This window comes from Lontra canadensis, unplaced genomic scaffold (genome assembly GCF_010015895.1).
Source record: "Lontra canadensis isolate GAN:19392208 unplaced genomic scaffold, GSC_riverotter_1.0 scaffold2, whole genome shotgun sequence".
NCBI lineage: Eukaryota > Metazoa > Chordata > Mammalia > Carnivora > Mustelidae > Lontra > Lontra canadensis.
In genome coordinates, this window is record NW_022630996.1 from 56,009,695 (window position 1) to 56,081,783 (window position 72,089).

The following is a 72,089-nucleotide window of genomic DNA, read 5'->3' on the forward strand; positions in this document are numbered from 1 at the left end:
GGGGCTCGATCCCAGGACCCTGGATCATGACCTGAGCTGAAGGCAGAGGCTTTAACCCACTGAGCCACCCAGGTGCCCCACCAACTTTGGTTTTCTATCCATGGTCTTTTCTGGTTCCACATAAATTTTAGGATTATTTGTTCCATTTCTTTAAAAAAAAAAAAAGTGATCATATTTCGATAGGGGTTGCATTAAATGTGTAGATTCCTTTAGGTAGCATAGACATTTTCACAATATTTTTCCTTCAATCTATGAGTATGGAACATTTTTCCATTTCTTTGCATCTTCCTCAATTTCTTTCATGAGTATTTTATAGTTTTCTGAGTACAGATTCTTTGCTTCTTTGGTCAGGCTTATTCCTAGGTGTCTTATGGTTTTGGGTGCAATTGTAAATGGGATCAACTCCTTAATTTCTCTTTCTTCTGTCCTGCTGTTGGTGTATAAAAATGCAACTGACTTCTGTGCATTGCTTTTATATCCTGACACCTTACTGAATTCCTGTATGAGTTCTAGCAGTTTTGGAGTGAAGTCTTTTGGGTTTTCTACATAAAGTATCATATCTGAAAGATAGAGTTTGACTTCTTCTTTGCCGATTTGGATAATTTTTATTTCATTTTATTATCTGATTGTTGCGGCTAGAATTTCTAGTACTATGTTGAATAGCAGTGGTGATAGTGGACAGCACTGCTGTATTCCTGACCTTAGAGGAAAAGCTTTCAGTTTTTCCCCATTGAGGATGATATTCGCTCTGGGTTTTTCATAGATGGTTTTGGTGATATTGAGGTATGTACCTTCTATCCCTACACTGTGAAGAGTTTAGATCAAGAAAGGATGCTGTACTTTGTCAAATGCTTTTTCAGCATCTATTGAGAGTTATCATATGGTTTTTGTTCTTTCTTTTATTAATGTATTTTATCACAATGATTGATTTGCAGATGTTGAACCAAACTTGCAACCCAGGAATAAATTCCACTTGGTCGTAGTGAATAATCCTTATAATGTACTGGTGGATCCAGTTGGCTAGTATTTTGGTGAGAATTTTTGCATCAAGGATATTGGTCTGTAATTATCCTTTTTTGATAGGGTTTTGGTTTGGGGATCAAGGTCATGCTGGCCTTGTAAAATGAGTTTGGAAGTTTTCCTTCCATTTCTATTTTTTGGAACAGCTTTGGAAGAATAGGTATTAATTCTTCTTTAAATGTTTGGTAGACATCCCCTGGGAAGTCATCTGGCCCTGGGCTCTTGTTTGTTGGGAGATTTTTGATGACTGCTTCAATCTTCTTACTGGTCATGGGTCTGTTCAGGTTTTCTATTTCTTACAAGTTCAGTTTTGGTAGTTTATATGTCTCTAGGAAAGTGTCCATTTCTTCCAGATTGTCAAATTTGCTGGCGTATAGTTGCTTATAATATGTTCTTATAATTGTTTGTATTTCTTTGGTGTTGGTTGTGATCTCTCCTCTTTCATTCATGATTTTATTTATTTTGGTCCTTTCTCTTTTCTTTTTGGTAACTCTGGCCAGGGGGTTATCAATCTTACTGATTCTTTCAAAGAACTAGCTCCTAGTTTCATTGCTCAGTTCTATTGTTCTTTTGGTTTCTCTTTCATTGATTTCTGCTGTGATCTTTAAGATTTCTTTTCTCCTGCTGGCTTTGGGCTTTCTCTGCTCTTCTTTCTCCAGCTTCTTTAGGTGTAGGGTTAGGTTGTGTTCTTTAGACCTTTCTTGTTTCTTGAGAAATACTATATACTTTCCTCTCAGGACCAACTTTTTTGTGTCCCACAGATTTTGAACAGTTGTGTTTTCAGTTTCATTTGTTTCCATGAATTTTTTCAATTCTTTGATTTCCTGTTTGACCCATTCATTCATTAGTAGGCTGCTCTTTAGTCACCATGTATTTTAGTTCTTTCCAACTTTCCTCTTGTGATTGTATTCTAGCTTCAGACTATTGTGGTCTGACAATATGCAGGGAATGATTCCCATCTTTTGGTACCAGTTGAGACCTGATTTGTGACCCAGGATGGGATGTATTCTGGAAAATGTTCCTTGGGCACTAGAGAAGAAGTGTATTCTGTTGCTTTGGAATGGAATGTTCTGAATATATTATGATGTCTATCTGTTTCAGTGTGTCACTTAAGGCCTTTATTTCCTTTTTGATCTTTTGCTTGGATGATCTGTCCATTTCATTGAGGGGGTGTTAAAGATCGTTACTATTTTTGTATTATTGTTGATGTGTTTCTTTGATTTTGTTATTAATTGGTTTATATAGTTGGCTGCTCCCATGTTAGGGGCATAGATATTTAAAATGATTAGATCTTATTGTTGGACAGACCCTTTAAGTATGATAAAGTGTCCTTCCTCATCTCTTATTATAGTCTTTGGTTCAAATCTAATTTATCTGATATAAGAATTGCCACTTAGCTTTCTTTTGATGTCTTTTAGCATGGTAAATCGTTTTCCACCCTGTCACTTTAAATCTGGAGGTGTCTTTGGGTCTAAAATTAGTTTCTTGTAGACTACATATCAATGGGTCTTGTTTTTGTATCCATTCTGATACCCTGTGTCTTTTGATTTAGCCCATTTACAGTCAGGGTAACTATGGAAAGATATAAATTTAGTGCCATTGTATTGCCTACAAAGTGACTGTTACTGTTTATTGTCTCTGTTCCTTTCTGGTCTACTACTTTTAGGCTCTCTCTTTGCTTAGAAGACCCCTTTCAATAATTTCTGTAGGGATGGTTTGATGTTTGCAAATTCTTTTAATTTTTGTTTGTCCTAGAAGCTTTTTATCCCTCCTTCTATTTTCAGTGATAGCCTAGCTGGATATAGTACTCTTGGCTGCATATTTTTCTCATTTAGTGCTCTGAATATATCATGCCAGTTCTTTCTGGCCTGCCAGATCTCCTTGGATAAGTCTGCTGCCAATCTAGTATTTCTACCATTGTATGTTACAGACTTCTCGTCCCAAGCTGCTTTTAGGATTTTCTCTTTGTCACTAAGACTTGTATGTTTTGCTATATGTCCATGGGGTGTGGATCTATTTTTATTGATTTTGAGGGGGCTTCTATGTGCCTCCTGGATTCTGATGCTTGTTCCCTCTGCCATATTAGGGAAATTCTCTACTATAATTCACTCCAGTATACCTTCTGCCCACCTCTCTCTTTCTTCTTCTGTAATCCCAACGTTTCTAATATTGTTTCATCTTATGGTATCACTTATCACTTGAATTCTCCCCTCATGGTCCAGTAGTTTTTTGTCCTTCTTTTGCTCAGCTTCTTTATTTTCCATCATTTAGTCTTCTATATAACTAATTCTATCTTCTGCCTCAGTTTTCCTCCAATTTTTATTGCACCTCATTAATAACTTTTTAAAAATTTCAGCTTGGTTAGATTTTAGTTCTTTTATTTCTCCAGAAAGAGATTTTGTATCTCCAGAAAGCGTTTCTCTAATATCTTCCATGCCTTTTTTGAGCCCAGCTAGCACATTGAGAATTGTCATTCCAAACTCCAGGTCTGACTTATTACTAATGTCCCTATTGATTAGGGCCTAGGTGTTGGTACTGCCTCTTGTTCCTTTTTTTGTGGTGAGATTTTCTGCTCTGTCATTTTGTCCAGATAAGAATATATGAACGAGAGAATAATATACTAAAAGGGTGGCTAAGATCCCAGAAAAATGTATGTTAACCAAATCAGAAGAGACCCAAAATGAGGGGTAGATGAATGCGGGAATAAAGGGGAAATAAAATATATATGTATATTTTTTTTCCTTTTTTCTCTATTCTATTCTATTCTCTATTCGATTCTAATATATATGCATATATATTAGACTGGTGAATAGAATAGAGCTACCCACTTAATTTTTGGGTGTATTCTGGTCTCTTATCTTTTTAAGATAAAGTAGTTTAAAACATTAAAAGAGGAAAGAGGAAAAATTAAAAAATAGAATTAAAAAAATAAAATAAAAAAAAAATTTACTTTGCAAGACTAAACGATCATAGGACAAAAGCCATGAATTCTGTGTGTTGCTTTCACTTCACTCTGGAGTTCCGCTGTTCTCCTTAATTGATGAGCTTAGTTTTGGCTGGATGTTCTTGCTGAGCTTCTGGGGGAGGGGTCTGTTGCAGTGAGTATCAAATGTCTTTGCCCAAGGTGGAATTGCACCGCCCTTGCCTGGGGCCAGGCTTAGTAATTTGCTCAGGTTCTCTCTTGGGAACTTTTGTTCCCTGAATGCTTTCCATAGAGCTCTGGAGGGCGGGAATGAAAATGGCAGCCTCCCAATCTCTGGCCCAGAGGAGCAGAGAGCTTGGGGCCCCACTCCTTAGTGCACCCTCAGAGATAAGCATTCAATCACTCCTGTCTCCCTGGTCTCTGGCCACATTCTGTGCTCACCTGACCTGTTACCGAGTGTTTCTATCTCTGGTGCATGGCCTTGTTTGGAGTCTCCAAACCCAGCAGATTCCTGAATCCTGTGCCACTCCTCCTGGAGGAGGAAGGAGGGGATCTTTTCAGATCTCACACTTGTGGAGTCCCTGCTTGAAGAGCAATGGTCTGACGGTGCCTTGGATCATAGTTTAAGGTAACACCGATCTGAAAGCTCACTCCTCAGGTTTTGTCTCTGTAGTCAGCTTCCCCACTCCAATACCTGGGAGCTCTGCCACACTTAGACACCCCCGATCTTTCTGTGACCCTGCAGAACCTAAGACCACATGGTCCCCATGGTGGCTCCATGCCCGCTTAGCCTCTGAAGCCATGTTTCTCAGTGGAGCAAACTTCTAAAAGTTCTGATTTTGTGCTCCACTGCTCCACTGCTTGCCAGGAGCCAGGCCCTACCCCCCAGTCTATCTTCCCATCATTTCGGATTCACTTCTCTGTATGTCCTACCTTTCAGAAAGTGGTTGATTTTCTATTCCTAGAATTGCTGCTCTTCTTCTCTTCTATCTCCTATTGATTTTGTAGGTGTTCAGAATGTTTTGGTAACTATCTAACTGAACTCCTGGGACCTGATATCATTTCAGTCTGTTACTCCTCCGCCATCTTGCTTCTCCAGCCCATTATCTTTATTTTTGTGTAGATCCAAATTTCTATCCTATAGTTCACTCTGAAGCCTGAAGAACTTTGTTTAAAATATCTTATAGTATAGTTACAAAATGGCAAAATTTTTGGCTTATATTCCAAGCCAGAATAATTTTTGAATGAGTCCTATCCTTATGTTATTTGGATTAAGAGTTCACTCAGGGCCTTCGTTTTGATAAGGGTGTCCTTGACAAAAGGCAGAATTAAACCATTCTCTTTCTAAAGTGCTACCAGAAAAGGGAATGGCTTTGCTAAGCTCTGTTACAAGTAAATACTGTGGCTTGTTTGTTGAAGATCATTCCATGTTCCCTTTCTCTTTCACTGAATAGTAATAATTTAAAAGACGGGATATGAACTTAGAAAGAAAAAAAAATGGTTTCATACTATATGCAGGAAGTATGCTAGACGTTTAAGAAATATATTTTTGGGCTTTTATTTTATATACTCTTTTTTCTTATACTTACTGTTATCTCATAATTTACTTTGTAATGAATATTCACTTAGTAATTCTTTTGTTTTTTAGCTACGAATGGGGGAAATATCTTTCACATTCTTTCAAATTATTGATAGTTCTAAAAGTTCTTTTTCTCAGCCACTTTTATTTTTATAAGGCAGTTTTATTTTAAAGGGAATGAGGCTTATTGCATTTGTCGTATGTAAATGCAAAATCCTACAAAATTACTTTTATTTAAAAAAATAAGTATCTGGCTCTTGTAGTGGATTTTTCAACTACTTGAACCACATGTTTAGTAAATCTGTCAAACAAGGAGTGCTATTAAAAGATACTCAGCATTAGCTGACTCACAAAGGCTAATGGTTAAATTTCCTTAGCTCTTGTTTAGTTATTATGTTATAAAATAAGAACTACAAAAATAAACATTTATTTGTAGTCATAATAGCTGCCAGTTCTATCATGGTTTCTAAACGAGCATATAATTAACTAAAATAACAAGCTCACAAATATGTACTTGCAGTACAATTTTTGCTAGGTGGAGGCTGGTGAAGTGCAAAGTCCCATGCTGTTGCAAATGGTGTTAATATTAAATATCTCTTGGCACTTTTAACCTCTATTAACAAAAGAAGTAAAACTGCAAATATATTAATGCAGTCATGTTATTTTCATTTCTATCAAAAAGATTTTAGCATTTTCTACGGAAAAAGTAGACATTTTATTTTCAATAGTTCTTTCCTTTTGCATTCCAAGGAATTTCCTTTAGAAATGATTATATTGGAAATCATGTATTTTGCTATTTCAATTATCTGTTCATTTATTTTAAAAAGTTGTATTTGTTAAAACCTTTATTAATTTAGTTGGTCATGGTAATTATAGCTCTATTAGTGATGAGTATCCTCTAGAATAAGTATAAAATGCATTTAATAAATAATGTGTTATCTCTTGGGAATAAACTGTTTCTTCAAAAGATCAAAGAATAAAGTTATATCTTAGCCTTTGGATGATACATAATCTTTGAGATTCAATGGCCATTAATTTTTTTAAAGATTTTATTTATTTATTTGAGAGGGAGAGTGAGCAGGGGGAGGAGCAGAGGGCGAAGGACGAGCTGACTACACCTGAGTGCAGATCCTGACATAGGATTCCACTCCAGGACACACAGATCCTGATCTGAGGGGAAAATCAAGAGTTAGACACTTAACCGACTGAGCCACCCAGGTGTCCCCACAGTGGTCACTATTTTTTTTTTTGGAAATTCTTATTTTGCTTTTTAATATAGTGAGGCAAATCACAACTCATAGTTGTTTCCTACTTTTTGTGTGTGGATTTTTTTTTTTTTAAAGAATTTATTTATTTGACAAGAGAGATAGAGAGAGAGCAAGTGCATAAGCAGGGGGAGTGGAAGAGGGAGAAACATGCTCCCTGTTGAGTCAGGAGCCTGATGTGGGGCTCGATCCTAGGACCCTGGGCTCATGACCCAAGCCAAAGGCAGATGCTTAACCAACTGAGCCACCCAGATGCACCTGCATCTTACTTTGTAAATCTGGAAATAAAATAATAGCTAACTCATTATTAGTTGTCAGAACTTTATATGGGTAGTCACATGTTTTAAAGATTTAGTGCCTGCAAGTCTTGGCCCTGTTGCCTGCCTATAGCAAGTTCATAGTAACTGTTATCTCTTCCTCTTCCTTCTTTCATCTATTCCCCTTCTCCTCACCCTGCTTTTATTATCTCACTGCTCAGTTACAGTACTTTCACTTTATTATGTGTGTATCAAATGATATTGTGACCATATGTATCTGATAAGTCATTTGTATAATCTCTTTAAATTAACATGTATTTGGGGGCACCTGTGTGGCTCAGTCGGTTGACCATCTTACTCCTGGTTTCTACTCAGCTCATGACCTTAGGGTGGTGAGATTGACCACTATTGAGCTCCGAGTCAGCACAAGTCTGCTGGAGAGACCTTCCTCCTCCATCTCCCTCCCACTGTTTCTCACCCAGTTCTCTGTCTAAAATAAATAGATAAGGGCTTTTTAAAAGAAATAATAATATTAACACTTATTTGGCTGATGAGGTTGGTGAATCATTAATTACCTTACTCAGGGCCACATAGGTATTTAGCAATGGAGATTGAATTTGAATCTGGTTTTGTGTTATATCAAAATGTACACTATTCTACATTACATTTGCTTTTAATTTTAAATAGCAGATTTCATATATACTCAAGGTAACAGGTATGTTACATTGCTTATATTAACCATTTCAAGTATTTCACACTTATTTTTTTAAGTTTTACCTAATCATACCATATGTGTGTGTGTGTGTGTGTGTGTGTGTGTGTGTGTATGTGTATGAAATATATCACATTATATGAATATATATGCACTACTCTGCAACTTTCTTTCCTCATCTTACAACAAAGCACACTGCAGACTTCCCTTTAACTCAATAGAACCCAATCCATCTTTGTTAGGCCCATGTGTACTTAACAGCTGTACAATTTTCCTTTATAAGAATGTGTATCACAAATTTTTAGACCATTCCCATCCTTCCGTGTGGGTCTTTATGTTATTTTAGTTTTGTCACTATAAGCAATGTGAAAATAGAGATAAATGTTTTTATTTGTGTCTTTATGTACTCATATCTTTATTTCTGGATAATAGATTTCTGAGAGTGGAATTACTTTATCAATTGATGTTTGTATTTTAATTTTGGGTAGGTATTTTCAAATTACTTTATAGAATGGCTAAATCTATCCCATCCTCACTAGCAGTGTTATGGCTCTGCATTCTATAGGAAGCAATCATCATTTAATATTCTGTCAATGTCTTGGAAGAAATGGTGTCTCATTATTGCTTCATTTTCAAGTTGAAAAAACATTCAAACATTTTATTACCTTTTACAATTTCTTGATCATAAATCCTTGTTTGGACTTTTCACCTGTTTTCTCTTTGATTATTTGTGTTTTTCTTATCAATATGCAGTATATGCATATTTAACATCTAAAATAGATATTTTAACTTTTTTTCTAAATAAATTTTTGAAATTTTTGCCAGTAATTTTTTTTTTTTTGCTGCTTTTGTGCTTCTTCTCTTTTTTTTTTTAAGATTTTATTTATTTATTTGACAGAGAGAATGAGAGACACAAGCAGGCAGAGCAGCAGAGGGTTAAGGAGAAGCAGGCTCCCCACTGAGCAGAGAGCTCGATGCGGGGCTCGATCCTGGACTCTGGGATCATGAACTGAGCTGAAGGCAGTTGCTTAACCAACTGAGACACCCAGGCACCCCACTTCTTTCCTTTTTAAAGAAAGACTCTATGTCCTAATGGTGAACAAATATTCTTCTTATTTTGTTTTCTGAAAGTAACATTAATCTATTTTTACTTTTCCAATTAATAAATTAATTTTATTTATGTTATTTTATTTTTTATTTTATTTATTTTACTTTACTATTTTAATTTGTTCAACAAATATTTATTGATCACAGAATATGTGTGAAGCCAAGTTATAGGTGCTTGGAAAGCCTAAGTGTTATAAAATAAAACAAAACAATAAACAGTTGACAAAATTGTAATATGTACTGCAGAAAAATGTACAATGGAGCAGAGTATGGGGATCAGAGTATAGAGAAGTAGGTATCAGTGCCTACTTATAATTCTAAATGGAATGGCTAAGTAGCCCTCATTGAAAAATAAAATTTTAACAAATACTTGAAATTTGGTAAAGAAGTGAGATGGGCTTATACTTAACTGAAGAAGTTTCCAACCAGGGGAAAGAGTTAATGCAAAGGCTTTAAATAGGATGCCTGCTGTTTAATCCAGTGTAGCTGAAACAGAATGAGAGGAGGGGAGGATTTTAGGAGATGAGGGTAGAAAAGCAATAGGAATTGGTAGCAACAATGAGAAAAAGAGGTTAGAAGAGTGTGAGAAATTAAGTCAGGCAGTATAGACCATTTTCAAGAGTTTGACTCTAGCTTTGAGTGAAATGGAAGACTAGCAGGATTTTATGGAAAGGAATAATTTGATCTGAATTGTTGTTTTAAAAGGTCATTCTCAGTGTTCTGCTGAGAGTACGTTTTAGAAGGACAAGAGTGAAAACAGGAAGACTACAAGGGGGCTAGAATAATCGAGGTGAGTGGTAATAGTGCTTTTACCAGAAAAGTAGCAATGGGTGTAGCAAAAGTGGTCACATCATATATTTTAAAGATAGGACCAAGAGGACTTTTGGGTAGACTAAAGGCAGTATATGAAAAAAAGAAAGGCATTGAGAATGTCTCAAAGGTTTTTTAACTGAGTGACTAGAAAGATGGACTCAGAAAAACTGAGATGAGGAAGATGGTGAGTAGTGCAGGTTTGTGGATGGAATAGAGAGGAGATAAGAAGTTTAGCTGGGGCATTGTTAAATTAGGGATGTCTTGTAGACTGGTTATTTCACTTAGTATAATGTCCTCCAGGTTCATTCATGTTGTCACAAATGACAGGATTTTCACTACACTTTCTTTATCCATTGACTGATGCATATATCTGAATTTTCCAATATTTTATTTTTTCCTCATTAACATTTTAGTATTGATTTTAGCTCAGTTGCATTGCAGTCAGAAAACACAATATTAGTTCAATTCTGAAATTCCTGATGTGCGTACAAATTTTTAAAAAAATGCAGCTTTTGTTTGCGATGCCATTATCAGTGAAACACATACATACACACTTGTATACACACATTATAAAAACACAATTAAGTCGTTTCCTAAACATGTTTTTTAAGTTAACTGATATTTATTACTGATTCTGTGGTTTCCTGTTTTATGTTAAAGAGCTAAAGAGAGAATTCTATTAAAACTTTTTAATAGAGTTATAGATTTGTTTATTTCTGGTTTTGTTCTATAATCTTTTGCTTCATACATTGTAAGCTTATGTTTTTATGTTACCAAAAATTAAAATTGTTATGAATTTATTTTTGTTAAATCTTTTATCATTGTGACATGCTGTTCCCTCTTTTGCTAGGAATGTTTTTTGCCCTAATGTCTCATATTAATACTATTATGTCAGTTTATTTTATTTTATTTTTGGGGGGGTAAAAATTTATTTTATTTATTTGACAGACAGAGATCACAAGTAGGCAGAGAGGCAGGAAGAGAGAGAGGAGGAAGCAGGCTCCCTGCTGAGCAGAGAGCCCAATGCAGGGCTCGATCCCAGGAACCCGGGATCATGACTTGAGCCAAAGGCAGAGAGGCTTTAACCCACTGAAACACCCAGGTGCCCCATGTCAGTTTATTTTAATTTACCTTTACATGGCATGACTTTTTGCATTCTTTACTTTTATTATTTCTGTATTTTGATGTTTTGTGAACCGTAAACAGAATTGTGACCTTTTAAGTCAAGTGTAGCAAACTTTGTTTTTAATGAGAGTTTTATCCATTTATCTTTAATGTAACTACAAATATAATTGAATTTAAATTTATCTTACTGAAGTCTTTTTATTTTCACCTTTGCTATAGGTTCCTTTTTTCACTCACTTTTTTACTTAAAAAATATTTTGTGTGGTTAATCTAGAACACATCCCATGAATCTTAACTTGTCTTAACTTTCTCCATTATATGCTACATTGGGGCTTCTTAATACATGTAAATACCTGTAAATGATACTATATTTTCCCTTTTCTTGTTCTTTATCTTGTTTTGCAAGATGCTATTTGTGTACACTCTTCTTTTCTTGTAGAATTCCCTTTAGATTTTCCTTTACTGCAGACTTTCTGAAGATGTATTATCTCAGCTTTGCTTGGCTGAAAATGAATTTATTTCACCTTTATCAATAGTAAATATTTGTACTGGGCATAGAATTCTAATTTAATAGTTATTTTCCTTCAGCATTTAAAGGTATCATTTCATTAACTTCTAGTTTTTATTGAATTGATTGATCAGCTCTTAGTGTTATTGTTTTCCTTTTAAAGGCAATCAGTCTTTGTGTCTGTGGCTGCCTATACGATAGTTAGCCTTAGTTCTTTGGTTTTCAGAGGTATTACTATAATGTGCTTTGAAATTTTTCTTTTCTATTTAAAACTTGGTGTTTTCAGGGCTTCCTGAATTTGTGGCTGATGTCAGTTCCTGCTTTTGGAAAGTTTGTAGTCATCATCTCTTCAATACTGAGTCTGTCCCATCTTCTCTTTCCTTTCCTTTGGGAAATCTAAAAAGTGCATTTTATATTTTCACCTTATCTCTTATATTATTTACTTTCTTTTCTTTATTTTCCTTGTTTTTTTCCTCTCCATATTTGTCTGAATATTTTCTTCTTTAAGACTGTGGGTCAGACTACTTGCTGATTTCTTAATTTTAGTAATTGTTACTCTCAATTCTAGATTTCCTGTTTAATGGATCTTTTTCTTTTGTTTATTGTTATTGTCATCCACATAACTTTGTCTCTGTGTCATTGCTTATTTATAATACATTTGAAATTATTTGTGACCTAAGATGTCATCTTCATACTCAAAGGTTTGACATTTAGTCTTCTCATGTGCCTAGAGCACTAACAGTCTGAGAATATCTTAACCCAATTTCAGGCATTAAGATAATTTGGAGTTGAGCCATAGTCCTTTGGAGAGCCAGATTACTTCTAGCTTAGCCTTTTTCCCAAGGGTATAGCTCAGTTAGATCCCAAGTAAATTCAAAATATTTGCCAGGCTCTCCCATGCCTAGGTTTTCAGAATTTATTACCAGATAAATGTGTTATTCCACCTTTGCCCTTTTAGTATGAGGAAGCTGCCAATTGATATACCCCAAATCTCTTAGAATTAGTAAACACCCTAAAGTTGAAAAATTTCTAAATACTGAGTTCTTATGTCTGAATTTCTGTCTTCTCCTGGATCTTGGCTTGGTAATTATTTATTTCTTAGCTCTCCTTTGCCTTCAAGCAGAATTTTTGCCTCCAGTTTTCTTCAGAAGGAAGATTAGTCCAAATTTTCTAATTTGTAATTACCAAAATCATAAATCTTTATTGATTTTTAATGAGGAAATGAAAGTATTTATATAAACAATAAATAACATAGCTTATAAATGGTCTTAACATTTTGAAAATCTATTGAGGCACCAACTAGTCTGAAGTTCAGACTTATTAACCTATGGGTACTTTAACAATGACAGCATTTTTATTTAATTCTACTATATAAATGTTCGACATGGGATATCTGTCACTCTTAATATGTACAGATTGTCAGTACTTTCCTGCTTCTCTTTCTTGATCATCAGCTAAATTAGTGATGTAATACATTTTTTTTTCAAATGTTCATGCCAGTTATGACTGATGTTTCAATGTAACTCCATTACTAAATGCTTTTAATGTAAGGTCTCCTCTAGGTGGTAAATTTTTAAAAACTTATACAGTTTATTATAAAACAGGAGATTTGAAGTAATTATTAGAAAATTCCTTAAAAATTTTTGAATAGACTAGATTTATATCTTTTACTTATATATATTCTTACTTTTTCACTTCCATTGAGTTGCAACAGATAAACATTAACTGTCTTTTATCATAATCTGTTATGGAGATTTTCTGCACACTTTTCTTGTTTTTCCTCCTCAAGTTAAGCCTTAGTACTAATTTGACTATGAAATCACTTTAAAATCTAGACATGTTTAGAATTTTTTAATCTTTTGAATATTATCTGTTTCAGAAACCTATTTCCCAGAGAAACTTAAATTCCATTTTCTATCATTGAAAGATATACTTAAAGTAGTTGCTCATCCAATTACCTTAATAACTTTTATTAATTTATGAATCTTTAGGGTAAGCAGATGTCGATATCATTGGTTAACTATTATGTATGGTTTTTATTTGGACAATCCCCAAGTTGCATAAACTGATCTTCAGAGAGACTGTTAGTTATAATTTCATCATTTTAATGTTGTCAACATCAGTAACATATCCTAATAGTTGTTATGTTGCCTCAGGACTTGAAGATAACTCTTAGAATTTATTACCAGATTTTAAAATTTAACTGTACCTTAAAATAAATATGGAATAGCTTATTATGTTAGAAAATTTTTTTCTGTATTTGTTTCTTTTTTTAAGTAGAAGGCCTCTGTATACCTAATGCTATTTTCTTTCTATTGATTAAGTTTCCCATTAAAATAACAAATGTGTATATAAAAGGAACAGATGGAATTATGTATCAGAAGGAATAATTAGGTTTTTGCTCTTTATTGTTTAACCTGAAACTAAGCATGTACTTACTGAATTACTTTGGTTCTGTAGATGAATTAATTGTTGTAGAAGACGACAGCAGCATTTTGGTAGCTAGGGTTTATAGCCATTAACACCAAGTGTGTTCATTGCATGAGGCTTGATGCTGGTTGCTGGGGGGAAAAGATTAACATTACAGACTTATCCTTCAAGGACTTTTTCTCCAGGCAGAAAGTCAGAGAAATAAATAATGATGATGCAATATGGTAGCTATTCTACTAGAGCTTTGATTGTGGAATGACATCACAAGACAAGAGGAGAGGTGAAGATTGATTTTTTTTTTTTTTTCAGAGATAATTGAACTCTTAACTAGGTAAAAGATATTTGAGTTTAATCTTAGAAAACAATAATAATAATAATAGCAACAACAATAATAAGTAACTTAATGCTTATGTCAGTCTCAAAAATTTACATATATACATATACAGATATGATTCATTTTAATAAAAACATTATAGGAGGTATTATAATTATTACACTTTCATTAGTGAGTAGATAAGTCTTAGAGAAATCAAATAACTTGACAAAGACTACCCAACCAGTCAATGTGAATTTGAACTTTGCACAGTCTAAGTGCAGAACCTGTATATTGAACAGCTATGCTAGAATGTCTCCTATTATGATGGAAAAATAATTGGGAAGAAGCTTAAGTTGGTAAATGAATTTTTCAACATAAACAATACCACTGAGATGGAGAAGATAGGACAAGGTATGGAAGATACTTTTGTTAAACATATTTTCACTTTATGGTGATTGCTCAGATAACAAGAGAGAGAAAGAGAAGGAAAGTATACATTTAGCTTTGACAACTTGCAACTGGTAAAGAATATGCCACCAATTTGTGGAGCACAATGCCTTATTGTCCCAGATATATTCATATCAAGTTTATGTTTGTGTCTATTGGTTTGTTTCTTAATTTTATAATGCTTTATTATATCAACCAATTAAAATACCCAATAAAATACTGAATCTGTGTCAAACACTGTAGCCTGATCTCAGATATGTTTTACTGTGATAAGCAGCGAGTCTGTATATACAGTTGGGGCACACTGGAACCAGGAATACAGAGAAAGTCGGCATGCGGTGACTTGCAGAACAGCAGGTCCAACTCAGCTGGCTATCTGTGGTGACTGGAATGTGCTAGCTTTCACCAGCCTAGGAGTAAGAATCCAATCAAATTGACAGGCCTGATTTCTCGTTGTCTATATCTGCCTAACTACCACCTCAAAACTCCACAAATATTTAAATCAATCACCTAGCCATCCACAGGGAATACCCCAGAGGTGTTTAGAAATAAGTATACATATATATTCTTCCTCTTTGGTTTCCCTGTTGGAAGACAACTTCTGAGGTAGTGAAACCACTATTCTTCAACTCATTCAAATTGAATTTGGAAGTCCATCTTTATATATGGATAGGGAAGCACATCTTTTATAAAAGATGGAATCTTAAATCCTTCCTTTCTGATTCCAAGATTTTATGTTACTGTGACCCTGCGTCATGAATAGGATTATGTGGAAACTGTGACTCTCAAGACTACAAGGGCACAGAGCCCGAAGAGTAAGATAGTTCTGCTTAGATCCAAATCCTTTGTCAGAATAAACCTATAAGTAGTCATCAATTGCCTTCATAAACTTTGAAGTTGCAAGTGGCCTATATCTTCTTGATAGCCTTAATTGGTATCTTGAGTGACACTGATATAAGAAGACAAGATGCTGGGTTTTGCAGTTAAATTTAATATGTTTCAGTCAATTGACTCTTCATCTGGTTGAGTTACTTAAACATGAGGTGGACAAAAATTTCCTTTTTCAGAGAAAGGTACAACTTGTTTCTAAGAAGAAATAGCTAGATTAATCAAGTAGTTCATTAACCTGTACTACATCTTTAGCTTATTTTTCTTTTCTTTTTTTCAAGAAAATCATATTTTAACCATACTATAGCCTATGACTTCAAACTTCTTTAGCTTATTGGATGCCTAAAGCTATGATAATTATGAAACAAATGACTTTCTTCCTATAGCAGTTGTCAAAGGTTACCTATTTGCCTGAAAGGGAAGAAAAGAAGGACCATACCAAATGCCTGAATTTAATGTGAAAGCAAGTAGTATATGAATTTATGCTATACTTCTAAGAGAATAATCCAATATTCAGCATTAATATAGTAGACTTCAGCAATATTGTTGGAGTTTTATCCACCATGATTGCAAACCTACCAACTCAGGTAACATACAGTTTTAAACAGAGAAATAAGAGTGATAAAGAGATATGTGAATGATTTAAAATAGCTGTAGTATAATTATAAACAATATGTATTTCCAAGCAAATTTTTGTAGTAGTGGGACAACCTGGTGTAAAGCAGTCAGAATTATTAGAAAGAAAAATCCTAAGATACAGATGTAGTAAAAAGGAAGGCCCATATGCACCCCAATGTTTATAGCAGCATTTTCCACAATAGCCAAGTTGGAAGGAGACAAGATGCCCTTCAACAGATGAATGGATAAAGAAGATGTGGTCCATATATACAATGGAATATTACTCAGCCATCAGAAAGGATGAATATCCAACTTTTGCATCAATATGGATGGGACTGGAGGAGATTATGCTAAGTGAAATAAGTGAAGCAGAGAAAGACAATTATCATATGGTTTCACTTACTTGTAGAACATAAGGAATAGTATGAAGGACGTTAGGAGAAGGAAGGGAAAAGTGAAGGTGAGGAGTCAGAGCGGGGACAAACCATGAGAGACTATGGACTCTGGGAATCTAACTGAGGGTTTTAGAGTGGATGGGGGTGGTGGGATGGGTGAGCCCAGAGATAGGTATTAAGGAGGACGCAGATTGCAGGGAGCACTGGGTGTCATACGCAAACAATGAATCCTGGAACACTACATTAAAACTAATGATGTACTGTATGGTGACTAACATAATAAAAAATTATTAAAAAAAAAAAAGAAAGAAAAATCCTAAAGCATGGTGTCTAAGTCTGTATAGTTCTACAAAAGCAAAAATAGCTATCTAAACTACCCAAGAGGATTACTTTTCCTTAGATATTCCAAAAAGTTGCAAATTTACTGCTCATACATTATCTTTAATAATTCTGAAAAACGAAAGTCAGAAATAACAATCAGCCATCTTTTTCTGCCCTAGTTTCTTTAAATAATGACTGTGAATTAAAAAGAGATGTTTACATGCACATGGCATCAAAATGAGCAGTCTTAGACACATTTCCACGTATAGAAAATAATTATCATCAGTAATGACACTTTGAAATAGATAGAGAAAGCAGTGATAAACAACGGTTGATGGCTAAATAGACACTTTTTCAAGGAAAATCTAAAAAAAGTTGTAGCAGCCATAGGAATAGGATTCAACTGAATGTGCAGAGTATGATACAATCTAGCATAATATTCAGTCAAAATAGCCATGTAAGGTATTATATAATAATGTTATGTCATATCCCTTATATTTCTTCATGTCAAAATGTATATACATTTTTTATTGAAGCTAACATGACTAGTGTTCTTCCATATTATCAATTATAATATAGCAAGTTCACTATTCTAAACAAGATCTGTGTGTTACTTGAAGATAGTAAAGCCAATCCATCATTATAATGATTCAATAGGCTGTGTTATTTGAAATTCACCAACTTCAGAGACCTTGAATGGCTCTTTTGCATAAACTTCTTTTTACTTTCTTTAAGCATTTTGAGCAACCATTTATCTTTCAGATATCCTGTCAAACAAACTACAGGTATGTCTTTGTATGTAGTGTTACAGAAAAGTTACTATAAAAAGGACTTCATAGTTAAATAATTGTAATGTTGTATTATAATCTAACATTAGCCATTGACTCTGGAACTGAAGCAAGCATCATTCTATATATAATGAGGGGAAGAAAAACAACGTTGTACAAGGGAAGGAAACTATGTCAGATGTAGTATGAGGTGTCGGGGTTTGATCAGGTTTTATCACGTCTAAAATAGGGTCTAAATCCCTGAGATGTGTTAAGATTGCTTTTTTTTAATATTAGCATTATTTCATCATGATTCCATATGAAAGATACCATATACATTCACAAATTCTGTTCTTTAGGTTAAAGTGTTTTTAACATTTTCAGTATTGCCTTTACTTTTTAACTTGTAAGGAAATTAACTTTAGTAGAGAATAAAACTAAAATATAGTACTTGTAATAGAATTTCTTATAACACTGGTAACAATGAAATCACTGTTCCCTACCTCCTCACTCCACCCCAGCATTATTATCAACCCTGTGTAATGCGGAAAATAATGGGGCTCTAATCTATCGTTTACAATTTGAAAAGTAACACATTTTATGTTTTCTAATAATTTTCCATTTTCATATCTCCTGTGAGTATGATATATTTCTGAGTTACTCAATTTTGCTTTTATTGGCTTTTTTTGCAACAGCATTATGATTGCACACACTGATTGATGTGTTCATTGTCTGATATATGGACAGCTCTGATCAGCATTTTTAAAATATTTGTAAATTATTTTATTTTAAACACAAGTGAGTCTTTTTAAAAAAATAATTTGGGGGGGCTTTACAGCTTTGCTGTAAACTTATGTGGAAGAGAAATTATAATTACAGTGCTGACACAATGAATACTATAAAGCAGGAACAGCCTTGCCTTAAAAGCACTTATGATTGCTTATGCTCCAAGACTGCTACAGTAGGAGCTGTTGCGGTTGCTGCTAATAGTGTGCTTTACATAGGATTCTTATCTGCTCATCAGATGCTATTTTTACATTACTGCTGAAACTTTTTCCTTCTGTGCTTAAAGTGCCATTCACTTTATATTTCCATTCAGGGAAGATAGCTTGTAATGAGCAATCTCAATTAAGCTGAACTTCAACATGTCCAACTTTTCAATAAAGTAATAAATTAGATTTGAGGCAATTGATTTTGACATGTGCTGTCACACCCTATCAAACCGAAAAAGCAGTTTGCAGCACTTGTAATCCACGTGGAGTTTGGTTGGAAAACTTACCAATAGAGTTTAAGGAAATTCAAGAACTGTTTGCAATAATGCAGGTTAAGGTTTCTTCTTCTGAAAACTGGTCTGCTGTCCCTGGGACATGTTAAGAAAGTAATAAGAACAATTTATAAGGTCTTAGGAGAGTAATGGGGCTCCCAGGTAAGAAGAGAAGCAAGAGTAAAGCCCAATGACCTAGCTGGACTGGGAAAACAGCCTGAATTTCTAGAAGTCAAACAGTTTGCGTCTGCCAAAAATTTTAGCAATACAGAATTTGCTAATTTAGTCAGTCAGTTGCAAATTTCATCTACCAGAGATGGCAGTGTTTACTGATAAGCTCATTTTAAAGGATTGTTTCTTTGATACAAAATTACTTCAGTCAATGATTTACAGTTTTGGGACTTTTTTATCCCCCCAGTATGTATTATTGCCATTGTCACTGAGTTCCCTGCAAACCAAATCTGAGGATGTTGTATATGTATAAAAGTAATGTGTTATATATCAGTTTTAAGGTATTCAGACTCAAAGACAGCTAGTATGATGGGGGCAGAGGAGAGAGTCTAAAACCGAGTGTTAACTGAAATTCTAAGGATGGTAATGCAGGCAAGCCTTTACACCAAGCAAATAAAGCCCTCTAATTCTGCTATTAAGAGGACTCCCATGATATATCATAAACCTACCTGCTCATCCTAAACCAAAGCCATCCACCCGCAAACTGGAATTCTCTATTAATATTCCTATCCTCTCACTTTAAATTATGAATAGAAAGTCAAAATCACCAAATATTTGAAAAAATATGGGAAAAAAATTAGCCTAGGCTATCACTCAGGTAAAATGACCCAGAGAAAATTGAAAGAGTTTAGGAAAGAGAAGAATTTTACACACGCATGCATTTGTGTACACACACACACACACACACACACATCCACAGGGACCCAGACAAATGTCCTCTGGGATTTGCTGAGGTATCTGAGAAAATAATGCAACTAAAGAAATACATATGATGCAAACTCAGTAAAACGTTTGGAAGATAAAGCCAAGGTAGTGTCTCAGAATATATGAAACAAATAGAGTCAGAAAATTTGAAGGAAAATTCTAATTTAGAGGGTGTTGTTTTGCAACACCAGCTCTAAGGCTAACTTGATAAATATCTGAAAATGTCTATTAGTGAAAACAAACATACTTCTTAGCAGCCAGCAGAACAATAAAGGAAGAACAAAAGGAGCATTATTTTTTGCATGCATGCATGTGCATTTCATCACAAAATCAAAATCTTGATTTTTTTATTATACTTTCTTTCAAAAATCTTCCTCTAACTGGGAAGACTGTTAGGAGGCCAGTGGAACATACTTCAGAACTATTTGAACATTTTTCTCCACCGTTGGGAGGGTTATGCATAAAGAATTCATAGTTTTGAAAGATAAGGATTTTTAAAAGCAACCCCCATCAAAAAAGAAATTAGTGAACAAATGATATACATTTTCCTCATCCCACCAGATCCAAACTAACAAAACCTTCTTGATCATAAATTAGAACACTGAACTTAAATTCTTGAGACTTTTGTATGCATCCATTGCTCATCTTGTGCTTGCATATAATGGTTGCTATGGGTGACCTAGAAATGAAACCAATCATGGCACTGTAATTTAAAACTAAAACAGCTGGCAAAAGTCTTTTCTCTCAGAGCATGTTGTCGTAGGAGTAAATGAAAAGGTCGGGAGACTTTTCATTTGCCTCTGTGATAACATGGACTACTTGAACTAAGGAACATATTAATGTTTCCTCTGAAGCTTTCTATTATGTGTCAGGAGCCCCATTCCAGGATATCACACTGGAGGTGATAGAAAAAGACAGATGATAGAATGAAACGGTTGGTCCTAACACAAAATAATCAGGCATCTTTATATTTCCACTTTACATTATAACAGGAAACCTGATTAGATTCTGTGGTTTTACCTAAAAATAAACCTGGCTCAGGAGGAAGCTTTTGTCTATATGCACTGATTCTTATTATAAATGAATTTCTTTTAAAGGCACAGGCACAACCTCACAGGACACGTTTTATACTTCTTATATTAAAAGCCACTAAGCTCCCAAAGTGAGTTCTCATATGTTTCAAATGCAAAAGTAGTAAACTGTTCTTGAGAGAAATCTCCATTTGAAGTTTTTGAATGTTGACCTATTGCCAAAAAATAAATAAGAACCACATGATTATGAAAAAATGTAACTTTACTACTAAAAAAGAAAATGTTATAAAACTTTGTATTTAAAATTAGAGTATTGATTCTACTAAGCAGATCCTTTTCATAGACTATGGAATGTAAGAAATTATGTAAGATCCACAAGGAGCTTTAGATTATACCTGCCAGGGGTTTCTTAATCAATAGTCTTTTGATTAACCATGAGTTTTAGCTAGCTAAAAGAAAAGAATCTAAAAAAGCATGTTGTAATTTAAACATTACCAAAAGAAATCTGCAGAAACAAGATTGGTACACTGAATATTGGATAAGTTTCAAATATGATAAAAGATAAACAAATAAGAAAGCTATAGTATACTAAACAAAAATATAGGTGAACTCCTTGAAAATAATATCATAGGGATCTTTTCTGGTTATGACTCAAAATTCAGAAATCATAAAGATTGGAAAATAAAGAAACTAAAGATATCTGCATCTCAAAACACCATAACAAAAGTCAGAAAACAAATAACAACGTTACAAACATCTCAACTCACAGTGCAAAGAAGTAATCTCTCTAATATATGAAAGTTTTCTAGAAATATACAGGAAAAGATAAACAAATATAAAGTGAAAATAGACTGTCAAATATAAAGCTTAAAAAATATAAACAGGCAATTCAGAGAAAAGGCCAAAAAAAAAAAAAAATGACAAGATGCTCATCTTCTCATAATAAGAGAAATACAAATTGAAATGATACCGAGATTCCATTTTCTTCCTCATCAAATTGTCAAAATTTCTGCAGTTTGATATTACACACGATCTGTTGGGAAAAGAGCCTTACCCAGATGGTGATGGTAAATGATACAATCACCTAGAACAGTGGTTCCAAACTGGGGTGATTTTGCCCTCCCAGGAAACATTTGGCAATATCTGGTGGCATTTGTGGTGATCACAAATGGAGCAGGGGGCCATAGGGGTTAATGCTACCGACATCTGGTAGGGAGAGCCCGGGATGTCACACAGCATCTTAAAATGACAGAACAGTCTTCCACAACAAAGAATTGTCTGGCCCAAATGGTCAACAGTACAGCTGTTGAGAATCCTTGTCCTGGGGGACAACTTTATATCGCTAATTCCTTCATAATATAGTCCTCACATCCAGACAGTTATCCTCCAGTTGCAGACGAATGCAATGAAAGAGTAAACACAGATTTTTCCATAAGCCATGGTACAGAATAGCAAAAAAACACTAACAAACAAAATGAGTAACCATAATGTTCATCAATAAGGAGTGGTTAAATTATGACAGGTACATACGGTGCTGTAAATAAATGGAGACACTTTCTATGTTGATTAAAAGAACTATCTCCAAGATACATTACCAAGCGTAAAAGTTGAATGCTGATCAGTGGCTTATATTATGCTAACCTGGATGTTGGAAAATGGGAAAAGAAACAAGCATAGTATTTATGCTTTTAAATAGTTTTTTAAAAGATATTCTTCACTAGAGAGAGAGAGAGAATGAGCAGAATGTTGGGGTGGGGAGGGGCAGAGGGAGAGAGAGAGAAGCCGACTCCCCGCTGAGCAGGGCGCCTGATGCTGGGCTTAATCCTAAGGCTCCGAGATCATGACCTGAGTTGAAGACAAACTCAGCCACATAGGTGCTCCTGTTTGTGCTTTTGTAACATAAAGAAGCCCTGGAAAGATTTAGACTGCTGAACGCAAAGTGTTTGATTTCAGTTCCACCAAGTGTTTAGAACTGAAAACCAACACAAGCTCTTTATGAATGAGACCAACGATCAATTATTTGCTGAGAAATATCCCTTAAGGCCAAAATATGAAAAAGATGAAAATTCTAAGAAATTCTTAATTAGTAGAACAAAAATGATAAAGAGGATTTAATAGTAACTGAAGGAACATATCAGAGTTTTAACTGTGTTGGCAACCTAACTTCAAATCAGAGTTAGGGTTTTGGTTGTTTTTGTTTTTGTTTTTAAAGATTTTATGTGTTTATTTGACAGAGATCACAAGCAGGCAGAGCAGCAGGCAGAGAGAGAGAGAGGGGGGAAGCAGGCTCCCCGCTGAGCAGAGAGCCCGATGTGGGGCTCGATCCCAGGACCCTGGGATCACGACCCGAGCCAAAGGCAGAGGCTTAACCTACTGAGCCACCCAGGCGCCCCTTGTTTTTGTTTTTTACACATACTGTTGCAGTGCCCAATGGCTGTTATGTGCATCATTAGTGAACTGGTTTCGTCCGGACCACTGAAAAGGGAAACTCAAAATACTACCCTGAGTAATTCTAAGACATTCAAATAAAGGTGGGGAGGGTGGGCAAGTACGAATAATTCTAGAGGATAGGAGTGGAATTGCCAATCACTAGATCTGTGAAAACTGGCAATTAAAGGACAGGCAAATCTTATAATAGCAATTATTTTTAACATTACCTAAAATCATTGAGAAAATACGGGAGGGCTTTTCTTTACAGTTCCAACTTCTAAGATATGCTGCTGCGTGGTGTTTCTTCTAAGCTTTAATAAGAAATATGATGATAAATGACCCCTGCTAGTGTTTTTAAGGCAGCCAAGATTAGAAGATAGGTTTCTTGTTAATAATTGCATATTATAAGGAAGAAATCTGAGCATGCATAGAATGACAAAAGAGCTAGATACTATCTAAGCTGCACTTAATTTTTTAAACTTTGGCTTCATTATTGTCCCAGCAATGTAAAAGTTAATTTGCTCTCTCTTATTTCCATTCCCTTCCAGATTGGCTGTCATGTACCTGTATTTTCAGTTGCCTACTGCATCGACTGATTTACTAATTTTTTTAGATTTTGCTTATGGAAACAACATGTGTTTATTGTAAAAAATTAAGCTTGGAGGCAATAAATCAAAATAATGACATGCATTAATTGTCCTGCTGTTAAATGATAGTGTGATAAAAATATCTTGTTTCATCATAGGTTATGTTGATGTCTCACAATGATTTTGATTGAAAATAATGTCATCTTGGCAATTACACATGATCTCAGGACAGAACTAAATATAAATCACTTGCTCTATTTTTTTTAAAGCAAAGAGGTTTTGAGTTTTTTGGTCCCTAAAAGATCATGTCCATTAGTGATTCTTTAAAAATACTACCAGCATCCTCTGCAACACAAGTGATCTTTGACTATGATCTGCCGGTGTCTTTGTTTGATAACTGCAACTAACTCAAGTCTGAAAACAAACATTTCATTTCTTGAGATTCACCTGTAATTAATACTGCCTGGAAGTTGTTTGGCTCAATTCTGCTGACACGTTTATCACGGAGGCTGTCTCTGGAACAGGAGAAGATAGCATCTTCAAAGTGGACAGCCTGCAGCACAGGCCGAGAGCTACTCAAAGCAACAAATCCCCATTATGTTTTTTGCAAATTACAATGATTGCTACTTCTGAATTGCCATATTAGTTGAAATGGGAGAGGAGCATTGATATATTTTAAAAACCAGGGAGATTTTCTTCTCAGCAGGAATCAGACTACAATTCATTTTGTGCGTTAGACATGTTATTTATTTCTTTTTGGTCTATTTACTGATAGCAAAGCTCTCCTATGGCCAGGATCTTCTGCAGCAGAAGGCTTCCTCTGCTGCTTGGGCATGCTGCTGGAGCTGGAAGTATCTTTCTAAACATTGTTAGGCAGCCTTGGTTCCCTCTGTGAGGTCTGTAGACTAACACCAAGGAGCTGACATTTAACTAACAAATTTTCACTGAGATGAATGATTTGAGTCAAGTGGCATAAAATGACTTCAAAGTGTTCTGAAATTGAATCCAAGAATCAAACTATGCTGAACAGCAGCCTTCTGGGCCTGTTTTATATCCATGTCAAAAGTTCAACTTTTCTTTAACTGGAGGACTTGAGACTAATGCTCTGCATGGCAATTCCTGTAGTCTTAATTATTCTATCAAGTCCAATTACAAAGTGGAGTTTTCAAGGACCAGAAAGCTCGAATGTTATTAAGAGAGCGAATTAGGAGAACAACCAAATTCTGAACTATGTATGCTCTAGACCCCATTCTGCACAGAATCCTGCAGCTTGGTACTCACAATGCCTGGATCACCTGGTGGGGATAGAATTGCAGAGTTAAGAGAATCAACTAATACTAACTCTCATTTTACTTTTCATTTTGATCCCATTTATATTTGGAATTAAATTTTTGTTTGAGATAATTGTAGATTCACATGCAGTTAAGAAATGATAAAGGGATCCTGCATACCCTTTACCCAGTTCTCCCCAGTGGTAAAATCTTGCGTAACTATATGTTGCATAGAATGATGACGTTGAGGGGCGCCTGGGTGGCTCAGTGGGTTAAAGCCTCTGCCTTTGGCTCGGGTCATGATCCCAGGGACCTGGGATCGAGCCCCACATTGGGCTCTCTGCTCAGCAGGGAGCCTGCTTCCTCCTTTCTCTGCCTGCCTCTCTGCCTACTTGTGATCTCTGTCAAATAAATAAATAAAATCTTAAAAAAAAAAAAAAGAATGCTGATGTTGATACAATCCTTTGATCTTATTCAGATCCACTGGCTACATATACTTCTTTGTGTAATCACCACCACAGCCAAGACAAATAACAGCCCATCTTCACAAGGATCCCTTGTACAGTCCCTTTATAACTGCATCTGTCTGCTTCCAACCACCCTCATCTTTAACCCCTGGCAACCACTAATCCATTCTTCATCTGAATAATATTGTAATTTCAGAAATGTTACATAGATGAAACCATGCAGAGTGTAATCTTTTGGGATTGGTTTTTCTCACTCTTCATAATTTTCCGAATATTCATCCAAGTTACCAATTGCTAGTTCTTTTTTTATTGTTGAGTAATATTCCATAATATGGACAAATTGGTTTGCTTAACAGTTAACCCACTGAAGGACATTAGGGTTGTTTGCAGTTTTAGATTATTACAAACAAAGCTTCTATGAACATTCATATACAGGCTGTCCTATGAACATAAGTTTTCATTTGTCTTTGATAAATATTCAAGAATGCGATTACTGGGTCTTACATGGCACATTCAATTTTATAAGAATTTGCCAAACTGTTTTCTAGAGTAATTGTGTCATTTTACGTTCCTGTTATCAATGTGTGAATGATTTCTCTACATTTTCTCCAGCATTTTCTGTTGTCATTTTTTAATTTTAGCCATTCTGATAAATGTGCATTGATAGCTCATTGAAGTTTAAATTTTCATTTCTTTAATAGTTAATGATGTCAAATATCTGTTCATGTGCTCATTTTCCACCTGCAAATATTCTTCTGTGAAATTTATCTATTTATTTCTTTTTCCCCTATTTTCTAATTAGGTTGTTTTTTTAATTGATTATTGAGTGTTAGAGTTGTAGATATTAGGTCTACATAAAAGTCCTTTGTCAAATATATGGTTTACAAATGTTTTTTCCCAATCTGTAGTTTGTCTTTTCATCTTCTGAACAGGGGAAATGTTTCTATTTCAATTCACAGAGCAAAAAGGTTTTGATTTTGATGAGGTCTAATGCCTCAATTTATGGATTGCGCTTTTAGTGTCAAGTCTAAACATTCTTTGCCTTGACCTAGATAATGAAGACTTTCTCATTTTTTTCTAAAGTTTTATAGTTTTACATTTAAAGTCATTGCGACTTTTAAGTTAATTTTTTTTTTTTTTAAATAAGACATGAGGTTTAGCTTGAAGTTTACTTTTATGGCTATGGATGTCCAACTACTCCAGCACCATTTATTGAAAGAGTTTATATTTCTTCCATTGATTTTCTTCAGTAATTTTTTTTCAAAAATCGGTCTGGCACATTTATGTGGGTTTACTTTTGGGTTCTTTGTTCTATTCCACTGATCTACATGTCTACAGCTCCACCAATATCACGCTATCTTGCTGACTGTACCTATAAGTAAACTTCAAAAAGAGGCCGACTGAGTCTTCCCACTTTATTTTCCTTTTTTGAGATTGTTTTAGCTATTCCAGAGCCTGTGCCTTTCCATATAAATTTTAGAATAAGCTTTTCTATCTACAAAGAATCTGAAAAAAAAGAGATGATAAAAACCTGAAATAAAACTAAATATTTCAGCTAATTTGTAAGTCATAGTAGAGAGTCAGTAGTGTATTCGTTTGTTCAGACTGCCATACAAAATACCGTAGACTAGGTGGCCTAAACCACAGAAATGATTCTGGAGACTCAAAGTCCAAGATCAAGGTGTCAACAGGATTGACGCCCCCAAAAGGTCTCCCTCTGGGTTGCAGGTGGCTGCCTTCACACTGTGTGCCCACAGGGCCTTTTCTTAGTTGTGCAAAATGGGAATGCAAGCTCTCCTTTCTCTCTTTTTTCAAGGACACTAATCCTCTAAGATAACAGCCCCACCCTTAGAGTCTCTTTTAACCCAATTACTTCCTTACACCTTGTATCAAAATGTAGCCATCTGGGGAGTTAGAACTTCAATGTATGAATTTTGGGGGAACCCAGACATTCAACCCATAATAGATGGAATAACTAAATATCGGGAAGCTTTGTAATAATTGCCATCACTTTCATGAGTGCTTTTAAGTAACAACTCCTCTAATCCTCTTGATTCCCCTAGAAAGTAAGAGTAATGTTATTATGCCCTTTTATAATTAAGGAAACTGAGGCCATGAAGTCTCTGTAACTTGCTTAAATTCACCCAGATAAAAGGAGTTGTAAGTTTTTAAACTACATCATACTACTTCTCTGTAGCAAATTATTAGAAAGAATAGAAAAAAAATTGCTATATTTATTTCAAATAATTTTTAAAACAGCAGTAATTGCTTTAAGTTCAAATGCAAAGTAGGAAATATGGTGGAAGAATTGTGATTTTTTTTTTTTTTTTTTTTTTAGCCTGCAACATCCTGCTTTTCAGTATCATTAGTAAGGATGCAAAATGACAACGGAAACCTGGAGACTCCCTGGGAGGCAGTTTCTGTAGGAGATCAACAAAGCAAGCTCATTTTTCTTTTGTGGAGCCAAGAATAAACCAATAAGAGTTAAACACAACAAACTGAGTTGAACAAGAAATGAAAGCATGCCAAGGGCAACAAATAGATTTTTAATTTTTGTGTGTACAGCTTTCCTCTCCTTAGTGTCTCTCTGTGATGAATGAGGTGAACAACAGACCCTCTGTAAATTACAGACTCTGGATAAATTATGAGCAGAGTAACAATGCATAAACCACAACATTCTTCTCCAGCAACAACTGCTTTGCTTTTTAACCTAGGGGGTCTTCTGCCCAGAGGTAGAATCTGGGCTGTTTAGGCTCTCCACATGTGCTAGAGAGGAACTGAGTTCAGAAGTTACTTAAATGTACCGACTTTTTGCTACCTTTCCTTCTCTGTTTCTTGCAATTAACTTCTGAGCAGAAAGAATTAGGGATAGCGATTGCCCTTTAAAAAAAATCATAAATGTGTTTGAATAACATGAAATTTATGTTGGCCACCTCTATTCTTGGTTAATTCATTGTTTTTCAGTAACTATTTAGATTTTCTAATAACCAGAACATTAAACAAATATTTATTATAAAACATCTTACAGATAATTATTATATTATTGCAATTGATATCAAGGTTCACAGGCATGTTCCTCCTTTTTCTTTCCTTATCTACATTTTTAACTGACTTAGAGTACAAGGCCTTTCTCTGTCTTGGTAGAGCACCTGGCAAAATGCGATAAAAATCTTCTGGGGAATCAGAAGATCTAGAAAAGAAATGTATATACTGTGTAGCCTATAATTTCTCATCATGTGTGTGTGTAAATTTTTTAAATGGAAAGAAAAAAAATGGAAATCTTTTCACAGCTCACCCACTAGAGGCATACATAATCCTTTACCCATGTCATGAAAATCTATGCAGAGGGGAAAAAATGAAGAAAAATAAATTTGTCCTGAGCTAGAAAGCTGTCCATGATATATTCATAAATGACAACTGCTATAAGTTGCAGGAAAAAAAAAACAACAACAACCACAAACTGTTAACAGCTTTTATTCCTAGGGAAGGATAACGGAAAGAAGAGAGGAAGTTAAAATCTTACTCCTTATTTAAAAATGTTCTGTGTTGGGATGCCTGGGTGACTCAGTAGGTTAAGCATCTGCCTTCAGCTAAGGTCATGATCCCAGGATCCTGGGATCAATTCCCCTTTAGGCTCCTTCCTCAGTGGGGAGCCTGCTTCTCCCTCTGCCTGCTGCTCCCCGGGCTTGAGTGCACGCTCTCTCCCTGACAAATAAATAAATAAAATCTTTTTTAAAAAGTTCTTTGTTTACTACGTAATGAAAATATTTCAAAGAACAAAAACTGGGGAAACAGGGAAAAGGAGGAGTGAAAGGAATCAAGAATTAGGGCACACTGACGCAGCTCCACCACTTGGAGAGAGAGCCAGGGCCGTGTGTGTTGCGCTTGTGTTGAATGAACTGCAGGTTCTGTAATACCTGTTCAGGTGGTAACTATGCAGAGCTGTCGGATAAACTTAGCTTGAGCTAGTGTTCCACCCCCAGAAACTTCCAGTTCTATTTCCCACAGAAAACAGTGACGCCGTCTAGTAAAATTGTACTTTTTTGCCCTTTCATGAAACAAGCAGGGAGGTAAATGTCACCAATTTGCCTTTGCTTAACATTTTCCTATGTAATTGGGTACCCCAGTAGAGCTTCTAAGTCCCTGTCCTGTGCCCCTAAATTAGACTGATCCTTAAAGTCCTGCAATTGAGCAGGCTTCTTCCTCTGACCTTTTCTGCTTCTGTTTTAAATCCATTAGCATTAAGGTCTGTCTGAGGGTACAATGAAATGTTGGTTTGCCAATAATCACAATGCATAATCAACATCTTCTTTCCTTTTGTAGATGTTTAAAAACCCTTAGAGATATTAGCTTTTGCAAATCTTCTCTGATGGTAGTTGAGGAGGAACTTAAGCTTAGACATTATATTATAGAGGATTATAGAGTAGACAAATGCTAACTACCAGTGCTTTTCTTTAGGTTTAGTCAGGGTAGATAAGAATGAGCTCGAATCTGTGAACTATAATGTTTACTTAAAGAGTCTGCAAAGTATGGTCTGTAGACCCAAGTCAAACCACTGTATGATCTGGGAACTGGCAATGTTTAAAAAATAAAAATAATATTTTGTGACATGCAAAAAAGTAAAGTTGGCCCTTGAACAATGTGGGTTTAAACTGTGCAGGTCCACTTACAGAGATTTTTTTTTAAATAAATACAGTATATACTGTAAATGTATTTCTCTTCCTTGTGATTTTCTTAATAACATTTTCTCTCACTAGCTTACTTTATTGTAAGAACTCAGTACATGATACTATAAAATAATTGTTAATGGACTATTTATGTTATTGGTAAGGTTTCCATCAACAATAGGCTATTTGTAGTTCAGTTTTGAGGAATCAAAAATTACATGTGGATTTTCAACTGTGTGAGGGGTTGGCCCACCCAACTGCCATCTGCCATGTTGTTCAAGCATCAACTGTATAGGAAGTTCAAATATCAGTGTCCATAAATAAAGTTTTTTTGGAACACACTCATGCTCCCCCTTATACATATGTGCATGATGCTTTCACAATACTATTAACAGCTGAGTTATATTTGGGAAGAAACTGTATGACTCACAAAGCCTGAAACTATTACTGTCTGGCACTGTACAGAAAAAGTTTGTGACCTTGATTTATTTCATAATAAACCATTTTACCCCAAGGGTACTTGAAACTTATTCAAAAATTGTTTATTCCTTCTTTTCCCTGCTTCAAATGAGCAATATCTCTGGACTGTTAAATAAATGATTGGACAATTTTCACAAAATTTCCCAGGTAAGAAAACATTGGAACTGTGGTCCATTTTTTCCATGGCCTGCTGGAGCTTCTGAGCTCTTCAAACAGGCATTGTTCAGTGCCTGCAGTTAGAGAGTCTGGTCCTCTCGCCCCATCTGAGGGCCCTCCCCCACTTTCACAGGTTTCCCACGTATTATTATTTACTGTTCTCCAAGAACTGGTTTGCTTCCAGCTTGTACATAACATTAATGGCAAATATATTCACTATCATCATCAGACAGTTAATAGGAAGGAACAGGATTCCATGTTAGGCAGGAGAACTACTCTTCACTCTGTCTCCTGTATTTTCCCTTACCTCTTATTAAAGAAAAGCCTGTGGAGTATGATACAACTTCTTTCTGAAGCTTCCTTGTTCCCCTTCTGCAACCTCTTTTTTGTGCCTCAGCAGAGGGGAGACACTCTTCTGGTTAGTGGGTTTAGAGAACTTGAAAGTGTGTGGCTCAGCCTAAGGAATCACCTGCTTAGAGCAGCCCCTGGCTCGTCTACTCTCCCATTAACGTAATTCGCTTGGTGGTGGCTTTCATCCTTGTAAAGAATACCTGGAGTTGTCTAGGGGTGCACTGTTTATTAGAGAACTTGATGTACTCATGGCATCTCAGTCACCTTCTCCCATCACATCTGGGCTTAGCAAAACCAACCCCTGATCTCTACCAATCTGTCTCGAGTATCTTATTTACTGTTTGGTTCAACCTCAGGAAGGGAAAAGATAAGCATCAGTTATTGAATTCCCAACTTCCAACAAAACATAAGGGAATATTTAACTTATCATCTTATAATAGTTTTACATTAGAAATCCAAATATCATTTTCTACAGGAATTCTGATTTGCAAATGAATTCACTACAAAGTGTCAAAGATAAAAACTTAGTTTTCAATGCACTGAGGATCCCCTCCTCCAATTTCCTCTGTATCAGAAGAGGATTAAACTTCAAGAAAAGTCAATGCAACAAATACCCATTGAGGATTCATTACAGGCAAGGCATTCTGATAGAGGATGCAGTGAATTAAAAGCAAAATAAAACATTAAATCATAAGGTACTTGCAATCTAATTGGAAAAGAGAGTGGTTAAAAAATTGCATGAAAGTTATTATATGAGACAGTATATTAAGTGTCACAGGCAAGAATAAAACAATTCTCTAGCATTTCAAAGAACAGTGAAATCACATGGGATGTGCTAAATTGGGAACGGTTTTGTGGGTGGACTAAGATATATGGAATTAAAGGTTTTGATCAGAAGAGAATGCAGCATGGGGGATTTTGAAAATAAAGAGAAAGAAGAGCACGTGAGAATATCTTCCCATATCAATTCTCTTCTAACTGATAATCACAGATATTGTAGCTGGGAAGTCTATTCTTTTTGATGGAGTAGTACTCTGCTTCTTTATTCTGTGCCCCCTTCCCCCGTGCAGCTGTCTATGCAGTGGGAAGTAATTTACGCTCATCTCTCTATTCCATCTGTCCTTCAGGATTGCTAAAGTTGGTGTTAATTAATTAAGTGACTGTGACGGTGTCTGTCCCAATGATAGAACATGAGAATGGTCATAGATAGGTGATTACATCGGGGGGGTGGGGAATAAAAAAATGCCCAAGCAGGATAATTAAAGGAAGCTGTTGATACATTACCCTATAAAGCTCAGCACATCGTGCAGTGGGCTGGCCTTATTAAAACGGAGACTAGACTGAAATGAGTGACTCCAAAGGCCTCCTGCTTCCGGCTGAGATGCAACTGAAAGCCAGGGTTGACCCCACTGTGGACTGGGGACAGTGAACTTCCCCTGTTCCTTGTGTTGCCTTAAGTGGCCCTTTTTTACATCACCGCGAGGGTCAATTCTCTTTTCTGAAGTGAGAGGCAGCTCAGTTGATCTTTATGGTGAACTCTGGGAGATGCAAACCACGTTTCTTAACACACGTTTTGATACTACGGAATGGACAATCTCTCAGTATTCCTTTGGGGTTCCCACTGTTCGGAGGAACAGCCCACCAAATGCAAGCAGTGTCAGATATTAATGCTGAATTAAAACTGCAGGTAAAAACGGGGACACTGGCATATTCCTGTCCCCCGGCTTGACAGGAAATTTATTTTGCTGTAGCTGAAAAGTAATTAACCTCCTCTGTGAGAGAATTCTATTACTAGTAGCTATTCTGCCATGCAAAGTGCACTACATGGAAATGTTACAGGCTATCAAGCAGAAACGGCAGATTTGTCTGCATTTGAAACTGAATTTCCATTACCCTATTCTCTTCTCCTCTGTATCTCTCCTTTCTTACCACCTTCTCTCTTGTTTTCACTGAAGCTAGAAATTGAGACACTATGGAACTTGAAAAAAAGGTTCAAAGCAGAAGAGTGCTTATAAGGATTTTGTAAGACCTATTTTTTACTGGTATTTGAATTAAAAAAAAACACAAATATTGCTTTTTGGGGTAGTGGAAAAATGCAAAACTATGCAAGAATACCCAATCACAAATAATTGTACTATGGATAGATACAAGAAAATCATAATTCATTCTACTCCTTTCCTCATCTCCAATGGTATATATACACACATGTCTACACAAGTATATGCATAATCTGTAGAAGGAAGAGATTGGAGGATAGATACTGCCTAGAATCCATTTATAGTTATTTCTGCTGTAACACTTGTTTTGAAAATGCACGTTTGTCCAAAAGTGATTGATATATTAGAGAACAATTTGAACATATTGCAAATCTTGTGTTTGCTTATGCCTGATTTTGTCTATGAGAAACACTAAGTGAAGGCAGAAAGCTATCCTCAGCTAAAGAGAGTCCAGTAGCAATACACAAAACAAACACACATACACACCTCGGCCATCCCCAGCTACTTCAGTTCTTCCCACATTACACGCCACACCCATCCGTACCTAATGTAACCACTCTCCTTCTGATTTCAGATACTCTCCATTACTCCACACCAATGGGCTGAGACCCTTCCAGCTGTAACCTTCTCTCGTTTTCAAGGTAAAGTATCCTATTTATTGTAGTATCAATGTATTTCTTACGCAGGTAACTGTGCTAGGGTTTTTATTAGATCACTACTTGTGTCCTGAGGTGTCACTGATGAAGTTTTTTGGGTTTTTTTTTTTTAAAGATTTTATTTATTTATTTGACAGAGAGAGATCACAAGTAGGCAGAGAGGCAGGCAGAGAGAGAGAGGAGGAAGCAGGCTCCCTGTCGAGCAGAGAGCCCGATGCGGGACTCGATCCCAGGACCCTGAGATCATGACCTGAGCTGAAGGCAGAGGCTTAACCCACTGAGCCACCCAGGCGCCCACTGATGAAGTTTTTTTGAGTGCTGTCCTCCTTACCTCATTTTCCCATAAGCCCTGTCGTTTCCTTAATTCACAATTTTGCATAGCACATTTTAAGGAATATTTGGGGCCTTAGAGCAGAACTTGACCACACTTCTCATTTCCTTTTATTATTATGATTAATGTATGTGACTCGTGTTTCATCAATGATGGATATTTCTGAGTTTTCTGTGCATTTGTCACGTAAGTAAGCTGTCCGGTAACTAGTCGTACTTAGAGCTATTACACCAGAACAAGGGAATATCTTTTCTCCTGGAAAACAATTTCTAGAGTAAAGAACACAAAACAAATTTTTTTTTTCTTTTTTAAAGAGCTGTTGTCAATTTTCTGAGATAATAAGAACACTCATAGATACTTTGCATCCTGCTGTATGCTTCTGCCTGGATTCCCAGGCCCATATGGACGAGAGGACAAGGTCATCCTCTTTGTTTGACAGATGAGGACTCCAAGGCTTTGTGAACCTAACAAGCTTGCCCCATGTTTCTGAATCACTCAGGATCTAATAGAGGACTTTGAAGTCCAAAGTGAAGACTGAAGTTCTGCTATCTCCAATGTCTTTCTTGCTGATTTATGATGTGCCAAAGGTTATTAACATTTATACTTAAAGATTATTGGGTTTAGCACTCTTATTTAAGAAATGAAGATATTGAGGCTCAGGGAATCTGTGTGACCTCTCACGGGTATCCTGGTCAAAACTAGAATTTAGGACCAAGGTTACCTGAGTCACAATTAATTTCTCTAGGACCTTCATGCTATGTTCTTAAGTGTCCCAGTGAGAGGAGATCAGTTCCTGAGAAACTGTTTATTTTTATAACTGCTGTATGATAAATCAACCAATGCTTTGTTTTTTTCCATTTCTTAAATAAAATAACATTCATGGTCATGAACTCCTTGAATTAAAGAATAGAATAGGGAGCAACCCATCACATTTGTGTATTTCCAGAAATAAGATAGGAAAAAAATCGTTCCCAAAATATCAGGTCTTTCTCTTTAGAGCAACATCTAAATGTGGGGTGTTCTATGGTAATGACCATTTATAACCTACTATTCTGGGAGTTGAACTTTACAAACATGAAAGTTAACTTGTAAATTTTTCCTGACAGAGAATAACACTGAGCTCCAGAAAGCAGAAAGTGTTTTTCCTTCTCTCTGGGATCTGTCACTGTTCATGATCATTAAGGAAGGCAGATGGGATAAACAAATTTCTGGTATTTGACCGTTACAAGAAAGTTGAGATGGAAAAAAAATCACCTCTCTCTCCCTTTCTCTCTCTCTCTTTTTTTTTTTTTCTGGTCTTGAAATAGCTTACTGGGCTGTCTGCCTTCACTCTAGGAAAATGCCATGAACTGGTGGTGGTAGTTGAGGTTCAGTCTATTTTAGATGCCAAGAAAGCAAAGCCTTCACTGAAAATTATAGGGGATGTAAATTTTAAGAATTACAGAATAATGGCTCCCTTCTTCTCCTCGATTGCCTAACAGCCATGTGTGTGAGTGACAGCCATGCATTAACAGCTTGCCGTCCTCCTTCTCAGGAAGAGGTAGCTGATGGCATGTTTTAGATGTGAAATGACTTTGGCTATAACGGTGGACTATAGGAGATTCGGGATTTCTTTTTATAAATTGGCATTTTTTAAGTGACAGGAAGCTCTAGGACTTCAGATTACTATTATTAATGAACAATGTTTAAATACCTTTGTAAGACATATTTTGAATTATAATATATTTAGGGCAGATTTCCATTTCTTTTTCTCTTGGAAAGTTTTTAAGGAGAAATAATTAACTTTACAATCTACTAACATGGAACTATTCAGAAGCCTTTTATTCTCCTTTTGCCAATCCTCTGAGCTAGCAGAGAAAGAGGGAGAAAAATCAATGTGTATTGGACCATATTGATCAACTTAATGGTCTTTGATTTAACAATCAAGCATCTCCCCCACCCAGGTTGCCGCTTTTAAATTTTTTGTCAAGAGTTTTATCTCATGGGCATATGGAACAAGCTGGATTTAAAGAATTCTAGAAAAATAAGGATTTGTACCTAAAGGTGAACTAATGACAAAGTGTTTGAAATAAATGGACCCCTAGCATCTTTTTTTTTTTTCTTTTTAAATAGATCTTAGCTTTAAATGTTTTTAGTCCTAAAGAATCAAGACCAACTCCAACTATAATATTCTGGAGAACCAACATGTATATACTTTATCTTTCATTGTACAGTTTTGCAGAGGAGATTAGCAATAGGGAGAGAAGGGATCCAGTTGTTTCTGGATCTATGGCTCCAAAAGCTTCAGTTTTACCCTTGAAGAAAAGAAAAACTTTTTATTTTCTTTCAAAGGTTGTAGTGTTGCTCCCCCAGTGAATAAAATTCAGAAACAGAAATATTTAGGAGCATTTTTAATTGATTTAACTTATAGACAGAACACAAGTCATCTCTGAGAAGTAACAGAAAGTAAGGATGGGGCATATGACATTTAACTTTTAAATGAGGACCACGGAAGGAGGTTGTTTCTTAACTTTCTAACAACTTTCTTTAAGGTTAATTCCTAAACATTGGCTTGAGTCTGGATGAAAATCAGAATAAAGCTATTTATGTGTACACACACATATGTGTACACACACACACACACACACACGTATAGTGTTGATAAGTTATATAAAATATCTCTAGGTATAAAATATTAAAATGAAAATTACCAATTTTCAAGAGAAAGTTATACATAGTAATAGCTTAAAAAACTAGAAAGCAAATTACTTTTTAACAAAGGTATAGATATCAGGAGGACTAGGTGGAGAAAAATTATACAGGAAGATATCTAAGAAACAATTATTTATGATACTTAGGATGAGTTTACCCTACCCGCCCCAGCACCCCAGCACACACCCCCACCCCTTTTCTGGACTAAACAAGGAATAACAAGGGAGTCTTTTGTGAAAAATATGTCAGGCAAAAGAAGAACGATGGGAACTCACATAAGAACATCTGTTCTGCAAAGCCACTTGAAAAATAACTGAGTATTAACGTGAAAGAAAATGCGCTCAGCATGAAACTAACCACAAGTAACATGGTAGCAGGGAGGCGGGGAGAATGACATAAGGAACTTGCACCCTACTGAGAGATAAGTTCTGAGTGTCCGAATCCAAGTCACCCCCTCAGCTAATGTGAGAGGAAGTGGCGGCAGGCATTATCCCAGCAAATTGCCCGTGAAGTGGCACGAGTTGCAACTGAATCAAAATCTAGAGATACAAAAGCCGTATTACAACAAATGAGATCGCAAATAAAATTTCACTGTTTTCTTTTTCTTTAGATACCAGATATATTTATAAAATCAAGAAGGAATTTTTTTTTTTAATGGTTCACCTTTTAAGATAGAGGCAGATTTTTTTTTCTTTCTTTCTTTCTTTCTTTTTTTTTTTTTTAAGATTTTATTTATTTATTTGAGAGAGAGATAGAGCCAGAGAGGGAACACAAGTAGGGGGAGTGGGAGAGAGAGAAGCAGGCTTCCTGCTGAGCAGGGAGCCTGATGTGGGGCTCAATCCCAGGACCCTGAGATCATGACCTGAGCTAAAGGCAGACACTTAGTGATTGAGCCACCCAGGCGCCCCGAGGAAGATTTTTCTGAATTATCAATACTCAATTGTAAATGTGCAGTTTTAAAGTGCACATTATTTTTAGGCTTCCCTTTTTATTTCAATTTCAGAGACAATTTTGAACAATGGGAGAAGATAATAAGATGCTTTACATTTCCTAAAATTCTGAAAATGCTTGATTTTTGTATCTGACATAGTAAGCATGCCACCCAATTTGCTACTATTTCAAAAGAGATATAATCAGAAAGCACATTTCATGATCTCTTACTTTGGGACAGTTTTAAAATATTATTTGTGTATTTAGTTTGTTTATGTGTACAAGGAAATAGTGAAAGGAAAAAAATGTTAACTTAGTTGCTTTTGTAAATATAAACTCTTTTAAAACTCAAAAAAAACCCACTATCTAAAGTTGACATGTTAGCTACTGTTATCTGTGACACTTCCTCTCCCCCAGAACAGAGGAAAAGTTGTCAAACAGATTTTCTTCCCCTTGAAGTCCCATATTTACTATTGGGCTATCAGGAGATTTAATGGTATTTGTTTTCTTGCGTAAATGTAATGTCTACACAAAAATATCAAGAATTTGTGTTGTTTGTTCTAAACACTGAGTGGAGGGTTAATAAGTGTTGTTCTGTATCATGCTGTAAATTGTACATATATGTTATATAAGCACTATTATACATGATTAATATGAGTAAGCCATCTTCAACAATTCATGCCTTTTCTCGATCTCAACACTACCTTACAACTATTGTCCTTTCTTCCTCTTTTCTTCTCTAAATCCCTTGTTCCCTTGAAAGAAAAATAATTTAGAATGTGAAAACCAGATCAGTGTACAGTCCTCATCCATGCCAACTTATTTTCAAACTGATCTTTTCTTGATGTGCTTGTATTGACTGCATCGAAAGACAACAACAACAAAAAAATCAAATCTACATTATAGTTTTATACTTCATAAGTCAACTGTCAAAAGCCAGTATAATTGATTTTTCTAAGGCAGATGAATCTTATACAAGACAAAATAAGATTATGGATTTCATTGCAATGAAAAGAAAGAAAATTTAAAGAACAGCAAGGGAAAAAAAAAAAAAAGGAATGTTGTTATTAAGGAATTTGTATGGGCCATTGGAATTTTCTGATTGTCTTCCCAGGGCCATTAGAGAAGATTTTACTGACAAAGCCACCACTGGAGCTTGGGTTCCCTAGAGAGCAGAACCTGAGGAAAAGATGTATATGTGATCTTATTACTGGTGGAGCAAAGCAGGGAAAGAGGGAGGCCAAATCAATGAAGTACAGAGCTGGCCATCAGGGTAGGCACCTGGCTTCGCTGCAGTGGAACGTTCTGAGGAGCTTTGTGAAACATGTCTCTGGACCATAAACCTGGAAGAGAAAGGAAAACGCATTTAACACTTTCACACAAAAACTTGTAGTTCCCATTAACCATATACCATTTCAAATAATAGGTTTCCTCAAAGTCCATGTTTACTTCTCACCAGAGAAGGCTAGAATTGAAAGGCCCATGTTGCTATCTTGATGTTGTCACATCACCCCACAGGAAGTGGTCACTTCCATGGTGGCTGCACCAAACTAGAGGACTGAAGTCCTACATAACTGATATTCAAAACAGCCAGTTTCAGGGGCACCTGGGTGGCTCAGTCAGTTAAGTGTCTGCCTTCAGACCTATGGACCTATGATCAAGGAACTATGATCCCAAGGTCCTGGGATCAAGTCCTGCATCAGGCTCCCTGCTCAATGGGGATCCTGTTTCTCCCTCTCCCTCTGCCTCTACCTCCCACCCCCACTCGTGCTCTCTCTTTCTCTATTTCTCTCTGTCTCTCAAATAAATAAAATCTTTTAAAAAACCAGCCAGTTTTGGGGCACCTGGGTGGCTCAGTGGTTTAAAGCCTCTGCCTTCAGCTCAGGTCATGATCTCATGGTCCTGGGATCGGGCCCCGCATCCAGCTCTCTGCTCTGTGTGGAGCCTGCTTCCTCCTCCCTCTCTCCCTGCCTCTCTGCCTACTTGTGATCTCTGTCTGTCAAATAAACAAATAAAATCTTTAAAAAAAAAGCCAGTTTTGATATAAATTTGGTAATGATACACAGTCTCCAAGAAAGAATAAAAAAAGGACAAACAAAGCAAACAATAAAAGAATGTGGAGAACTGGCAAAGAACACAGAAGGAAAGAGAATACTTTTTAAAGAACAAGTGGTAATACTTCATAATTATTCCAGAAAACCCCAGGTTAACATTTATTAAATCAGTTTGAGAGTGGAGGAAATACTTAGTCTAAGGATGAGTTAATTTTCTTTCAGCCCACTTTTGCTTAGTGCATAGTATGTGCCAGGCCCCATACTACGTATTGATGGTCCACAAGGAAAGATTCATCTGCCTTCCTCATGAAATCTTGAATCCACTGGGAAGACATACAGAGGACTTACTGCTATTACTCTGCAGGAAGTTTGGGAAATGCTACAAGGGAGAATGAGCGCAATGGGAATACTTTTAGAAGGCACCTGGCCAGTCCTGTAGCCCAGGAAGGAACTCCCTAAAAGTTATATTTACAGAGATACATGAAAGGAGGCAAAAGGAGGTGGTAATTCTATTCCATGCAGCAGGACTGGCTGCATTTTTTGCCAAGTGCGATGTATGTCACTTCCTAACACCTCTGACATCCACCCACATTTTTCTCTCCCACTGTCACCACTACACTAGTGCTTGGTGAATGGGAGTAGTTGGGAGTAAAGTGGGTATGAAGAGATGAGGCAGAGGAAGTTTTAAGAGAATGTGCATGATTGTTGTGGGGACCAGGGCAACCCAGCTGGAGGAGACAGCCCAAGTTAATCTGACTCGCAAGACAACTGTACTAGAAGCATCTTTTAGAAGCCTCTTGGGGTATCTTTCAAAATCAAAATTTCAAAATGTGTTTTAATGATATTCAGAAGAGAGAAAGGAAGTGTAGGATCCTCTAGGTATCACTTGGCTATTCTTGCAACCAGGTAGATCTTTTCCAAAGGACAGGCCTGGGCCTGAATGTGTGCTTGGATCATATGTGTTGTTATACATTCAGCACAAAAACTGGTAGCAATGACTAACTTTTATTGAGGGTTTGCTTTTATCACTGGCATTACTGGAAATGCCCATTTGTTTTTCACACAAACTCACTTATTTCTCACAATTTGAGATATGCGTCATTGTATTACCCCCATGTTACAGATGAAGAAATTGAAGCGCGCACACACACACACACACACACACACACAAATTATGAATTTTCCCATGGTCATCTGCCTAGTGAGTATCATAGTCAAAAATAGACCCAGGCATCCTGGGTCCCACAGACAAGTAAGAATTTACCAAATACCACATGTTACCATTTTCTTCTGCCCATTCCTCACCATTATTTTATTAGAATTAAAAAAAAAAAATAGTGTGCCACGAGATTATACAATATATGTTAATAAATCCAGGTCTTCTAGACTAGAAAAAATGTTAGATGCAGGATATTTAAAAGGAAAGAGCATGGATCTTAAAGTCAAATTCTCAAAACAACTTTCTGACTGTCCAAACTTAAAGTCTAACCTTAATCCAGGGATTACAGCTATCTGAACTGTTTTCTCACCTATAAAGTGAGGATAGTAATATTTACGTTTCAGGTCAATTGTGTGGATTAATGCCTACCAGAGATCTTGCTTAGTAAATATTAATTTTCCTCTCCTTCTCCCTTGTAGCTATACAGGATTAATCAAGATTAAGATTTACAGAATTTGACTAGTGTGATTATATGGGTAGTATTTGACTAGTGAGTGTCCTGCTAAAAAGGATGATTAATTAAAGTGATTCCCGTCAATATATTCAGATATACTAAAGTGAAAAAGAATTGTTCAGTGGTTCTGAAGTAGCTCTACAATTAAGAAAAAATATATAAAATAGTTTAGAATAATTCATTCATTTAGAAAACATTACAAATCAATATAGCAAGCTTGGAGCACAAAGAAGAAAAATATTTTCTTTCTTTCAAACAAATATTTAAGATAAAACAGAAGTGTGGATATCATAGAATTTTTGCTAATTTTTAATGTCCTATAATATGGTATGCTATTTAATATTTTATTTCCTAGGCATATGGCTTCAGATGGATCAAAATATTAGTTGGTAAAAATTACTTTTATTAACGTAACAGAAAGATTGCAATGTCTCTACTATTTTGCCTAAAATTTGTTGCCATGTAACTATTATTCTTGTGGCCTGGTTGCAAGAAAAAAGATTATTTGAAACTTCCATCATAAAAATATTTATGAATTTTTCTGGAAGAATCCAAGTTTAAAATATGCATCTATTAAATAAAAAGAAGTAAACTGACCATGCCATCTATATTAAAATAAGTATATCTTGAGTAATATTGGTTTTTATCTAAAATGTAGCCCTCCATAGATATTTAATTTTCTAATGACAAAACAATTATTTAAAACAACATCAGTACTATCAGTCACAGTGCTTCCATCCTAAAATGCCCATAAAATACAAGGTGTTATGATTACAACTAAGGGAATTTTATTTGAAACATTATGGAGGAAAATAGGGCAATAAATAGAGCAAAATTAGAAAGTTCGGAAGTATATATTTATACAGTTTGATCCTTAGATTTTTTCCAAGGCACACAAAAAAAGTTTCTATTAAGAGAAACTAGAAATTTATGTTGGAATTTTCATCATTTAAATTAAATCAAGTTTCTGTTATTAGAGTGGTCTACTGTCTACATTTTAAAACTTTTGCTGTTTTACATTCCATAAGCTTTATAAAGTGTTATATTTTCTTCATGATTTCATATATGTCAACTTACTTTTTTCTAGAGAAAATTTTTTTCTAAAATCTGTCCTTTAGAATTTTCAAATTTCTTGAACAGAAGAGTTATTTGTTAGTTTCCTTGTTAAGCTTGTTAAGGCAAGTCAGAACTCCATAGAAATGCCCTGAAAATATTTAAGCTGAAGGCAAGTGATAATTTTCTCTGAAGGCATATGAAAAATATAGTTCTTCACCCTTACTCTTCTGTCCTATGTCTTGCCTTCTTGTTTCTCCCTTGAGCTGTCATCATTTTGGCTATAAATTGTTTATGGATAAATTTTCTTTTCAAGTTTATTTCAGAGGATATTTGGTTATCTTGTATTTTGTCATTTAAGGAAATTTTCTTCGATTCTTTCTCCTTTCCTCCCTCTCTTTCTTCTCCTCCTCTTCATCTTCTCCCTCCTCCTCCTCCTCCTCCTCCTCCTCTTCCTTGTCCCCTTCCCCCACTTCCTCCCTCCGTCCTCCTTCTTCTACTCCTCCTCCTCCTCTTCAACCTTCTCCTCCTTTTCCTTCTTTCTTTCTTTTGCTTCCTTCTCTTTTTTCTTCTTCTTTGTAATATATCATATATTACCCAAAGGATATATTGAGGTAGTCCGGATGAGTTTTCTGCCATTACATTGTAGGAATTTTTAAATCACCAGAATCACTTTCTTTTTTACTAATTTTTAAAAAGCTAATATTTACATATTCTAAGGAAACTTTTCTTTTAAAGTTTAACATTTCAGCCAATAAGATTACAAATGTCCTCTTGTTTAGAGAAGTATTGCCCTACAATGCCTCAATACTCAGATGAAGAATGCAACACATTCATAGAAGACCAAAAGTCAAGAACGGCTAAATGTTTCCCTCTCCCCTCAGATATATTGATATTGTCACAGTTAAAATCTTTCTTTTATTATTTGAATTGCTGTTTCAACACCAGCAGGAGAACACTTTTCATTGACTGTGCTCTTGAAATTGCTAAAATAGTCCACCATTTATAAGAAACTCAGCATTAAATCATGGATGACTCACCAATGTCCCTCCTTCCATCTGAGTCACTAGTCAATTGCCATAGTTACCCTTCTGCCCAACTGGGTGCAAGTCCAGCTTTTAACTGGAATTAAAGATGCAATGCCTGCCCCATAAGGCTCGTTATCTGAGTCTGAAACACCTGCTGCAAAAGAATAAAAGGCAATCTTCTAACGGATCATTTAATAATTGAGTTAGACAGGAAAAAGCAAATGGCCTTTTGTTGGTACTTGATATCATCACTCATCATCTCAAAGTGGCAGTGGACACAGTAGGAAGATAGTTTCTTGTTAAAGGGAGAAGTATCAAATTTGGTCTGACATAGTATTTTAACACTTTTGTATTTACTCCCAAAGTACTTATGGTCAGATCTCCCTAAGTGCACACAGACATGGGTTTCATCATTTATTTTCTTAAATGCTCCTACAGGGCTGAGTTATCAACACTTGATGTAATGTTAGACATAAGAGAAAGAGATAAAGTGAATCATGATTTTGACCATCAGTAGCTTTCCAAGGCACAGTCCAAGTTCAGGTCTTCGTGGGGACCTCTAAGGCTCCATTAATCATAGTTAGTAGGTTACTTTGAGATTCTCATATGAAAAGCATAATTAGATATCTCTGTGGTCCAATTGTAATATAACAGTTACACAGCTCTCCCTTTATTGAGCTGTAATCTCTATCTAAAATACTATCTGACAACAGACCCTGGCGGTAAACAAAGGGGGCACCATTGGCATGCCAGAAATGAGAATCAGGCTTCAGGATGAATGGGACTCAAATGGCTTCTACAGCTAAGTTGTTTTGAACATAGAACAAGTATGTCAGTGCTCAATGGTGGCTCAGACCTCAGCTAAAAATCCTGTTGTATTGACAGGCAATTCAGGTCTAAGAGGAGAATTAGAAGTAATAAGCAGATTTGTGCCCTATGGTAGGCACCGCTAAACACTAGTTTCTTAGGAACTCTGTGAACGTGAGGCTAAAACACTAACAAATCAGCTGTCAGTCTTGCTAGTAAGCCAAGAGGAAGACTTCTGATATGACAAATTTATCTGCTATTAGTTGGCCTCTTCTAGGATGGCATTGATGTATACTATAGATACTTCTTTCCCAATAGAAATTGTGCAAATAGAAAAAAAAAAAACTGAAGAAAAGAAATTTTCTTATAGACTTGAAGGTGGTTTTGAAGGATATTTTTCATGTTAGTTAAGGCATCCATAAATATTAATTTTCACTTTCATGCATTTTTTGGCAAACTTAAATGGCATGACTGGTGAAAAATTGTAATTTAGCTGAAGCATGAATTTAAACTGTGCCTGTTTGAATGAAAGATTGTACGCAAGATTTAGGAATTTTATAAATTAAATGACTGAATTTCTGAAATTCAATTCTCAGTACCTCTGTTATCCTCCATGGAGATATAACTCCTATTCTAAGGAATATATTAAGCTGTTTATAGATAACTGGTGAAGATAACTGGTGCCATGGTGGTAAGACTAACTGTTAGCATTAATGAGGAAATTGAAAAAGTCTAAGAAATCACATAATATTTCATTTGGAATTAATTTTATAAGCATTTTCCCATATCATTAAATTATTTTAGACAGATTTTTATAGGCTGCATAATTTTTCAGTATATGGATATACCATATTTAATTCAATGTTTCATTTGATTAAGGGATCTTTAGCTCATTTCTCACCCTTAATAGTTTAATAAGGCCTTAGGATTTTTACATGTAAAATTTAAATGTAAAAATGCCTTAGGGTACAAACAATTTTCTTCAAATATCTGAAATCTTTCCATTTGCAAAAAAGGAGCTGTTTTCAGGTTTCTGGAAATGTTCACAAGATTACAGGTGCTGTTGTATATAGCAGTACATGAAATCAAATTTGACTTGGCTTACAGCTGTTCTACAAGTAAATTCTAAGAGACTCCACTGTCTATCATAATTCTCTTTGCCATTGGACTGGGGACTAGTACTCACTCAAACAAGCAAGATAATTATCAACTCTTTGAGATTCACCTAGAAACCATGATTTACAGGAGCATTTAAAGGTATTACTAACAAACACATGACTCTTTTCAAGATTTAGTCAAGGACTGCTATTATATTTCTCACAACTTAACAAAGACAGCAGTTGGGGTTGTTTAAATGTTTATTCTTTGATGCTGAGTATGAACAACATTACGTTTCTATCATTACAGCCTGAAGAATACAGTTCCATTTCTAGTTCCTGAGGTTTTTTTTGTTTTTGTTTTTGTTTTTTATCTTTCTTTTAAGATGTGAGAGTTTCCTGGTTGTGAACTGTTTTGCTTCTTCGGTAAAGTAGTAATAGTGCCTTTGATCTTGGCTTTGTATGATCTTAGGCTCCTTTCCCAAGATACATTTTAGCTCATTTTATAAACATCTAGTGATATTGTCTTTCTCTTTCAGAGACGATGTATAATGGACCAAAATTCTCTAAGTCTGACAGTATGGGGATTTTTTAAAAAATTCTAAAGTTAGTATCTGTTTCTTATTTTAATTAGGGAATACATTACCTTTGATATACAGAAAAATGTACTCAAACATTTACTTATGGTTCCCTTCTTGAAATATGTATTTTAATACCTTTCACATTTTATATATTGCTTTTTCACAAAGAATCAAAGCATCTTTCAGACATCATTTAATTTATCATTATTATTTTCTAGAAGTCTAGATGTAATTCATTTCAACACATAATATTAGAATTAATTTCTTAAGCATGTAAAAAATGCTAGTTAACATGTAACACATGAAATTGAATATTTTCCATGAAGTGAAGATTTTTTTTTTCTGGTCATAATTTTTCTCACTGTTATTATACTTAAAAGCAAAGATTCTGACATCAGGCAGGCTTGGGTCTATAAATTACGAATTGGCATTATACTGGAGGAATTACATTTCTTGTAACACAGTTTCCTTATCTGTAAAATGGGCAGAATTATAATAAATCCTCAAATAGTTGTTAAGATGATCACAAGGATATGCACATTAGTTAGCATAGTCCTAGTCAAGCAAATTGACGGAAAGATATTTGCTGTAATTATTATATTTGCCAAGACTAGGCTTTATAAACAATGGAAAAAGAAATGTTTCATTCTGTCTTCAACTTTCAATATGTGTAGATAACTATAACTAGAAGATCTAATGTAACATATTTATTATCACTTCTCTTATTATTACCATCATTATTATTTTAAGTGTGTACAAATGTTCTATGGTTTTGTGCGATGAAGCTAGAATGAATTGTAAATATATTTCAAATTATAATGTCCCAAAGATTTTCTTAATTTAAGCTGGTATGTAAAAAATAAATAACTGAAAATTCTAGCCCCACTTCTCCTCTCTAAATTGAATTGGCACCTAACAGATTCACGTAAAGCTTTAGTTATCATTTAGAAACATGATCTGAATTAAGATTCTCTGTGGTATTTACTGGCCTACCACATGCCTCATGTAGAATTATCTCAATCATTATTAATTGGGAGCTCATAGTGTGTATGGTGCTGGGCAAGCTATTTTAATTTACAAGGTAAAATGCATTAGATACCTGTGGCATTTAGCTTAACTTGAAGTAGTTTTGGATAGTTAGGCTTAATCAGATTGATTTCAGTTCTCTTTGTATACATTTGGTCAAATACCTTTGCTTGCTGATTTGTTCATGTATTCATTCTAAAAACTATGCATAGTGTCATTATGAGTCAAGCACTTTGCTAATGCCAAGGGACAAGAAGATGGTTTTTATTACAGCCCTGACTCTTCGGAGGCTCAAAATCTGGTGATGGAATTAGTCAAGGAAATGTGTATTTATAGTGATATGATAAGTAATTTGGGAAAATGGAAGAAAGACCATTTTTTTTTAAAAGCATGTAATTCTGCCTGAAAAAAAAAAAAAACAAAAACCCACAAAAGACTTACAGGTGGAGTAGTTTTAAGAAAAAATAAATGATTTATTTTTTGGTACAGACAATTTCATTGGAGAAAATTCTAAAAATTAAATTAAACTGAAAGATTGACTTGAACATCCATGATTCCACCACTCAAGGACAATTATTGACAACACGTTGGTGAATATCCTTGTTGTCAGTGAAAAAAATGTGTGTACACATTTTAGATAACACAATGATGATAACACACAATTAATGCTGTTTAGTGTTTAATACTTAACATTCTTGCTTAACAGTTTTTCTTGTTCATATTTTATATAAGCAAATATCTACTTGAGGTGATTTTCTATGAATGACTAGAATCCCATGATATAAATACATTGAAATTTATTTAACAAATTTTATTTTGTGGAACATTTAGGTGCTTTTCAATTTCTCCTACTGCAATGAGCAACCTTGTAGAAAAAAGTTAAGAACATTGTTTATTATATTCATAAGATAACTTTCTTAAAAAAGAATTACCAATAGAATGGTATGTATTTTAAACACAGTCAAGTATTGCCAAATAGCCTTTTAGAAATGTAATATTTTCTTTAAAAATTTTTACTTATTTAAGGAACTTCACTTATTCATCAAAGTGACATATTTGTGTCTGGCCAAATGTGTATTTAAATCAAATCAGTATTTAGTGAGAAAGTACACAGTTTCTACGTAGGGGATGCACAGTCAGAGAAAATAGCAATGACATCAGCCATGTTATAAGGTTTTGGAAACAAAACCCATACTGGTTAAGTGTTCTGGCATTAAACTATCTTAACTGTTTACAACTACAGTAAGGTAACTTGTATATAATCAGAAGAAACTTTAGGTTCCTTTCACTACATCGTAAAACTTCCCTTAAACCCGGTTAAGAACAAGGCAGTAACCATTTTCAGGACTAAGAAGCTCAAACAGTAGCAGAACTGCCATTTAAACCTGCTATGAGTGTATTCCAAGTAAGCAAACACTTCCAAAACAGTCCAAATATTTATGATTCGATACTTCTCAAGTTGTGATTATTTGTCTCAAACAGGAGGAAAACATCCCTTCTTTCAAATAGCTTTGGTTAAGTAACAGTCAGAATCTCTGAATCTTTATTGAAATTTCTCACTGATAAATGAACGTTGGTGTCTTGATTTTTACTTTCCAAGAACATGATACTGAAAGCTATCTACAGACAGAAAGTCAGGCCTGGGTTCTTTTGGAATATTTAATCCTAATACACACTTATCTTTGACTCAAACAATTTTATGCAAGGGTAATCTGCTTGACTGCTAGATTTTACTGCAGGTGGGTTTGGAAGACAACTAATTTGTGTCCAGGATTAGCTGGATGTGTTAGAAGGAACAATTCTCTAGATTGCTGATTCTGATGTTAATAACCCAGATGTTAGTAAAAGCTGCCAGCTGGGAACACAATGACCAAATTCCCTGCATATGTACTCTAATGATGATGAGTGAATCATCTGACCACATCTAGCATTTTTGGCTTAACTGAATATTAAGGCTTGTAACCTCATTGCTTTAGCTTAAGACACAGTATAGAGATTTAACAAAATGAATGCTATTTAAAAAATCTCCTGTTTGCTGTTAAGTTTTTATTTTAATTCCAGTTAGTTAACATACAGTATTACATTTGCTGTGTGTCTGCTATTTTTGTAGATCTAAAATATTAACTTGCCTTTGTTTTGATAGTTTCATAAGAAATAGACCTAAGTTATGCATAAAAAGTTTTTGTTTGACTTCTCCCCCTATAGGAAAATAAGGAAATATTTAGTGACCTATAGATGCCAGCCCCCAATAACACCTGTACCTCTCTCTTAGCAGAGATGTTTCATGAAATCATTTGAATCGTATATACAAGGGCCAACATTTGAAATGATGGTGTATTGTCTTAGATTGTGCTCTCTCCCGTGTATTACAAGGCTTGGAGGAACTACATAGATACATTAAACATATGGTAAAATAGTTTCATCAGCAAATAAAAACAAAGTGAAACAAACATAATATTCATTCCTACTTTAGCACTGTTTCCATTTGTGGATGGATGAACCATTAAAGGGAATTCAGCTTAGTCTGCTGGTCATCATTATGCAGTTGATTTAGTTGTATTGTGTACATCTCTTGGACCTGGGTGTTTTTTCTTTTTTTCTTTTTCATGGTCTGAGACAACAGGATATGTAGCTACACTGCCCCATATTCTCCTACTAACATGTTTTCCTTCATGTAGATAAAACCTATTAGGAAAATATTTGAAATTACCCACTAAAATCTGTAGAATTCAAGTTCCAAACTCATCATAGTGGATTTGTTTATTTGTTCCCCTTTTTTTGGGGGGGGGGTTGTTGAGGAGAAAGGAAATCAATGTAATTATCTTTCAAACTTAATTAATAGTATGTGAATACTTTTTTCAATAACCCCTCTAAATTCTTGTGAGCAAGATGTGAGCTAAACACTAAGTATATCATCAACTTCTCAAGTCTATTTATACAGAGATGAAAATAGGGAAATTTTATATTCAAGCATATTCTATAAATTCTCATCTTTGTGCACAGCATGAAAACATTTCAGAACTTCTCAGATTGATGAAGAGAAATGCCTCATTAAATAACATAGAGCCCCATGCAGTATTATAAAAACTGCATGGACATTGTTATAAAAAGTTATTTCTTAGATCAAGAAAAGAGAAATTTCTGTGTAGAAATGAGGAAATTTGTCTGAAACCTGAAAACAGGACAGAAAACCATAATACATGTATACTAGAAAATATATATAATTATAACTCTATACATTATGCTGTGCTTACCACAAGTGTAGCCACCATCTGTCATCATACAGAACTAGAAAACCTCTTATATTAAAGTAGATTTTTTAAAAATTATGTATATATAGTATTTCATTATGGAAACTCAATAAATTGAGATGTTTGTAGCACCATATGGCTAATATACATTTCTTATTGACTTTAAAGGAAACGTTTCAAGTGTATTGAACTAAAATACAATGTTTATTCTAGCTTTTGAGTAGATGCCAGTTAATAAGCTAAAAAGTTTCTTTCAGGGCGCCTGGGTGGCTCAGTGGTCTGGGCCTCTGCCTTCGGCTTGGGTCGTGGTCTCAAGGTCCTGGGATCGAGCCCCACATCGGGCTCTCTGCTCAGTGGGGAGCCTGCTTCTCCCCCACCCCTGCCTGCCTCTCTGCCTACTTGTGATCTCTATCAAATAAATATATAAAATCTTTAAAAATAAATAAATAAAAATAAAGAAGTTTCTTTCTATTCTTATTTTTCCTAAGAGATTTCATTATTAGTACTTGGTACTTTTCTGCATCCTTTAAAAGAATTAAAGTTTTCTCCTTTAATCTATTAAAAGCATATATTGTTAAGTTTTCTAAGTCTTAATAATCTTTGCAGTTCAAGGTTTAAACTTTACTTGGCTGTGATATCTTTATGTATAAATCTTGGATTTGATTTGCTAATACTCATTTGGGATTTCTGCAACTATGATGTATAAGAATTTGGGCTACATTTTTTATTTTGCATCCTTGTGTGTTCTATTTTAGTATTAAAGTAAGATAAGCCTGATAAAATTTTAGGAGTCCTCAGATTCTGCCTACATTTTGGACCATTTGTTGAAGTTTTGATAATACTTATCTACAAATCAAGTTCCTCTGCTTTATGGGGGAAAATTTTTTAAAAACTATTGATTACTGGGGCACCTGGGTGGCTGAGTAGTTACGCGTCTGCCTTTGGCTCAGGTCACTATTCCAGGGTCCTGGGATCAAGCCCTGCATCAGGCTCCCTGCTAGGTGGGAAGCCTGCTTCTCCCTCTTCCCACTCTCCCTGCTTGTGTTCTCTCTCTCGCTGTGTCTCTCTCTGTCAAATAAATATACAAAATCTTAAAAAAAAAAAAAAAGAAAGAAAAAACCCATTGATTATAATTCTTAAGAAGTTATAGATAATTATGTGTTTTATATTTATTCATTAGTCAGTTTTGAAAGATTATTTTTCATGAAATTGTTTTGGAAATAATTTATTACATATAGTTATTTATCATTCCATTAGGATTACTTGATCACTACAATCTCTCTATTTAGATTCCATTTAAAATTCTACTAGTTTATTGATTGATTAATGCCTTGATTGCTATTTGAAGATTCAGAAAAATAATCAGAAACAAGTGAATTGAGGAAGGACACCAGAATCCAATGTGCCGCTGAGACAATGTTGAGTTTATCCTTGTTTTTCTTCCAGTGCCCCCTGGACTGGGGGCATACTCAGATCTATGGGAATAGATATACATACTCAGATCTATATGAATTCAAATCACGGTAGAGATAGGGAAAGCCTCAGGAGAAACACTTTAAAAGTTCTTGCTTAAAGAGTGTGAAACGGGACACCTAAGCATAGAGAGAGTAGAGGAAAATCCTGGGTTTTGTTTTCCTTTCATTCTTCTTCCTCTACTGTCTTGCACCCCAAACCCAAAGCAATTTTATGGCAGCAGCTTTGACAGCCGTAAGAGCAGCGTCACTGTGAGCCCACAGGACCCCAACCCTGAAGGTGTAGATTGTGTGCCAAAGCTATAGTTCCAAGAGGGCATGGCAGAACCTCATTGTGTTTTGTTTGTTTGTTATTCTCTGTTCTCCTGCCACTTGGCCCTGGCTGTGATGCAGTTGTGGAATAGTTACTAAGCCAGAGGAATTTCAGTGTGGGAGGAAAAGGAATTTCAGAGAACTAGAAATTATGGGAATGATTGCAGAAAGTGGGAAGCTGTTTATAAAATTCCAATTTATGTATTCTGGAACTTGGACCTACTTTATATACTAAAGACTTTAACACTGAGTTAATGCACAGACTTTAGACAAATGTCAGACGAACCACCAAGTGGTGCATACATGGAATGAATCTGAAGAGTGTTGCAAAATCTATGAAACTGAACTGACATTGGAGCCATAGCATGGAGAGGTGGGTGAGAACTTGCAGCTTGATTTTCTGTCAAAACAACCTGACCTATAGGTTGATCACCCATCAAAACAAGAAATTATCAACATTATCCATAGGACTTATGTAAGACCTAGAGGCTTAAAACTTAATGTTCAGAATGGCCAGGATATAATCTAAAATCACATGAAATGAGAAAAGTCACAAGAATCTCAAATTCCACTGATAAAGAAAATCTGGGGCACCCGGGTGTCTCAGTCAGTTAAGTGTTTGCATTCAGATCACAACTTCTCTGGGTCCTGGGATCCAGCCCTGGGTTGGGTTCCCAGCTCAGTGGGGGTGTCTGCTTCTCTCTCTTCCTCTGACCCTCCTCCTGCTCATGCACTCTCTCTCAAATCAGTACATGAAATCTTAAAAAGAAAATAAAAGTAAAGAAAGGAAAAGACAAGAAAAAGAATATCAACATTTTCCCAGAATGAAATGGCATAAATGTTGGACTTATCTGACAATGTTTATATCTTTATTTTATTTTATTTTTTTAAAGATTTTATGTATTTATTTGTCAGATAGAGAGATAGACAACACAAGCAGGGGGAGTGGCAGGCAGAGGCAGAAGCAGACCCCCCAATGAGCAAGGAGCCTTATGCAGGACTCAATCCCAGGACCCCAGGATCATGACCTGAGCCAAAGGCAGATACTTAACTGACTGAGCCACCCAAGTGCCCACTGATAATGGTTTTAAAGTAGTAACTACAAAAATGTCAAATGAGCAATCACGAACTTTCAATAAATTAAAATGGAAAGTATCACCGAAGAAATAAAAGCCATAACGAAGAACAAAATGGAAATGGAAATTTTAGAACAAGAAAATTCTAAAGTTCATTGGATAAATGTAAATGATGGAAATAATGGAAAGATCTAGTGAGCTTAAAGACATCAATAAAAAGTGTACAACCTGAATTGCAGAAGAAAAAATATTTTAAAATGAGCAGAGCTCAGGATGTTTCATTAGCATAACACCTAACATTTGTCTCATCAGCCTCAGAAGGAGAGAGGAAAGAGTAAGAAGCTAGACAAACATTAAAATAATTACAAAAAACTTCTCAATTTTGGCAAAAGAAGTACACTCACAAATTTAAGAAGCTAAGCAAACCTCTAACAGATGCAAACTCAAATCTATGCCCAGACACAGCATAATCAATCTATGTATAAAGATGAAAAACACTAATCTAGACCTAACTATCTAAAATTTTTAAAAAAATGAAACTAATAAAAATGGAAATTAAAAAATCTCTAACCTGGATATCATAAAGCACACTTAAAACTATTCTTGAGTTTAAACAAGAAATCAAATGGAAATTACAAACTATTTTCAACAGAATTATAGTAAGTAGTTCTAAATACTACAACCTACAGGAAGAAGCTGAAGTAGTATTCTGAGGAATAAATTGAACTAATTGAAACAGTTGCAAATATTGAAAAGCTACTACCTAGATCTAGTCAAATTTAAGGATTAAGTCACAACCCTCCAGATTGCCAAGTCTGCCTAAACATTTTGAATCCAAATAAAAGGAGTTAAGACCTAAGGATGACGACAGAGGAAAGAAAGAGTCCTCCTAAGACTGCCCTCACTTCTGACACCAGCTACGAGTTCAAGGGTGTGCCAAACCATCCTTAGGTTTGATGAATTACCAGGAAGACTCTGAAAACTAAGGTCAATCCTACTTTTGAGGAGTAAAAACATAGATTTTTTCTAACGGAAAAGCTGCCACTGAAGATTTTAAAGCAGAGAAGTCACATGCTGGCTCTGTGTTTTGGACCAGTAACTATGTTATATATGGAGTTTGGGTTTGAGGGGGAAGAAGGAAGCAGGCAGACGTGTTGAACAGAGCCTGAACTAGTACAGATAAAACAGGAATATTTACTTGCTTATTTACAAATACATAATGATATTTGAATGTAGTTTATCTGAGTTAATTTCTCTGCTTTTAAAATTAATTTTAGTTAATTATTCTGTATTTGTGTATTAGCATAACTTGATCTAATTGCATGTTAATGTAAATAGCTCTAATCACATAATTTGTATGTGCTAATGACATAATTAGATGATGCACAATTATAACTTTAATGATGTCATAAAATCTTTATAAGGCATGGCTAAACATAAGCTTACCACATGGCAGGAATGTGCCCCTTAAGGTCAGAGACTGTGGGAAGTGAGTGGAAAGGACCACATATTGTCAAGCTCAACCCACTCATTTAACAAGTAGTATTTTACCAACAAGTACAAAATGGACATTTGCATGACATCTTTCTAAACTTACTTTTATCCCTGTACACCAAATTAGATTGGTGTTTAAAAAAATAAAAGGGAATAGGACCTTGAAGGAATGCAATAGTTCTTTGAAAGGAGAGGAAGTTCTTGGGATAAAGAGTACATTGATGCATGGATGGTTCTCAGCTCATTTAATTTATTTATCCATTCATTCATCTGACATTTACCAGAAATCCACTTATTCTTGGACTTTCACCCAGGTCTGCTTGACCACAGAACATCAAATCTGAAAACTATGTATTATACTGCCTCTCATGAATAAAAGGTGGTCTATAATAATAAAAAGGGAAATAAACATGAATCACACAATACAATGCAGAGTATTCTGTAATAGAGCAAAGAACTAACTGGTATTGTAGAGGAACAAATAATGAAATGTACTTTCAAGAATTTGGGAAGGTTATATAGAAGGGATGATAAATGAGTTACCTCTTAAAGCGAAGCAAAAATTTAACAGGTAAAGTACAGGAGAAAGGCAATTCTGTCAGAAGTAGCAATTTTTCAAAGATAAATTATTATTACAAAACCTGGTGTGCCTGAATGCCAAACTAGGATTTGTGTGGAGACAGAGATGATGGTGGAAATTTAGTTTGGGTTGGAATATAAAAGATTTCATTTGCCATACTAAGAGTTTGAGTTCTGCTTTACAGACAATGAAAAATTCATAAAGACTTTTAAATATAGAAAGTGATGGGGGCACGTGGGTGGCTCAGTTGGTTAAGCGTCTGCCTTTGGGTCAGGCCATGATCCCAGGGTCCTGGGATCCAGCCCCCATCAGGTTCTTTGCTCAGCAGGGAGCCTTCTTCTCCTTCTCCCTATGTCTCCTACTCCCCCTGCTTATGCTCTCTCTCTGTCAAATAAAATAAATAAAATCTGAAAAAAAATCTAGAAAGTTATGTGATCAGGGTTATATTTCAGAATGACAATTCTAGGGGTGAGGGTGGCTTAGAGGCACAGTATGAATTACAAAGCAATGAGATGGAAGGGGTTTTTTGTTTGTTTTTAACTTAATTTAATCTTTTTTTCAGTGTTCCAAAATTCATTGTTTATGCACCACACCCAGTGCTCCATGCAATATGTGACCTCCATAATACCCACCACCAGACTCACCCAACCCCCCACTCCCCTCCCCTCCAAAGCCCTCAGTTTGTTTCTCAGAGTCCACAGTCTCTCATGATCGGTCTCCCCTTCTGATTTCCCCCAACTCACTTCTGAGATGGAAGGGTTTTAATAATTACTTTAAACAAACTAATGAGGGCAAACTGAGGATATAGAAATGGAAATTAATATGTATAATATGTCCATGTTCCAGTAATATGATAGATATAATATTATAAATACAGACAGAGATCAAATATAATATTGTAGATATAGAAAGATATCAAATTATGACTTACATGCACAATGAATGGGGAATAAAATGGAAAGGGGCAGAGGAGAATCACTGTTAGAATAAATGTAATAACAATAATAATAATGTAATAATAATGTCAATAATCAAGTTAAGAAATAGGGCAACAAAACAGCGAGGATGAAAAGAACGACTTCGTTATGTATCTGTTGAAAATGTGGTCCAGCTAAGAATATATATTTAAATATTCCAATATTTTTTGTACTTTAATCATTTGAATATCTTTATAATCCTTGTGAAATCTCATCTGTACTATAATTTTCTTAATTCTAATCTTTAAATTGATTGACTTTTTTTGGTCTACATACACTTATTTTATTAAGAAGACCTAGTACATTTTTCATTAATGAAAACAAGGCCTATCAGTTGTCCTCTATGGAAGTAAATATTAAAATAATGCAATAAACCAAAACATATTAAATTTTTTCAAGTAAATATAAAACAATATATCATCCTTCTAATAATTTATCAAAATATTGCATGAAAACATTTTTCCTTATAGGAATAAAACTTTTTAAAAAGTTTTATTAATAAAAAGAAAGTGTTATTTTTTTGGGGTGTCTGACTCTTGGTCTCGGCTCAGGTCATGATCTCAGGGTCCAGGGATTGAGCCTCCCAGAATCCTCTGTGCTCGCTCAGAGTCTGCCTAAGATTCTCTCCCTCTCTCTTACCCTCCCTCTTCTCCTCTCCCTGTGTATGTGAACTCCCTCCCTCTTTCTAAAGTAAATGAATAAAATCTTTTTTTAAGTGTTATTTTGCTTAGTTTTACTGGGTTTAAGTGAAGATGATGTTCTACATTCATATAATAATTCCAGTATTTAGTTCTGACACTCACTACACTGAGAAAACATAAAGTTCATATGGTGAGAAAGACCACCAGACTATAATTTAAATGTTAACTGAAGGTTGGAGCTCTTCAAGCAGTAAGAAAGGAGGTGGGATGCAACCTGGTGATTGCCTTCAACCTTTCCCCAGCATAAAAGATTTCAAGAAACTTCTTGTGAAATAATAAGAAATATATATTGGTCTGTGCCCTTGGTTCCTGACACAGGGCTCCTGAAATCCTTATAAATAGGGATGCTAGGAGAACCTTTTATTCTAATATTTAGTCTTTGATCCCAGTTTCCAACATAGAGCTCCATAATTCTTCTGTTCTAATGAATTGACTCTTGGTGGACTCCTGGATGACTCCTGGATAGGGGCTAGTTCTAAGTACATCTCTTTGCATTTGATAAGATTGCTTTCCAGAAAATCCAAAAACTTCAACACAAAAACCAAGAACTGCAACATGAACTTTTCCTTTCTAATCTTTGTTCCCCCAATCCAATTGCTTTCTCTTTATTTTAACCTCTTTTGCTAATAGTGGCATTATTTACAAAAAAAAAACAGTCATAATAGTAATTTCAGATTTAAATGGGGAATGTAGTATTTTCCTAGTAAGATACTAGCTTTTTGTCTGTACGTATGTATGTGCTTTGTAAATGTGTCTACATATACGTCATATAGTAAGATTAAGAATGTATACATTGATACCCATTTTGTTAAGTGTTTTAATAATATTTGTGATAATTTTCTGAAATCTAAAGAGGTGATGTTATAATTTTTCCCTTAATTCTGCTAATATGGTGAATAATATTAATTTCCTCATGTATTATTTTAAAATTCCTAACTTGTATTCTGTAAAGTACATCTTACTTGGTGTTATCTTTATAATATACATATGATTTTACTTGCAAATAATTTATTTGACATTTTACATCAATATTCATAAGCTGTATTTTTCTTTCTTTTGTACCACCATTATTTGGTATCAATTTATAGTTACTCCATAAATTTTTCTTATACTGCATTTCACAGAAATGGTTAAGTAGCAGCAATACAATTTAAATTTTTAGATATTTGAAAGAATTCCCAGAAACTACCAGAGATTAGTTATTTTGTGGAGAGGGGGAGTCCTTAAAATCTCTCTCTAATTCTTTTTTGGATATTGTTTTTTTAGACATTGATTTCCATTGGAATTTTTATGTATTTCAAAAAAAGTATCCAATTCATCTGGATTTTCAACTCTGTTTTCATAGATTTGCACAATGTATTTTCTTAAAAGATTTTTTATTTCAGTAGTTATTAAATTTTTTATTTCTTGATATATATATATGTGCAATATATATATATATATATATATATATATATAGCACATATATATATATTGCTTTCTATTTCTCAAATGAAATTACCTGGTGGCTTGTTTGTTACTGTTTTTAAGAATCAGATTACTTATTATTATATCTGTATTTCTCATTTTTGTTATTATATTGTTTTTACCTCTGTTCTTTGCTTCTTTCTACTTGTTATTTTTGTACTTTTTTAAGGTCATTGTCAATTCATTATTTTAATAATTTAATTGTTATCAATATATGTATTTAAGGCCATGCATACAATATTTAGCCTATTCTTCTAATTATTTCCCTAATTTGCTTTTAGTCTTAGCCCTGAATTCGAATATCAAATAGAAATTAAAAGAACCAAGAATAAAAATAAAGACCAATGTAGAGAGAATCTGAGGAAAAGTGATAGAGACAATAGGCAAAGAAGATCCAAAATAATTATAATTGGCTTAAAGAAATCAATAATGAATTACAACTAAAATTTATAATTATAATTCAAGAAAATTTTCATGGTATTAAAGTGGACCTGATTTTTGAAAGACTCCATTGGGAGTCTTTTCTGGGAAAATTGACCCAGGAAATACCAGATATTAAAATAAGGGGGAACAAAGTCATTTATACAAGGAAAAAAAAAATCAATTTGTTATCCAACACCTTGACAGCCACCATGTTCAAGACAACATTGGAACATCCTTTAAACAAATGTAACGAAGGAAAGTGTGACTATTGTATAAAGCAAATGAATATCAAAAGTTATTAGCAGAGGAGACACACACAGAAGAAAGCAATGAAGCAGAAGATGTTTGAACACAGTACAATTTTCAAAATATAATTAAACAATTGCATCTTAACAACACCTTGGAACAGAAAGTCAGTGATCCAGAACAAACAACTAAAATAGAGTAGAGAGGATATTATGCCTGTTTATATAATTTTGACTTTTGAAATGTACATTTCTATATATTAAAAATAACATCACATAAAGTTAAATAAAAATGGAAAAGAAGAAAAACCTCAAAATTATGGAAGAATGGAAACACATGTCTACGTATATAATAAGCATAGAAAATTATTTTAGGGGATATTTGGATATAGTGTTTTGCATGATCTTACTTGGATATATTCTAAATTTGAAAGTAACTGCAACTTAGAGGCATCTGGCTGGCTCAGTCAGTAGAACATGTGACCCTGATCTCAGGGCTGAGAGTTCAAGACTCACGTTGGGTGTAGAGATTACAGAAAGAAAGAAAAAGAAAGAAAGAAGTAAAGAAAGAGAGAGAGAGAGAAAGAAAGGAAGGAAGGAGGGAGGGAGGGAAGAAAGAAAATAACTGCATTTTCAGGACTTTTATTATTTGTAGTAATTACGTGATTTTTATCTGAAATTAATTTGCATATATTCTAGGAAAAATAAAATAGAAATTTTAATGTTACTAGAGCTATCTTCTTTGAGTTTAAAAAAGACACAATTATAAAGTCAGGAAGACATGAAAAGTCCTATCCCTAATTTTAGAACATGCAAATATTAGCATGAATTGGAACATGGAATTGGAAATATCGATATTAACTCATATTTATTTCTTTACTCAATGGGAACAATGTCATTCCAGTAGCAATGAGCATGCCCAAGTGCCCAGATATTCATTGTCCAATAGGACCCACTCTGTGTGTCTAATTCTTTCTCTGGCTCTGGATATAGTGTTAGTACCAAGCATAACATAGTCATCACTCTCAGATACTAAAACCTTCTCTAGTCACTTTAAGAAAATGTCAGTCTGTTCAATAATAATATCTAGTTCAGTGTAATTATGAATATTCTGTTTTTTAAATTAATTTTAATCCCTTTCCCAAGTTTGAGCCAGCTTTAGTCAATAAGACTGCCATGGGAAAGGGAAAAGTGATCAGATCATTCTCTCTTCAAATCTGCTCATACCCTTCTTCCCAGCTTTCTTATTGTAGTTCTGACATATCCAGCATCACACATGGTGGGAAGGAATAAGAGGAAATCTGTCAGGAAATTCTCATTTAACCTTCTGACTGTAAATTGGATCTGGCACGTTCTTTTTGGGCCTGTGACTAAACTCACTTTCTTTCTTTCTTTCTTTCTTTCTTTCTTTCTTTCTTTCTTTCTTTCTTTCTTGGGTAAGTGGGGGCTTTGTAATTTCTTCCCTCTTGGAAGATCAGATTCCAATAGCCTCTGGTCAACCAGTAGTGAGTGATTAGACCTGCACTGCCTTTTTCTACAAAGTTATCCTTTCTCTTGCAGATGGCTTTCTTTGGAAGAACGTAAAACAATTATACCCTGGCTCTTTCCCATGTGTGGCCTTACTCTCTCTCTAATCTGCTGGCATGTGTTACTTTAGTCAGACTCTTATCTTTTAAATAAATACAAAATAATTGTCATGGTTTTTCAAAAGAATTACATCATTTACTCCTTTCTTGAACACTCTAATTTCATTTAGGGGTAGGAATTGGTTTCTAATCTATGGATTGCAACATTAGTTTTCACTCAACTCCTTTACGGGTCCACCCTAGGGGGTCTGGCATACCATTCTGGAATACGGGAGGAGGTGGTGCCTACTGTCTTTCCGTCTCAGCTAAAACTAAAACTAAAAACATTTCCACTTAAAGAGTCTATATGTTTGGGGTGCCTGGGTAGCTCAGTGGGTTAAACCCTCTGCCTTTGGCTCAGGTCTTGATCCCAGGGTCCTGGGATCGAGCCCCGCATCGGGCTCTCTGCTTGGCGAGGAGCCTGCTTCCTCCTCTCTCTCTGCCTGCTTCTATGCCTACCTGTGATCTCTGTCAAATGAATAAATAAAATCTTAAAAAAAAAAAAGTCTATATGTTTGATGTGTTCTGCCACAAAATATATTACTACACTTAAGCTAAGTGGTATTTGCTATTTCATGGTCTGATTTTACATGACATCTTGGGATCAGTTCTTGGGATCACAGTTTGACTTCTTCTTTGTCAATTTGAATACTTTTTCTTTATTTCTGTTGTCTGATTGCTGTTGCTAGGACTTCTAGTACTATGTTGAACAACAGTGGCAAGAGGGAACATTCTTGTCGTGTTCCTGATCTCAAAGGGAAGGCTATCAGCTTCCCCATTGAGAATGATAATCGCTGTGGGTTTTTCATAGATAGATTTTATGAAGTTGAGGAATGTTCCCTCTATCCCTATACTTTGAAGGGTTTTAGTCAGAAATGGATGCTGTATCTTGTCAAATGCTCAGAAAAAGACACTTAAATGATGACAGTAATCATTAAGATTTTACAAAGATAGATTTGACCTGAAACTTGTTCTTATTCCAGGCAAATAAGGTATATTTTTTTATCATAAATAGAGAAAACAGACATAAAATTGTGTTAAAACATTCATAGAGCAGGGGCACCTGGGTGGCTCAGTCATTAAGCATCTGCCTTTGGCTCAGGTTATGATCCCTGAGTCCCAGGATTGAGCCCTACTTTGGGCTCCCTGCTCAGTGGGAAGACCACTTCTCCCTCTCCCATTCCCCCTGCTTGTGTTTCCTCTCCAGCTGTGTTTCTCTCTGTCAACTATAAGTGCAATCTTAAAAAAAAAAAAAAATTCACAGAACAAAATGAAGAAAAGTGATTTCAAAGGAACAGGTGGTACTGGATGAGTTGCTCAACATGACTAATCATTAGGGAAACACAAATCAAAAACACAGTGACAAACAGGTTCAGAGCCATGAGGATGACTACTATCAAACAAATAAAAATAACCCACCACCACAACCACTACCACCACCAACACCAAAAATAGAAAATGAGGGAGAGGGAATTGGGCATTATTGTTTAATGTGTACTGAGTTTTAGTTATGCACGTTGAAAATAGTTATGGAGATGGATGATGGTGATAGTTGCACAATAATGTGAATGTACTTAATGCCACTGAACTTTACACTTAAAAATGATTAAAGTGGCAAAGCATATGTTATGTATATTTTACCACAATAAAAAAGTGAAAGATAGAATGTAATAAAGGAGATGACCTCCTAAGTGGTCAGGAGGACCAGATTAATGATGTCAGACTAAAGAAAGGAGCCTGCTTTCAAAATCTGTCTAATGAAAGGGGCTTGACAAAATAGGATGCAAGTTTCAGTGCTGATCAAGTACTGAGATTCCATTTATCTACATGCAGGCAATGGTGTGATAGCTGCTCTCTAAGATAGTTTGATTTCCTCCTTCCCTGTGCATACATGCCATTCTCCTACGGGGGATAATCTTTGACTGAAAGACCATTTAAACTGCAAACAATTTTTTTTCTTAGAAAGATTCCAGCACTATCATAAACACATTCTTAGAAAATTACATTCCATTCACCCCACACATCATCTTCATCACCTCTCCATCTGTCTATTTTTGCCTTTCCCCAACAAGTTTGGCCATGCAATTTTAATCAAAACTACTTAGCTCAGGTGACGGAAGTGGTGTGTTGTTTATCCAACACCCATTTTTCTTTTCCCACATGTGTTCCTTTGAGCTTCTTGCAATGTGGGGAAATTAATGTTTGTGTTACTTAAGATAAATTAAGAGAATAAAATAAAGCATGATAGTGGGCTTGGGTGAAGGTGGATGGTAGGAGTGCTCACAGTTAGTCTCTATATTTTCCATTAATAAATAAATATTAATGTTAGGTTAGTTAGCAAGGAGAAAAGTAGCAAGTCAATATTCCCCTATCTTTTGTCATCTTATTTTCTGAATTGTTTTTACTGATTCCTTCCAAGCTTATGAAACATTGTCAGTCTTCAAATAGGTGCTTTAAAAAAAAAAAAACCCTCAAATCATAGAAAAGTTTTTTTAAATGTTTAATTTCATCCAAAAAAAAAAAAAAAAGGATTTCTAAAAGGACAACTTTCCATCACTTATCTCACTTTTCTTGGGTCGTAAAAGAAGACACTATTCTCACTTAAAATATTTTTTTTTCCTTTAAATGGAAAGAATGAAGATGTATTATGGAAGTTGAAATCCTGGTAGCTTCACCCGTGATTGCTGTGTAGCTGTAGATAAGTGATTACTCTTTAATAAACTGAGATGAGATTCTTAATCATTAATAAAATTTGTCAGGTGTGGCAGAATCCCAGATGCTTGCATAATTCCTTTCAGCCCCTTGCTTAAGTAAAATCACCTGGGAAATATGGTTAATTATAGCATGAAAATATGTCCAAATGCAGGGTTGTGAAAAAAATGGAACAATGATTTAATTTGCAGACTAGCGTTTGATAATTGCAGAACAAATAAGACTTGGGAAAAAGAAAGATCAAATCTAGGATTGATTAAGATATGATATGGTAGGAGCGCCTGTGTGTCTAAGTTGGTTAAGCGACTGACTTAGGCTCAGGTATGATCTCAGTGTCCTGAGATCTGGGATGGAGCTCTGAGTCTGCTCCCTGCTCAGCAGAGAGTTTGCTTCTCTCTCTCCCTCTGTGCTCTCTCTCTCACTCTTGCTCTCTCTCAGATCAATAAATAAAATCTTAAAAAAAAAAAAGATATGATACAGTATTGGTGTTTGAAAATGACAGGAAAGGAAAAGCAATCTGATGACACTAGATTAAGGGAAATGATGACCTACTTCTGCAAGGGGAACAACATGGATTGGATAGAACCTTGAACAGAAATGAAATCCTCTAATGATTTAAAAGGGCAGGTATATTGAACCAAACTAAGTATATGCTGGCACATTAATTTGAAATGGTTTCTCCTCTAACAGGTGATAAAAGGATGGTGTGAATCTCACAAAGTATAGAACTTTAGAATTTGTTTCTCATTCATATTAAGTTCAAAAGAAATAGAACTCAACTCATCTAGGAAGAACTTCCTTATTAAGCATTTGGCTTAGTTTATCCCTTTGTCAGTAATGCCTCAGTGCTTAGAAGAAATTATGTTTAAATAACAGGAAGTTCTACTTATTAGAACATTACTCTGAAATTGTCTCTTTTTATTTGTTTCATATGAATGTCTTATTAAATATATAAGTACTCTAACATGTACTCTAATAAATATTACCTTAAAGCCTATAGTATGAAATGCATTTCCTTCCTTCCTTTCTTTTCTTTTTTTTTTTTTTCTTTAATATTTCTTCTCTTTTTTCCATTCTCCTTACTCCAGTACCTGGTACAGTAGTTTTTTACATAGCAGAATTTAGAAGATTTAAATTAGCCAATGTATTTTTTAATTATTATTTTATTTCTTTTAGCCAATTGAATTTTTTATTGAAACTCATGCATGTGCATGAGTTTATACATATAACACATATAACAAACACATGTAACAAAATACAACTGCAGGCAATAGTTACTTCTTTAACCAACCTTTTGTTGAGTGCTTTAAATATAAATAAATACAAATTAATGCATTTCGAAAAATATGAAAAATTTTAAGCACACAAATTCATCTCCTACTCTTTCAGTCTAAGTTACTGATAGCAAGGTGTGGTTGTTGAAAATTGACAGAATAGTTGTTAAATGTAAGAGCTGTTGACAGTTTTTGATAGCTATTTTCTAATATGTCATTCCATATGTACTCAGGAGAGCCAAGTTAAATATTTTGTACTGTTAATCTTAAGAAACTATGACATTACAGACTTTAAGGAAGGATTAAGAGTGAACCTGCATATATAGTTCACTGTTATACTCTTATTTTTAAAAGAATCAATTTCTTTGTACAAAGTGAGGTTTATACCACATTAAACTTTCAGAACATTCAGTAAGAGGACCTTAATAGCTCTTTTAGCAATGTTTCCCTTAGCAGAAGATGAGAGTATTGACTAGTTTGACAAAAGCATTCTATGTAATAACAACTCAAATTATTTCTAAACCCTTAAGACTTATGAAATCCTACATCAATAACCACATTATGCTATAGTTTCATTTTTGTCTAATTTCTCTCTAAACTATGTTTTTTGGGGGAGATTTAAAAAATATCCTTTAGAGTACTTTTGAGAGACTCATGTTTAGGATTTAATAAAAAAATGTATAAATAAGAACATCAAAAATGTAATAACATAAAAAAATCCAGTATTTATGTGAGTGTATGTGTAACATGTGTGTTTTAATAAAGTCATTTATCAGTGGTGAGCTTGTAGGGCTAAGGTGAAAAACACCTTATAGTTTATCAGTCCTTGGGTTTTCCTTGCTAACATAGTTATAAACATGGATGGCTGGTTTCAATTGAAGAAAAGCAATATTAATTTTAAGAAAGGTTTCCTTACATGCATTTTCAGTAAACCATTTCTTTTTAGTGATCATAAGCTTTATGCACTATCAGTATAACACATCATGCCTGGTTTCATCAGCAATTATAAAATGTCATCTTCCCAGATGTGATAAACTCAGCAGGTTAAAATGGATGCAGTTCACTAAAGCCCTTGACTCTAGTTTTAAATAAAACTTTTCCTATTGAATAGGTGCAAAATACATTAACAAAGGGAAAAAATCAGCTAGATCTTTATTTTGCAATATTGCATAGTCAATAGTGCATATTCAGGAAATGTATAAAAGCATAAGTACATGTTTTTTTTTTGCCTTGTTGATATCATTAGATGAGAATAGGAAATATAATATAAAAATATAGAGTCTGAAAAGTATAGTTTATCAAACACAATATTAAAATGTATAATATAAAGATATTGTGATCTCCTTTTAAGCTGTAGAAAAGGTCCTGAAAGTATCATCTCTAGTAGATTTCATGCTCCCATAACATCTAGCACAGTGCTAAGCATAAAATAAGTATCACTATGGAAAAGTTGTTATGAAATGATAAAAAAGAATCTAATTTCTAGACTTATATCAGAACTACTACTACTTGAAAAACTCAATATCCAAAGATGACAGTTTTAGATGATCATTTAAAACGTGTTTTATATCCCAAGTAGATTAAAGGATGGTATACTTTCTTCACATAATACTTAATAAATTTAAATTATCCTCAAGAGCACAGATACCAATGAACAGTTTTGATGTTGAGCATTTTTTTTAACAGATTTATATAGAAGAGAGGTACACAGAATTTTCCCCTCTTTTTAATTGGTGGTATTGTTCAAATCTATCTTACCATTTTGCATTTGCCTTGAGTAGCTATCATGTGTGAATAGTCTCCTGTGTTTACTGTTTCTCCAACCAGATATATTTTTTATAGTAATTTAGTTTTTTTTTTAAGATTTTATTTATTTTCATTTTATTTATTTATTTGACAGAGATCACAAGTAGGCAGAGAGGCAGGCAGAGAGAGAGGGGAGAAGCAGGCTCCCTGCTGAGCAGAGAGCCTGATATGGGGCTCGATCCCAGGACCCCGGGATCATGACCTGGGCTGAAAGCAGAGGCTTTAACCCACTGAGCCACCTAGGCGCCCCTCCAACCAGATATATTTATCAGTCTTGCCAAGCGAACATAGAATAGATTCAAGAAGTTAGGAAGAAATCTGGGGACAAACTTTTAAAAGTTTTATATTTAATTTATTTACCATATAATAAGAATGTGGTACAGTTCAAAATTAGAGTTCTTAATGCTTTTACTTCCAATAACAAAAAACCCATCTAATTATAAAAGCAATTGCTTTTGCATTGTGGGAAAAAAAATTAGTTCTGATTTCACAGAATCCTCATCCTCCTGCTGGTATGCAAATAGTTACTTAGCAGGAATCATTGCCCAGTGAAAATTATCATAAAGTATTAATGGTCAGATGTAGGAATGTTCCATAGAAGAGAAGCTATCACTTTAGATTCAGAAAGGAATCTGAAGTAACTTTCTTAAATCCCTTTATTTAATAAATAAGAATTCTAAACATTTTTACTCAAATCTCTTTTCACCCTTTCCCAAAAGATATGGGTTAGTACAGTAATCATAAAAATGAGATACATATCCAAGAGTCAAGTGTCTTCCACACTGGCATGAAATACTTGGAATTGTACATGGGGTTTCCAAACAGGACCTACAGCAGCTACTATTATCCCTTTAGAAGAGTCAAATGTGCCTATCAATACAATATAGATACACCCAGTTGGGAACTAATCTACAGGGGCATCCCAACACCACCCATCTATCACCCATCCATACCCAAAGTACATTTATTTTGTTTATGTCAGTACATGTTTCCCTTTCTTCACCCACTTTGACCCTTTTTTTAAGATTGACCTGCAATTCTATTTGAACCACTTAGTAATTTTTTATAGTTTATAAAAATAAGCTGTACAGCAACTATTTTAATAAATTAAGCACAAACATAACAGAAATATTAAATAATATAACAGGAATATTAAATAATGTTCTACACCTAGTTAGAGTAGGACTTAGGACTAGGATTCAGATCTCCTAGTTTAGAGACCAAAATTCTTTCCATCAACAAATGATAATGATTACCCAGTTTGTCTCCTGGTGAAAATCCCCCACTCTGTGTTAACACTCAAGTGAAGGAATTCAATATTGTCTATACCATGAGATGGCTCTTTAAATTACTTTTCCAGAAACAATTCAGGTTAATTTGAGGGCTATTGTGACAGGGAAAATAAAAGGCATATATATATATATATATATATATATATATATATATATATATTAGATTTACTTCTCAGTATTTATCATTATGCAACTTTACTTACTTGTACTTACCTGGCAAAAGTTTCCCTTAAAATAGTTTAATATGTAATTTGAGGTTTTAAGAACAGGGATAAAGTCACTGTGGGAGGATATACACAGCAGTTAATGGTACAATAACACTTAAGGTTTTAAATCTGAAGTTAGAACGAAAGTGAGGGCTTCCAGAGATCAGGTGATAAGCTCAAAAGAGGAAGGAATGTAATTATCCTACCACCCAAAGCCTCATGCTTTGAGGTGGATAAGTTTGTCCAACCTGTAAGAACAGCTTTGCTCAATGATGCTGAGAGAAGCAAGCTGAGAATTACCAGTGGTCTCTTGAGTGGACATGGCTCAGTAGTGCCTAATCCAAGGAGAAATGATAAGGCTGACTGCCCTGGCCAAGGCAGAGATTCAGAGGATTGTAGCTAAAGATAAACATGGGGAGTTATTTAGGAGAAAGAAGCAGAGGTGGATTATGCTCGGGTGTATAGGTACAGCAAAAGTTCACAACAAGATGAATTATATTTCAGGTTGTGCATACTGGAAAGAATGAGCCCAAAGTAACTAATAGGAAATACAGAATAATGTCCAAGTTTCCTAGAGCAGGAATTTTCATCCACCTAGATTCTGCTTGAATAAGCTACCAAATTGGAATGTACTTCTTATGGAGACTCAACGCAATGTTATCAGGAGAGAAATGGGGTTCTCCAGCAGCATGGACTGCCATTTGGGGTCTGGTTAATTTGCTCTACTCTGGCAATCTCTGCTCAAGAGTATCCACTTGCTATTATTTGTAAGTGGGAATTATTATCTTTACAATAGGACAATTCTAAGTATCGTAAGTAGTCAGATCTGCCACCTTCTTGAGCATTATCTCATTCTGTATCCCCACCCTGAGTTTACATCTGTAAAGATGAATATCTTCCTTTCTCTCATTCTTCTTCATCCTTCTTTCTTCCCTTTTTAACCCACTGAGCCACCCAGGTGCCCCACTTTCTTCCCTTTTTAAATTAAATTCTACTCTTAAGGGTCATAGAAATTCCCCTCCTTAATGGTTCTGGGTCAGGACCATCACAATTTTTCTCACTGGAAAAGCTGAAATATCATGATGCATCTTGGTCTAGGTAAGTGGACTGAGGTAGAGATGTTCGATAATAGGAAGAGAGGAGCATGTGAGAGTCCCAGTTGAGCCAATTCGATGACTCTTTGTACTCTCTCCTTCTGTTGTGACTATGAATGTACAGGTAAAGGAAAACCTGCCCAAAAAGAACAAGGCAATGAGGGCTTCAGGTTCCTCATGGGTGAGGCTCTGTTGTACCACTGGGGTAAGACATTGAGCCAAGCCAAGGTGGTAGTTGAGAGAGAAGGGAATACAGAATGGATAGTTGAAGAGAGAAATGGTATCAACAGTCTGATACCAACTATAGTGACAGTTTACACTTTGTCCCTCTAGCTTCTTTTTTAAGTTTCTCCTTAGAGAAAGAAGGTGTCCAGAATCCTGGAGTATCTGCTTTGGAATGGTTTTGATAGACACAGAGATGCACTGTTCTGATCCTGCTTCAAATGAATTTTCTGCCAGCTGTGGATTGTGTGTTCAGAAGGCAGCTTCCATTTGTTAGTTCTTTTGGGGTCTGCCTGAGCTGCAGAGAACTGTTTTCCTGAGGTCAAACCTTTCCTGGGAATCCTGAATCCAGTGACTAAGTGAAACAGAGATATAAAGGTATAGCTGTTTTGGCCAGATGAGCAATTCTTGCTCTAGAGTTCCTCACTAGTTTCCTCAAAGCTATGTCATATCTCTATCACTGTCCAACTTCTTCAAAGTTCCAAAGCCTTCACTTTACAGGCATTATTTGATAAGCATCTTGTACCCCAATTTCCATCTGAGCATTCTCTTCTACAGAATACAATTTATGAGACTCACATTGTGCTACATCCAAACCTTACCACAAGAAGATAACATTAGATTTATCCCCTAAGAAGATGATCACTAAATCAAAAGTAATTCTCTATTTCATTAATAGCTATTAAGAGTAAATAAGCTGAGGAAAAGCAAGCTACCATGTCAGATGTAAAAATTGTGCATGAAAAGGATCCTGAGGAGAAAGAGTTGTTCTAGGAGACTAGAAGGTAGAACTAGACTGAGCTTTACAAGAGAACTGAGCCTCTCTCATGAGTAGGGACTGATGCAGATGGCACACTAACTCTTCACATAATCCCCTTCTACTAACTAGTCCCTTGAACTTGCCCTATAAAGGATTAATTCTTGGCAATAGGGGGATTAATTGCCCAAGAGGCCCTTCTCTAGAGAAATGTGCCTGATTCATAGCCAGATTTAGTTCCAGACACATTTATTAGTAAGAATATGTAGTCTAAATCTAACAGATTTATTGTACAGGCTACATATAATTGTCCGAAGAAATTTCCATGACCTGGGGGCACCTGAGTGTTTCAGTTGGTTAAGCATCTGCCTTTGGCTCAGGTTATGATCCCAAGGGTCCTGGGACTGGGTCCCACATCAGGCTTCTGCTCAGCAGAGAGTCGGCTTCTCCTACTCCCTCTGCTGCTATCTCTCTCCATCTCTCTCTGTCAAAGAAATAAATAAAATCTTAAAAAAAAAAAAAAAGAAAAAAAAGGAAATTTCCATGGCCCTTACAACTTAAAAATAAAATCAAGGAAAAAAATAGAAAAATGTGCTTTAATACAATCCACTATGTTGTGCACCTTCTTAATGGTAAAAAGAGTAAAAAACACAAAAACAAAAACAAAGTAATTCCCAAATGTTGAGTATCACATTAATGGCCTTTTCAAAGTACTTGAGCACAAATGTATAGAAATTTTGTATTAAATAAAGTGGCCAAAATTAAAATTTTTGAGACAGCGTAATGGATACTTCTCTTTGAGCTTCTGGATGTTTATTAAGTATATCTAATAATGATGTGCTTTTCAGAGTGAAGAAATAGCTAGTTTCCTATTCCTTAGCCATTACCTTCTCTTTTCTCCATTGAAAACCAAAACAAAATGGTAAGATATCTCACTCAAAGACTATATAAACTACTTCATAGATAAAGTTGGCCAAAGAGATAGATGTACGCAGAAGGTGCAGAGAGGAAGGTCCAAGAATGCTCTCCCTGACTGGGATACACACTTAACGTAAGCTTTTTCAGACTGTTCTTTTTCATCCTCCTGCTTCTTTGCTTGAGTGCAGGTGTTTTGCTTGGAAGTCCAGATATTTCAGAACATGAGGCTAACTTGAAGATAGAGAATAAATACTGAGGAGAATAAAGTAGAAAAAATTGATCCTGGATTCTGAGGACTCAGTTGAGTTGTCAGTAGTCTAGAGTGCCTTCCTCAGAACTCCTTTTATGTAAGAGAGATTTAAGTTTCCATCTTAACTTGCTATTATTTCTGGCTTCACTCCCTAGCTCCTGTATGAATCTGTAAGTGATAATGTACTTTAGCCTGGCAACCAGAACAACAATTATTTGATGCAATTATTAAATAAGTTGAAGTCTATGTCCATGTTGGATTCAGATATTAGTTTTTAGTTCTCTATGAGTATTGTCATTAATAATCATTAAATTATTATTTTCTCAACAAAAGTTGCATTCATGTCTTGTTTTAACTGGTGCATGACAATTCCAGACTCTGAGCAAAATAGTTAATACTTTGAGGAACACCTTCAGAAACATAAAAATCTGAAAGTGTAAAATAGTTTATGAATGGTTTGAATATTTTTCCATTGGTTTAAGCTAGATTCAGAGATATTGAAAATTAGAATAGCTTAAATCATCTCCAGTGGTCATTCACCTCTTATAATTAATCTCATACAAGAGAAATTTTTGTTAATTTTAACCGCCTAATTAGTCACTTATCTGCAGTTGGGGATTTGTAGCTACATGCTGATTTAATTAGACTGTCTTTAAAATCCTTAATTTCTCTTACTCTCATTTTCTCTTATTTAATAAATATATGATTTGATAAAAATGAATTTTTGTTCAGATATAATGATAGAATCTATATCACCTGATTAGATTTCCCTTACAAATACACAGTAAATAATTTACTAAAATATGGGCCAGGGATTAAAAATTAACAACCCAACCTCAAAGCTAATTTCTGGGACCAAATTAAAATTAAGAAGCATAGG